A 71,604-nucleotide genomic window follows, 5' to 3' on the forward strand; every position below is an offset into this window, starting at 1 on the left:
GCCTTAAATAGCATTTGTGCAATTATGCTTTTCTGCTGACCCATATTCTTAGCACAGGTTCAGACCCTGCCAGCAGCTGCTCCAGGTTCAGCTTGTTAAATTCTCCCCGGACAGCTGGGGAAGCAGAATTAGTTCTCCAAGAGGAGAACCAGGCACCAGGAGCAGGGGAGAGAAACGCAAGGGACAGCCAAGTTCCTGGAGGTGCTAGGGCTGAGCCTCTCACTCGGTTTCTCTTCTGCCGTGATCCCTGCAAGCCAAAGCCCCTCTCAGGCATGAACCTGGGCGCTGATTTAAAGGCTGCATGCTCTGCTGCAGGTAGGGCAAGTATTTAAGGCTGGAGATGGTTTACGAAACCTGACGCTGGACTTTGAGGCATCTGGTCCTTAGGGTAGAGTCCAGAGCCGGAGACGAGGTGCTGAGTTTGCTGCATCTCCGAATACGAGCCAGAAGAGCCAGTGGGCTGAGCATACAGCTTACTGTAGGTTACTCCATCTGGAATGCTGACGCTGGCTGTATAACATAACAGCAACACTTCCCTGCCTCGTACGACTCGGATGCATGCACGCTGCAAGAAAGAGCTGATTTGCAATTGGAGTTGAAACAGTGGAATGCATTTGTGGTTCCCTTCTTCCTGCCTCCTCCCCTTTCACACAGTATCCTCATGACTAGGGCTTGGGATGATGGAGATCCAAAGCAAAAGTCCCTTTTCTCTGAATCTCCACTCTCTCCTCTTAAAACTGATCATTCTTCAAAACCAGATATGAAATTTGTTAAATTTCACTTTCTCCTAGCACAGGGACATGTGGGTGCCAGTCCTTGCTTCAAGAGGCTCTTTTTTTAGGCAAGATTCAAGAGCAGGGTAGTCCCCAGGAAGGTGGGAAAACGTGGATTTGAACTTCTATAGGCAGGAGAGGAAACTGAACCAGCACTTGGCACAGCTAGGGTGAATGCCTTCACCACTCTGCTAGGAGATAAATAATCTGTCCACTTTCGCTATTCCCACTTTGTGCTAAGAATTCATTTTTCATTCTGGACCACCCAGAAAACACATAGTTCGTGGATGTCACTATGCTTAAGCATGTGATAAGGGCTGAGTTGCTAAGTTGTGATACTTGGGCACTTAAGGATCCTAGAGAATACAGCTGTCAGAAACGCAGCTAAAGGTTTGAGGCATCCACAGGAGCAAGCACAGGTTTATAGGCTCTTACTCCCATACTGGGTTACCAGAATTTGCCCACATCCTTTTCCAGACTGGAGCCTTGCTGTATTCATAGGACAGTAACAAGGTTCCACCACCAATCAGTTTTATTAAGTCTCATGAAGCTGCTGAATTAAATTTTGCCTCTGCAGTCACTCTGGTATAATGAATGCTTATGTTGTAAGCTGGTAAGCCCACAGTCTATGGTCCTTCCAAAAGCAAAATATTTTCTTTTCAGTCTGATAACTCATCTGAAAGTCTATAAATATAGAGGGCAATCTCATATTGCCCCACATAAGAGATGGGCTGGGGGGGGATGTTGGCTCTCCGATGAAAAAAGATGTTTAATTACAGACCTTGGAAAGAACTTAGGCAGCACTGTAGTTGCAAATCTGACATAAAAGATTAATCTTTCAGAGTTGAGGTAAAAATAAGTAGACCAGAATGGATCCATTAGCAGCATGAACCCATTATGTTTGCCCAAATATTTCTAAAAGAACTGAGATTGGAAGCAGACCAATAGGCACCAAAACATCCTGTGGAATGACTTTGTTGAGCTGGCTGACTGCTCTGTAGTTCTCAAATCCACCTTTACATAAACTGGAGAGGAAATAATAGAGCACTGCAAACACCTCTATTAATTGACTACGCTCTGATATTGCAAAGGTAAAATATGATCATTCATCCCTCAATTTAAGGAGTCCAGGCAAAGTCCATTCTGGTTTAGCTCTGTTGAAGAGATATTGCATAGGGATACATTTTAATCTTTAATGAGAGTTTGGACCAGACAATTAATCTCTGTCTTTAATGATGAAGACGTGGATAATATTGCCAGCTTACTATTGTAAGTTGTTGGTGTTGGATGAAAGTTATTATGGGAGCAAAAAGTGATGGTATGTTTCTCCCCGGTCGAATGCTTACAGGAAAATTCTTTGCTGTCTTGCTGGCCACAAATAGAACTCACACAGGGAAAATCAAAGTTCTGCTGAACTTCAGAAGTCCCAGAATTTATTCTTAAACTTCAGATTTTGAAGGAGGAAATGCGAAAAAAGAGAATAACACTCGCATTTTTGGAAAGAGACACAGATCATTTAAACTCTGTCTGGGAAAGACATTAAGTACTTATTGGGAAGCCAGAACTGCAGTAGAACATCGATAATTTTTCTTTGTTTCTTTTTTTGTGTCAGACATTCACTCCTAATCCAAACAAATATTTCCCTTCTCAGATGCTTTTCTCTCAGGAGTTACTGAACGTTGTGACACTTTGAGGGTAGGCATCTGCTCTGTGCCTGCCCTTTCCCACTTTTTTTCCAGAGGTGTTACAGGGCTCCACAAGTCGCTTACCCTCCTCTTGGAGCAGTCCCCAAGCTCAAGCACTGCAGAGACCACCAGAACGTGCCTGTGCCAAGCACTGAAGGCCTCTGCTGAGATGCTCTGAGCATTCAGGGCACAGCTGAGGCCACAGCAGAGCGTGGAGGAGATGCCACTTTGACCCCTCCCAGGAGTGCTAAAACACTGCCAAGGACCTTAGCACTCTCCAGAGCAGCCAAGGACCCAGAGGGCACAAGCGTAAACCATAACCATGTTGGTCCCTTCCCTCCCAAGCTGCGGCCGCGCCTCCCACACGCAGCCCGCTGTGATCCGTGTGCATGCGAAGTGACATTATGCTCGGGTGCTTCTGAAGTATTTGAATCCCCGAGTCAGACAGACAGATTTGTCTGTAACTTCCTAAGCTCTGCCATGGATGGTTACAATTGCCAGTTCTGGCATCTGCCAAGAAGCCCCCTGGGACTTGACCACCAACAGACTTGTGCCAGGGCTTCAGTTTTGTACTGAATATCTCACAGGAGCAGCTCAGCTATGTAAAAAAACCTCTTGTCTGCAATATTTGGGATTTCTCAGAGAAGCCTCCAACACACTGCCTGGTACCTAGGAGCTGTTACGTGTCCCAGCAAGTCAACTACATGTAATTATAAACTACAAGGGTGATTAATGTATCACACATCATCATTTGAACATATGGACTCACAGATTCTATGTAATGAGCAATAGTCTGCATGTTGCTGAGATCTCACACAGCTTGGGGAGTAGGTTCTGTATTCATATAGTGTGATGTGGCAGTCCTTCCACTCATATGTCCCCATAAAAATAGAGGAGCTGCCACAGCCCTGCAGTGATGCTGCTGGATGAGAGACTGGTCAGGGATGGACATCTGAAGGAAGCCACCAGTTTTAGGTCTATGTACATCAAGTCTCTGAGCCCATTCTAGAAATGGCAGTGCTAAACCCCAGCTCCACAGGGTGCCTAACCAAAAACTGGCATAGGTTACGTCTCCTCTGCTGAAACAGGCACAGAGCACAGGCACAAGGAGTTCCACACACTTCTCCGCACTGCCAAATAGTTAGTATGGGCCCTGGAGAGGTTTTGATGTGGATCAAACAGTGTTCTTCCAGACAGCAGCCAGGGTCAGGGATTGCTGCAGGCCAGAGAGCTCTCATGGCTGGGCACGGCAAGGGGAAAGGATTTCTTTACTCTGGTTTATGCACCTAGCATTCAACACGTGTAGGTCCAAAGCTGGGAGTATCAGCTCAGCTCAGCCCTGGAGCTCCTTCATCCCAACCCATACCTCCCTGTTGAGCACCACTGCCCCAGGCCAGGCTGCTCCACCAGAACAACTGAAGGCATTGCCTCACCTCCCTGCCATCCAAGGGCTACAAAATTCTCCTGGAGCAGGGGATTTCTGGGCTCAAAAACACACAACACCAGTGTATCTCGTTTGCGTGGCAAGGTTTGTGGCTGCTGGGGGGCTACAGAGGCATCTTCTGTGAGACGTTGCCAGAAGCTTCCCCCATGTCCGACAGAGTCAATGTCACCAGCTCTGAGATGGACCCGCTGCTGGCTGAGGCCGAGCCCATCAGTGACGGTGGTAGCACCTCTGTGATAATATATTTAAGGAGGGTGAAAAAGCTGAAGCTGCAGAGAGGAGTGAGAATATGAGAGACAACCAACTCTGCAGACACAGAGGTCAGTGAAGAAGGAGGGGGAGGAGGTGCTCCAGGTGCTGGAGCAGAGATTCCCCTGCAGCCCATGGAAGGGTCCCCACAGTGGAGCAGGTGGATGCCTGAAGGAGGCTGTGACCCCATGGGGAGCCCGCGCTGGAGCAGGCTCCTGCCAGGACCTGTGGACCCATGGAGAGAGAAGCCCACGCTGGAGCAGATTTGCTGGCAGGACTTGTGACCCCATGGGGGACCCACGCTGGAGCAGCCTGTTCCTGAAGGACTGCATCCCACGGAAGGGATACAGGCCGGAGCAGTTCGTGGAGGGCTCTCTCCGGTGGGAAGGACCCCTCCCTGGAGCAGGGACAGAGTGTGAGGAGTCCTCCCCCTGAGGAGGAAGGAGCAGCAGAGACAACGTGTGATGAACTGACTGCAGTCCCCATTCCCCGTCCCCCTGCGCCACTCAGGGGGAGGAGGGAGAGAAAATCGGAAGTCATATTGAGCCCGGGAAGAAGGGAGGGCTGAGGGAAGATATTTTAAGACTTAGATTTTATTTCTCATAATCATACTCTGATTTGATTGGTGATAAATTAATTTTCCCCAAGTTGAGTGTTTTGCCCATGACAGTAACTGGTGAATGATCTCTCCCTGTCCTTATCTCAACCCACGAGCCTTTCATTATGTTTTCTCTCCCCTGCCCAGCTGAGGAGTGACAGAGTGTCTTTGGTGGGCACCTGGTGTCCAGCCAGGGTCAACCCACTACAACCAGCTAAATGTGGCCTAACCCCAGCTCTGCAGATACATCTTGGTAGAGAAAAGCAGGGGCAATGAGCAGCAGTGTCTTTCCCAGCTATTTCTCTAGAGAAGCAGTGTTCCTCTGCAGGCTGCTCATGCTGAGGAGAAGACACCCACCTCTGCTTCACGCATGGACAGAGTGACAGCTATGAAAGTTGTGACCCAACTGGCCAGATCTCCCACGGAGCCTGAGTAAGTAGCCCTGGTTCCCACCCCAGGGACGCAGGACTAGGAAGGCCAAGAACCGATGCCCTAACACCTAGGAGCAGGTCAGATTTCCGACAGATCCGGAGTTTGCTGCTACAAATGGTAACCTCAAATTTCTATTCTATGGGGGATTTCAACATTTTTCATTCATCTTTGGCATAAAAAGCCCCCAGGTTTAAACTTCCCACACTGCAGATTTTTGTGAAGAAATGTAATTGCCTTCAGCTGAAAGGTTTTGCTTCTCTTTTGATTTGGAGACCTTTTTCAATTTTGTAATTTAATTTTTATATACTAATAAAGCGTAATGATTATTTTAATTATAAACAATATCAGATATGTTAATGCAATTATTCATTAGTATTCTAATTGGTAAGTGTTACTGTAACTGGTATTTGCTTTGGTAATTGATATTTTAATTGGCAATTGCTGTTCCAAATGGCCATTGGGGTAATCCTTACTAGTGACTGGTAATCACAACGGAAATTGTTAATTGGTATTCTAATTGGCTTGATAATTCATATTTGGTTTTCTCATTGGTAACAAGGTGGTCATTTGTAATAGATAATTGGCTTGGTAATTGATTTAGCAATTGGCATTGTAGCGAGTACAATATAAGTGATCAAAACACTTTAATTTATTAATAATATAAAATATACAGCATCTCGAAATGAAGGCTGGTTTGTGTAACTGACAATTTAATGGTTCCAAACAAAAAAATAATCTTACTAAGATGTTTAATTTTAAGAAAAATGCCTAATTTTAAGGACTTTTTAAAAATGGAAATTTGTGGACATCAACAAGATCTTTTCAAAGCTTCAATTTCAGCAAATAGCTATTTTCCATTAAATAAGTTTTCTCCTGTAGAATTTCTGACTGGTCTAACTGTACCATCCTGCGGGATTAACACCCAGACCTCCTAAAGAGCTGGTCTGTCACCTGCCTGCTACCCCTCTGGGACAACATCGCGGGGTGAAGCATCTCTGCAGGGACAGAGGCAGTATAGCAGCCACTTACATCACTCGCGCCCTCACGGCATCAGCATCGCTGCCTCTGAAGAAAGTCCTAAGTGTTACTGAACCAAGGGTGAATTTACAGGGGCAATGGGTGAGGGGTCTCCCCACATTAAGATGACTTGGCATGTGCAGGGTTACGTGGCAGGGGATCAGCCCCATGGCTGAGCTGGGCCTGCTGAAACCCAGCCCCAACAGTACCCACTCAAACACCTCCTGGGCATGGTCCCCCGAGGAGCATTTCCTCATTTTTCTGCTTTGAAACATCCCCTCCTGAACTATCATGTGAACATCACATCTCCCTGCAGATAGGGCAGAATTTTCCCCAAGCTTGCTCTTCAACCAAAATATATAATGCTGTATGAAGTCAGATGTGGTAAAAGAAGATGGGTCGTCAAACAGATTGTTCCTCCTTTCCCATACACACGTCATGATTGTTTCCAATACTGGGGTTCCTTTTTCTGACATTCTGCAACACAGAGAAATCATAGTGCAATCCACTGGGCAGGAAACCACATGACTTTAAAAAAAAAAAAGACTTTGGAGCACTGATATGCTAATAACATCCATATAAAGACTGGAAGACTAAGATCTGAAGGGAAGAGTAACTAAAATTGCTCACTAGAGCCTTTGATGCAAAAAATACTTGGTTGCTTATATAACTGATGGTACAAATTTTCACAGAGAACTACCCAGAACTGCCAGCACTATTTCTGTCCTATTATGGCCTTTGGAAAACTATGAATTTTCTTTCAGATGCATCAAGTTGAGCATCCAATGTGCATTCTTCCTGGACAAAATGGTTTGCCTCAAGATATTTGAATATCTGGCTCATTAGACTGTGCGCTTCCATGATCAGCATAGAAATCCAAGATAGAAAAGACCCCTTTGGTCATCCAGCCCAACCCTTGGCACTGCAGAATTGTTCCCTCTTCCTCCTATACATTTTTGACTGTTTTATCCGGCCCATTTATAAATGCCTTAGATAATTCACTCCCCCTGGAAAACCGCTCACCACCAGTGACCACTGTTATTATGAACTGGGACTGGGATTACATCCAGTTACAAGAAGGGAGATTTCAATGCGATACGTACAAAAGGAGAATGGAGGAAGCAGCCAAAGGAAAGCTACAAACTGAATACAAAAAGCCTGTGTTTCAAAGCAAGAGACCCACCGCTTAACAAGAGATTATAATTTTTGAGATTGCCTCTATTTCAATCAGAAGGTAATCAGGACTTTTAATTACTAAACAAATTCCTCAGAGTTGGGTGGGTTTTTTCTATCAGCCAAACCTCCTTCAGCAGGTTCAGTTGCTAAGACAGACATTTTGAGGGCCTGATCTTCAAACTGTAAAGTTCTGCTTGCAATTTCACCCACCTGAATTCCAAGAGAGATTTACTTCAAGTAATAAAATAAGGACGGAGAATTATTTTTAAGAGGCTCCTTATAAACTGAAATATGAGGGTGCATTTCTGACATTTTTGAGACCACCTAATCCTTCTTAAATTATTTTCAAGCTCTATGAGGGTTTCAGCAAAACAATTCAAAATGCTCGCCTCCACTACCCAGAAATTCGAGGTTGATTTGTAAATCCTCACATAATGTTCACGGATTTTGTAGTGTGCAATTACATTTTTCAAATGCTTCTCCTTTCTCTTACTCTTTTCCCAAGTCTTGTTTAATTTAACCAACCAAAAACCCATTTATCTCTGATTTGAAAATTAGTTAATGCAAAAGCCTGGCTGACTTTTGCGAGCCATTTGCAAATGCCCTTATAGCCTGCAATCACTATTCATTCCTCTTCCGAAATCACATTTACTCATGTCTCTGTGTGACTGACTGTGTGTTGGGCATATACTTTAAGATACATCAAGAAAACATGATACATTGCTGCTGATCAGTAAGTGCGCCATATATTAATTATTATTCACATGTAAGAGTTTTGGCTGTATCTACAACAGAGCCCACAGCAGAGAATCCTTCAACATTAATGAGGTACATACCTGAAGAGTTCTTCCTACAGAGCAAAGACACTAGCTGGGGTCAAAACCACAAAGTAGCCACCCTGTGCATCATTGTGCCTAAAAAAGCCCTCCTGCACCGAGTTTTGGCTCCATGCTTTACATATATTGTAAACATACTGTGTTGCTTCTGGATTCAATGCAAGTTATTACCATGGGCAGATTATATCACATTCCTTTCCAGGGATAGGCTTGTCCTTCATTAATTTACAGGCAGTGTTGAAGGATTTGCTACCTTGTTTCCGCCGCAAGAAAAAGCAAGAGAACTGTAAGCATTACTAAAAGCACAACATTAAAGACCTAGGTTTCTACCTCCCCCAGCTCTTCAGTTCTGAACTAACCTCTCCCCCAGCACAAAATCGTCAAATGCTCATCTTCTCTCCTTTTGCATTGTATTTTTGCAGCTAGTTTAAGCATGAAGCTAATCTTAAAACAGGCTGGGGACACCTTCCATGCTAGCAGCAGTGCTGGTGAAGTGATTGCTAACATTACTAATGTGGCACTTCCTTCCTTCTCCCCAAGAGAAACTGCAGGAAAAATACCAGACATTTTGTTCCGAATCCTGACTTACATGTTAGTTTCAGTACCACCTAAAAAACCACAAAATCAACCTCCACTTCTCCTGCAAAGGGCAGTAACCTCAGGACCCTGGAGATGGAGGTTCAGTAACAACATTGGCCAGAGTATCAGCAATCTTCAAGCGCACTTCCATTCCAGGCAGCAATGCAACGTGAAGGTATCAGACAGGTTTAAACACATTAGCTCAGGTAATGGAAGCTGATTTACTGCAGTGGCACAGAACTCTACATGTGCTAATTTAAGTTGCTTCTCAATTAACAGCTGTGACCTTGCAGTAATTGCTAGGACTTTCATCTGTTGCTTCCTAGAACCTCAGTACAAGAGAGGCCAAAGTGGAATCAACTCTAGATTGACACTTAGATTTTGCATGTACATGCAGGTGTTTAGGTGTTAACCATAACTGTCCCTGCCCCCAAGGTAAGTCAGCAGAGAGCTAGTCAGTGCAGTCAGTGGAATTTGCAGAGTAATTCAATTAGCTCCAACTTAGAAACCTACAACTTAACTGGATTTCCAAAACTAGGTGCATCTGAAGTGCCTGGATATCTGAGATGTCTACCCTGGAGCAGTAGGTATTGTCAGGACCGACACAAGATCCATGCACTCCTGGAAGAGCAGCTGTAGGTAACATGGGATGCTCTAAAGAGGACTGGATTGCACCTGAGGTGTGTAGTTATGCATGTTCAATAGTGAGTCACCTAAGTCACTTGCTGTGATATCCTGTCTGTATTGACTGGGTCTTCACAGGCTACCATGGAGCTCAGACATCCCCCATGCAGATAGTCACATTTAGGTGTCTTAATATGCAGGTGGACGCCACTCCCAGTGTGTGATTATGGAGTACAGCACACTGATGAGCAAGTTTGTTGCTGTGATGACCCTAAAGGATGGATGTAGGCTTCAGCCTGTAACGAGGGACCAGACCACGGTGACTTCCCATTCTGATGCACAGCAGTGTCTCAGTACACAAATAAGGGTCCTCCAATCTTCTCCCTTTCTTTCCTCTCAGGTCCTCAAGATCTTTATCAACCTCACCTCTGCAAACGCTCACATAGTTCCAGGATGTACTACAACAAAAATAATGCCCCTATTCCTGCTCTTCACACATCATGCCCTGCCCCCCACCTCCCAATATCTAAAATCTCCCCTTCCTTCCTGATGAGGTCAGGAAAGTTCTGCTTCATGCCTTTCACGTGGAAGAGCCTAGCCCTAAACACAAGAGATGACAGACAAATGAGGGTACGACATCCACTGGGAAGTGGGCAGAGGTAAAAAAGGACGTGAGTAACCAAAAAAACAAGGATGTAGCAGCTCCAGTCAGACTCGTCTTTGCCAGCCAGGCTCCGGGAGGGAGGTCAGTTGTTGGTGGCTTGGTTTCTTTCTTTCCTCTATTCAGTGTGAGACGTCAGTGGTTAGGCAGCTGGTGTGCTGTGACAGCTGTTTGTCACGCCACTCATAATCACCCCATTGATACCTTGTGCTGCTTCTGGCTGTTCGTTGTGTCCACCTGTTGTCTCTGGTCTGAGCCCCCAAACCCTGTGTTACGAGGGCTGCTGCTTTCCAGTGTGTTCTCTCCAACCCTGCCACGGGCCCCTGTGTGCTATCACAAGGTGAGCAATAAATAACGAGGCACACAATTATTTTAGTAACCATGCTGTAGGACTTGGTGAAAAGATTTAAGCTAAGCAAAGTTGGATTTCTGGTGGAAAGAATTGTCACTGGGCATGTTTTATTATGGCCGTTTGGCTCAGTACTGTTTCACCATCTCTCACTGCCCTAATGTCAACGGAAAGAAAAAAGCAGTTAGGAAAAAAGTCCCAAAGCCATTTATGATGGTTTTGTATGTATCTTTTTTATCATAGAAATCATAGAAAGTTTTGGGTTGGAAGGGACCCCTAGAGGTCATCTTGTCCAACCCCCCCGCAGTGAGCAGGGACACCACTAACTAGATCAGGTTGCTCAGAGCCCTGTCCAACCTGGTCTTGAATGTTTCCACAGATGGGGCCTCCACTACCTCTCTGGGCAACCCATTCCAGTGTTTCGCCACCCTCATTGTAAAGAATTTCTTCCTTATATCCAGCCTAAACCCACCCTGTTTTAGTTTAAAACCATTACCCCTTGTCCTGTCACTGTTGTCTCTACTAAAAAGATTGTCCCCATCTTTCCTATAGCCTCCCTTTAAGTACTGAAAGGCTGCAATCAGGTCTCCCTGCAGCCTTCTCTTCTCCAGGCTGAACAAGCCCAACTCTCTCAGCTTGTCCTCATAGGAGAGGTGCTCCAGCCCTCGGATCATTTTTGTAGCCCTCCTTTGGACCTGCTCCAACAGGTCCATGTCCTTCTTGTGCTGAGGGCTCCAGAGCTGAACGCAGGACTCCAGCTGAGGTCTCACCAGAGCAGAGTAGAGGGGCAGAATCACCTCTCTTGACCTGCTGGCCACGCTTCTCTTGATGCAGCCCAGGACACCATTGGCCCTCTGGGCTGCCAGCGCACATTGCCGGCTCATGTCCAGCCTTTCGTCTGTCGGTACCCCTAAGTCCCTCTCAGCAGGGCTGCTCTCGATCCTTTCATCCCCCAGCCTGTACTGATACCGGGGATTACCCCGACCCAGGTGTAGGACCTTGCACTTGGCCTTGTTGAACCTCATGAGGTTCACACAGGCCCACCTCTCCAGCTTGTCCAGGTCCCTCTGAATGGCATCCTCTCCTTCTGGTGTCTCAACCGTACCACTCAGCTTGGTGTCATCTGCAGACTTGCTGAGGGTACACTCAATGTCGCTGTCCATGTCATTGATAAATATATTGAACAGCACCGGTCCCAGTACGGACCCCTGAGGGACTCCACTCGTCACTGGTCTCCATCTGGACATTGAGCCGCTGACCACTACCCTTTGGCTGCGACCATCCAACCAATTCCTTATCCACCGAACGGTCCACCCATCAAATCCATGGCTCTCCAATTTAGAGAGAAGGATGTTGTGGGGGACCGTGTCAAAGGCTTTACAAAGATCCAGATAGATGACATCCATTGGTTCTCCCTTGTCCACCCTTGTTGTTACACCATCATAGAAAGCCATTAGGTTGGTCAGGCAGGAATATGCCTCACCATGTGCCTGTGTCCATATATTCCAACATGGGGCTCTGGAACATTTGGAGTCATGAGATCTGTGGAGACTTTATCTGCTTCTAAACACCGCCGGCTCAATGGACAGACTGATTGCACGTGAGACAGGCAATCGCATTACAGACAGTGCTGTGTTTCGTAAAAATAGTACTTATCTCTTTTTTTTTCCCACTTCAGCCAGTTTTTCCAGAGTGTACTATCCAAAACAATACAAGAAAAGTAGTGAATTTGTGAAGTATCTGTTATCAGCAAGAGACACTGACTCCAGTAGTCCTGCTACTTGCATTGCATTCTCCAATTTATCAGAGAGAGAGATGGCAACAGCTGGAGCTTTTTAAATAATATGAAGCTTCACAGTGACTTTACACATAGTTAAAATGAGTTGATGAGGAAACCAATACTCAGAAAATAGTTTGTCTCGGACAGTAAAAATCTGAACTTTTCCATGGAGAGTTTGTTCATGTCAGCGTGCCCACATTGTTTATCAGAACTTCATGTTCCTGAAGAATTTGACCCTGACTACAGTTCTTCCTGGGTAACAGAGGCCTACAGAAATAATCAATGAATACAAAAATCTAAAGTGATAAGCAACATAGAAGCACAGAAGCTCTAGATCAGAAGGGGTCTTTGGAGGTTGTCTGGTCCAGTCCCCATTCAAAGCAGAAGTCACAGAAGGCAGCTTGGGGCTTTCCCCAGCTAGCTTTCAAGTATCTGCAAAGACAGCAACTCTACACGCTTTGCGAGCAGCCTGCTCCACAGCTTCACCAACGTCACTGTGGAAAGAAAACATTTGATGTGAATTTCCCTTGCCGCAACTTTGCCTTTTTTAACCATTTCTTACAAAAGACTGAAAAGTCTTTACATTATCTCTTATGAAGTAGAGAAAGATCATCCACCTGCTAGCCTGAAGAACCTGGGCACAGAAACATTATTACAAGGAACACGAATTCAAACAAAATTTCAGGCTGGTTTCCCAAGGAAAAGAGGTTCACAGGATGACATATTCAATGTTTGTGTCTGTCTGTTCCCCACCAACACTTTCTGACCACTGATAGTTTGTTTCAACCAAGTATGTTGGAAGTCCAGCAATCTCAAATGTTAGATTTCTACAAGTTTCATGAAAACCAGTGTGTGGGTAGATGAGATGGACCATTGTCAGTACCCTCATTGGCAAAAAGCTGCAATTTGAACCCAACTGTTATTAGATACCTGAGGATCTACACGACACAAAGGCATTCTGAATGCCCCAGGTAAAAAAAAGATGTGATCAGACGGCTAGCACTGTATTAGTCATCAGAGAATCCAACCACGGGATACAAATCCATAGGGAACGAGACTTCATTAGTTCTGCTGCTCATTAAATGCTTTGGTTTTTTTACCTTTAGTCTTATGCTTTAGCTGAGCAGTCATAAATTTCTTCGAGCAAAAAACCTCCTTCATACATTCTCCCTTTATATATCGTCCTTCTCTTACACGAGGAAGAGAATGGCTAAGAATAGCTGGTCAGATGATTTACTATTACAATTTTCTGTGGGTATATGGGATTTCTGGATGTCACTCAGCTGCCCTTAACAATAGCAAGGACACAATTGTTTCCATAGTAATACCCATTCCAAAGGGGTGAAGGTGTGTGTGTTGGGGGGGAGAGTACAAAGCAAGTGGGAGGCACAGGTTACACAGACTTGCATAAAGGACAAAAACCAGCCACAACAGAATTTGATTCTGTGATCCTTGCCATAGAAATTCCTCTTTTAAGGCCATCCTATTGCACTGAATCCAGCAGAAAACGGACTTGGGCAAGTATGCAGGCTAAGACTCCTTCACATTTTAGACAATGTAAATGCATGGGAGAGCTTTATGTGTTTTGTCACTCTTCTGTCTTGAACAACTTAACAACAACTGCAGCACTGTCAATAAGAGAAGACATCCCTAGTTTGTGGCGACAGGATAGTACACCTTGCCATACTATTTAATTTCTTACTCGACACAATAGACAAGCGCGGTCCAGTGGGCTAGCCTCCTAAATAACCTCATGGTCTAAAATAGACAGTCTCTCTGTATTGCTCTTAAAAAGTGTTAACCAAATAACAATTTCCTAATGAACAGGCTAAACGTGTCTTACACCTTTTCATCTAAAAATACTCCCTGAACAGGGAAATTCTGCTGCTGCAGTATCTGTCAGGGCTTCTCTGCCACATTCTAGTATACTTGGTCACCCTAAAGAAAACAAGCACTGCAGAAACAAAGGAAAGCCAACACTGAAGTAAATAAAACACTTCTGTCTCATTCTTCTATGCTTTAATAGAAAATACTCATCACATGGTCTCCCAGCTGCAGCAGGAGAAGTGCCCAAGAAGGTTTAATAAAAATAGCTTTTATAAATGACTGAGGGAGGGGGGAAATTGAAGAATTTATCCGTGGTTCCGTTTGTCCAAGATGGCTCCTGGTGCTGGAGCTAAAAGCTCTGCTATTGACTCAGACAGTTATATGACCCTTTGAGCCGGAGCCAATACAGATGAGCAGAAGATAAGCTCAGGCCTCAGAAACAGGAAAAGGGCATTGGAACGTAGGTAATAATCTAGTCCATCTTCTAGTCTTTAAATGATCCTGTTGGGTTTTTTAACTATTCTGCAACATGAGTTTTGAATGTAAATATTGTAGGGAAGTAGCTATGAAAAGAGTGCATTTTATTTCTGAATCTCCTCCCCAGGTTGAAGTTTGGAAGTCAGCTTTCCCTAGCCAACCATAAAGGATGCTTCGAAGACAGTGGTCTCTCAGGGAGACATCATGCTGTTGATTTTCCTTGAGATAAAACACATCTTTTGGCCCTTAATTTGTTTAGTGTTTTCTTCATGAAGTAATTGATTCTGGAAGCCAGAAAGCCCCAACCACAAAATGATGTGAGAAAATCTAACTCTTCTCAGCAGGGTTTCAAGATGGGGTCATGAGAAAACACAGTCACAGCAGGGTTTCTTCTGAAGAAGCCCTGTCCCACCGGCTGTTTGTCCTGCTCTCTTGCTTAAGCTAATGCTGCCAGGTGAGCTGCACAGGCTGTTCCCAGGCTGATCTGTGTTCAGAACCTCACTACCATTAAGGTGGATTTGTTTTCCGGTGGATAGAGGGATGGTGTGGGGCTGTGAAATGATCAGCTGTCGGCATCCAGTTCCCCCTTGCCCAAGTAGACAAAATGTTGAGTGGGCTTGAGCTTTGTGATTTAGGATTTGTTGTTTAAACCTGCTGTTGTAAAGCACACACACACACAACCTGCTTTACAGAGCTGAAAATGCTAGATGACCTCTCAGTCACACAGGAGCCACAAGATTTAAGGTGAATACTCTGAAACAGCAAAACCTGAGCGGACAGTGCTTCTGTGACCAAAGTGTTTTATTAAATGAAAACAAGCACACAAGTGAACATTTTATGCTGAGTACTAGATGACAATATAATGAATAATCTGTAGGGCGGGAAGGGTTAACATTAGCAGTCTTTGACTGTATAAGCAAATGTAGCCACAAAAATTGTAATAATTGTGGAAAAGGCATAGAAAAGCTGGCAGAAGCAAAAGAAGTAGCAAAACTGTCTCTTGAGGACTAGACTGTGATACAGCCTGAGGGCTGGCGCAAAAGAGGAGAGGGAAGTTTGTGTTTCTGCTTTGGAGTCGCTGCCTGTTTCTCCTGAAATGCAGGGGAAAGCAGGTTGTCCAGGCTCACCAAGCTTCCCTGTGCCAGCCAAACTGAAGGGAAGGCCCAGCCTGGGGAGAGAGCAGAGGCTGAGGGGAGCCTTAAGCACACACACCCTGGGCTACCCAGGAGCAGAGCTGTACCAGTGCACCAAGCAGATTGTCCTATGACAGGGAAAAGACCCACTGCAGTCCTCTGCAACCTGCGGGGAGGGATGAGGAGAGCAGATTACCAGCTACCAAGTCCCTTTTCCTTCTGCAGCGGCGCGCCTTTCCCTGGGACAGCATTTACACGCTGCTACTTTCAGCGTGTTTTGTCATAGCTGGGTTTTATAGTCATTGCGATGGCAGTTGAGCTCTTTCCCTCACCCTCCAATAACGGCCTCATTTTATTAAGTGCCGTACAAACACATACACAGAAACAGTGCCTCCTCCGCACAGCTACATCTCCGAACGAACTTGAGCTAGGAAATGTGTAGTTCTCATCCAAACTCGTGATTGTTTCTCTTTTCTAGAACCGAACACGTATGCCACACAGACTGATATATACTGTCCCTATTTAAAAACTGACATGATGGGTTGTTTTCATATCTAGCAGGAACCAGGCAAATGCGAACAAAAGTCAAGAGAGAAAACAAATCTGTATATTTCCATGAAAGAGCCAATCTATTTTAGAGTCATCTTAGGCCGTGTTTTTAGTTGGGGTTTGTTTGTTTATTTGTTGGTTTCTTTTGCCATACTGATGAATGATATCGATTTGCATCGCACAGAAGTTGCAGATACAATCCTATGCCTATTTCCATTAAATGCAACATTCAAAGCACCCAACATCACTTGGAGACCTTCCTGACTTTGATGCCTCTGTACATTAGCAAAGGTAGAGTATCAGGAAAAAGCTTTGTCATCTTGTTTTTCTCAATTCCTTCCCTTCACCACACAGTTGTTTTGTTTATTTATTTATTTTAGGAACCCACTTTTTTTTTTACACTTTGCTATGCATATTTATAATGAAAAGATGATCTGTGTCCTCATTACTGCTCTATTGCTCGATGATGAAAAAACACGTTAACAAAGGAAGAAGCTTTTCAGTCAGCTCATAATGTTCCCTGCTGTTCAACTGGGACTGTAAAGAGTATGGTTTAATGAAGGAAGGTGAGAAGGTGAAAAAAAAACTAATGAGGGTGTTTCTCTGTATTGAAAGATCACTTAGGAGCAGCAGTGATTTCCTTTGTGTTAGAAAAATGTGAAAAAAAGGTTCAAAAGCAGCATCCCCAAGGTCAAAGAGGCCCATCCTCTCTAACACAGTATACTCACTCTCCTCCCTGACAACCTTCTTTTTCCACCTGGACCAGCATTTTGTAGTTTTCAGATGGTGGAGAGAAAAGAAACTCATGTGCCTCAGCCAGCTTTCAGCTCTGAAGGAACACGCAAAAATGCTGTAGCAGGCGCTTGAAGCTGCATGCACCATTGACAGAGCTGCTCATGAACCCTTACCTAGAGCTGCAGCCACAGATTCAAACTCTGCAGAAAAAGCGACTCCAAAATTGTGATTTTTGAGCTCACGAGATTACTGCCTTTTGCTCCGGAGACTTGCGATGAAGAGCGAGTCAATAGTAAGCCACACCAAGCGAGTGGAGTGCACGGTGCTGTACGGTTCAAAGCACAGAGCCAATTAGAGTGGCTGAAGCCAGAAGGTGCTGCTCAGAACGGGAGCACCATGTCACGGCTTTGCACTGAGCACAGCAGCTTCTTTCCAGTGTGCCGGAGCCGAGACTTGTGCATCAGAGAGAGAATGAGAAAGGAAGGAGGCGGGGACAGTGGACTTCAGCCCAAAGGAACACTTCTAAGAGTCCTTCCTCGGGCATCAGCAAATATGTGACAGGCAACAGATGTCAGATAAGCAATTCCCCGCCTCTGAATCCCAGGAAGTCTTTGTTTTAAAACAGAGGTTTCTCCACAGCAAGTGCTCACCAATCTTCTGGCTCTTCTTCTTTTCTGTCATCTTTGTCAGGCGTTGGTGGAAGGAACGTGACACAGCACAGTATCGCTGCCATCAGAGCAAAAGAAAAACCTTGTTAGTACCCTGCAGTGCCACCCACCACAGAACAGGCAAAACATTACAAAAAATCAATACAACAGAAGATGAAGCTCAAATGCATTCTGCCTGGTATGGCTACTAACACCCCTCAGCAGCAAACTGTCGATTTCTAAAAACGTAGGCATTCTTAACTGTGTGACGTCTCTCTCCTCTTAATTCTTTGAGTTCATAATCTAAATTACATAAAACAGTGGCTAAATTTGTTCATCGTTGCTCAACTCCAATTTAGAAAGACAAAGTAAGAAGCTGAAGAGAATAGTATTCGGGTAACTGGACAGCTTCAGGGGATAGTTAATGATGGGATAGAGAGACTTGAATGTCTGCATCACTGGTTTCAATTTGGTTCAGGGGCAGCAGTGACACAAAGTCATTACCACACGAGAGCTCTTTGTTTTCCTGCGTGAGATGAGTTGGTGGTCTCGGTCCATTCCTAGCTGGTGGCCATGTGTGTTGCAAAGGCCAGCACTTTCAGGCTCCCACGCTCAGCGGCTGGTGGAGTGGAAAAGCCAAGGTCAGGCTTGGGGATGGGGCAGGGCTACCGTGCCACCTGAGCAACAGGCTGAAGCGTGCTGCGGGGGCAGCCCCAAACAAGGACACTGCCATGCCTCGCCAGTGACACGAGCAGTGACTGCCCACGGGCAGCTCAACCCTTCCACAAGAGACCGACGTTTGACTAAATAGGGTGCTGGATAATTAGCAAAGCCTCTGGGTAACCCACTCACTTTCATGGGTTCTGTCATTCCCTGGGCTATTTTTTTTTTATGTGCTGGATGGCAGTAAAGCTACTCCTGGACAATAACATTTCTGATTGGGGTTTTATTGTTATTATTTGCAATGTGTTAGTGCCTGCAGGTCACAGACAGCATTATGGCTTTGTTCTGATAGGAGCTCACAAACCACTGGTAAGAGATGGTTCTCACTTTGATGACCTTACAGTTCAAATAGAAAAGCCTGAGAGTGGTGAAAGAAAGGAGACACTGTCACGCTCCTTTTACAGCTGGGGAGCACCAGCACAGAGGGACGAACAGCAGGACGTCGGTGCTGAGCTCCCAGAGCTCTTGCTGAACTCGGTGAAAGCTGCGGGCATTCAACACAACTGAAACCAAGAGGCCAACATCACATAACAAGGGATGGGCAGAACCAGGACCTGCTGGGTCCCAACTTGACCTTGCTTGTTTGATAGCTTGCAGAGAAAACGTGGAAAAGCTGAAAAATCATGTTGCCTTAAGAGCACTTGTCCTTATGTCTGCTGCAGCAGCACCTGAACACATTAGGTTCTCAGGCTCTGTGGTTTAGGAAGAGAAAGCTAGGGCAGGAAATGGTCAAGGTTCAAGGTCTCGTTTCTCAACCTTTTCTCTTCCTTACCCAAAGGAATTTCTATTATGGCCCTCAAGATACGCAGGAGCAGAACTGTATGTACAGTAAAGACCCTCTTCAACTTTCTCCAGAGATTTTATGACTGCGAAATGGTGGAAGTGCTTGTGTGCATCCAAGGTGCTCAGTGCTCTCCAGCAGCAAACTCTCCTGAACTGTACAGATAAACTTGAGCCTTTGGGAAAAGCAAACAGTTTTCTAAATTAGGAATGGACAGAAGACCAGATCTTTTCTCTCATCTGAAAATGATTTAATAACCTGCCATATAAACCTCGCGAAAACCCATTTTCTTGTGGGCAGGACACAGGACGACAGTGTGAGAAGCCAGTGTACTCCCAAGTGCCTCTTGGCAGATCTTGTTTGATAGTTCTATCTATCTATGGATGAAGGGAGAAAAGTGGGCAAAATCTCCAAGCCTGTAATATGAGGCAGCAGGAGGAAATACTCTTGAAAAGAAGAGATGGGGAAGTCTTGAAAGCAGCCATGGAACTCCAGAAAGCAAACAAAGCAAGCTCTGAGATGACTGAAGCACCTAATCTGATCATTGTATGGATTCTTGCTAAGTAAGTTACAAAGCTCACTCATTAGGCACCTCTGAACAACCTAAATAGATACAGTGCTTCATGGATGGAATACACGTTCATAAACTGATGGACAAAGTCTACTTTTCATAAAAATGTGTAATACAAGTATTTGGAAACAAAAAAATCTGAGATGGCAAAGGACTGGTGGAATCAGTGATTTAGAAAGAGCATAGAGTCAGCCGGGTTATCTCATCTGCTATCCCCTTTCCTCTTCTTCCTGAAATAAGAACTGAAGGGAATTCTATTTGCAGTTGTACTGGGGGTGGCCAGCAGACATCTGGCTGATGCACTGCTTTGAAATATGTTAACTCGGAGCAACCAAAAGAAAAGTGAGAACTTCTGCCCTCAGGGTCTATGTCCACCCCCATCTTTTCCCTCAGACCTCATCTTTGTTATCGAACGGTTTTCTCCCCAGTGGCAGCAAGGCTCAAAGTGCGAGTAAAGACAGGACTGCAACTAGCCCTTCACTATTTTAAGTATTTTGTAATCCTACACTTTAAAAAGGCAGCCGTCAATGTGTTCTGGAGTTCCATCATTTGGTTGAGAGCCCAACAAAATCCAGACACTCTAGTTTCCCTAGATATTTGGGGGTCAAAAGCCTGCTCCAAATCAGAATAGATGAATTCTTTACCTCAAGAAAGTTGTGGAGAGCATTACTTTCAGATTGATGGAAATACCTGATTCATCATTTCAAATTTTGCGTTACTTTGTAATATATAATACAAAATTAAATATTTTGAAAAGTAAAACTCATTTTTAAGGAAGAAATTGAAACATATAGCTTGGAAATGTCAAAACGAGATGTTCCCACACTGTTGGAACACCCCTCCACCACTTACTCTTTTTTAAAATGACATTTTCAGTGCAACCGACACAAGTTTGCAAAGCGTTTCCATTTTGACAAGGTTGCATTTTCCAGTGGAAAGCTGTTCTTTCAGAGGTTTTCCAACCAGCTCCGCTAGGAACAGGTGTCACAGGATCGCAACAACCTTCCCTTTGCCAAACGGCCAAATTAAAAGCAAGATCACGGAAAAGTGGCTAGGGTGTGCAAGGCATGAGGGCTAACAGGACGCCCCGCTGCGAAGAGGGTCGAGAACATGGGGCCTGAATCACCTCTGTCTGCCCATCCATCTTGTCTCTCGTGGAACTGCTGCGCCTGTGGGCTGAACTGGCAGTAGCAACTGTGGGGGATTTTAGGGGGAAAAAAAAAAACCCTGTGTGTGGGCACGGCTACATGCTCAACACTGCAATTTCCCTCCCTACCATCCGAGTTTAGAAGTGACAGAGAGAAGGATTACCCCGAGATTGGAGTCACTCCCAGTCCAGGATGGGGATCTTTAGCAAGCCGTGAATGTGGAGGTGGGATGAGCAGTAACACGTGCCCTTAAATTCTCTCCATGGGCTGATTTTAGCCCGGCGATGTCCACTGGATGTGACTCACATTTGCCAAGGGGATGTGTCCCTCCATGAACGTGGCAGAGAAGCTCAACCTGGTAGGTTCACTTTAAAAGTGAGAGTACCCAGCTCTCTCAAAGAATTAAATAAAAAGCCTTAGTCCTCTGAGGAGGAGAAGCCAGTACTTTCTGAAATGCACAGCCAAAGAGAAATCTGTTCTGATTTACTGCAGTATTAAATAAAGTTCTTTTTACACACCACCTCTTCCAAAAGACCAAACAGACCGACTGACTAATATCAGCAACTCGAGCTGGGCACAGATGAGTTAGCCTTTTTTCTTTCCCGCTTTTCTCACAGGAATGCCATTTGAAATTATCTCCTTTCTTGTTAATTTAACGATTACCATCGGAAAAAGTCAGCGGCGGAAAAAATACATGCAGTAATTATGATCTTGCAGTCTTGCTGTGGGACTACGTGCGAGCAAAACACTGGATTGTGAGCAGGGGTCTGCGCTCCTCGGCAGAGGCACTTCCCCGGATTGAGCCCTCAGATTTCGGGTGCCGCAGGCGTCCGGCTGGAGAAGCCTTCGAGGGGAAGAGTCGCTGCCGGCTGGCAGGCACACCTCGAGCCGGGCACCCCGCAGACTCCGCCGCCGGAGATCCGTCACCCTCCCTCGTGGGGAGCCGGGTGCTTTTTTCCCTGAGAAGCGAGGAACACGGCACATTCCTCCTCCACGGGTGGATGTGGTAGATGGACCAGTCAATGTCTTTAGACACTATGTCAAATGATAAATATTTATCACGTTTCTGTATTAATACATGTGAAGGCGAATACATATTTATGACACTGCAGAGGCAGAAGCACACGGAGCGGAGCCAGCTGGAGACCACAGTCTTTAGGAACCGGCTGTTAAATAAAGCCCAGCTTTCCGCTTCTGCCCGTTGCCCGCCCGCCTTTGGAGCCGCTTGGTCCCTCAGAGACTAGGGATTCCCCGGCGCTCCCGAGGGCCGCCATGTCAGCGGCCGTAGAAGCCCCAGCACACCCAAGGGTAACTACACGACGGTGAAACTCCGCCGTTCCACGGGGAATATGGCGCGGGGAAGGGGCTCGGCCCTGAGGGACGCCCCTCGAGCGCAGCCCCGGCCTACGGGCCAACGCCCGCCACGCCCGCCGCGCCCGCGGGCACCGACCCCGAGGCCGCGGCGCCCGCCGGCGCCTGGCGGGAGGCCGAGCCCGGCCGCCTCAGCCCCCGGCCGGGCGCAGAGGGAGGCACCGCCCGCCCCCGCGGGCCGGGGGAGGCGCTGCCTTCCGCATTGGCTGGCGGCCGCGCGCGCCGCCCCCCCCGCGCTCGGCGGGGCGCCGGCACGAGGGGGCTGAGCGCGGGTCAGCGGGCGCGGCCCCGCCGCCGGGCGGACGCGGGGCACGGCCCGGGGCAGGACGGGGCCCGCTCGCCGCCCCCCGCTCCCGGTGTCCCCCGGTGTCCCCGTGTCCCTCCCCCTGGGGCGAAGTTTGGCCGCCGCCTGCGGCGCTGCCAGGGCCGGGACAAAAGGCACACTGACACGTGATGGGAGCCGGGCTTCATAAGCGGGACCGGAGCGGGGCGGAAGGCGGGGGGGGGACGCGGCGGTGGCAGAGCCGTGCCGGGCGCCCGGCGGCTCCCGCGCTGCCTCCCCGCGCCGAGGCGGCGGCGGCGGCGGCGGAGGAGGGCCGGGGGCGGCGGCCTGGGGGGGGCGGGCGGCACATGGAGCGGCGGCGGCGGGGCGGCGGAGCCCTGCGCGCCGCCTGAGCAGGGCGAGCGAGGGCGGCGGTGGTCGGAGAGGAGGCGCCGGGGGGAGGGAAGGGAAGAAGGAGCGGGAGGCAGCCGCCGGGGGGGGGAGGGGGGGGGAGAAGTCTCCCACCTCCTCCTTCCCCTCGCCGGCACCGCCTCCTCGGCGCTCCCCAGTGCCGGGGTGCCCGGGCGGGGCGGCGCTCCCGCTCCCTGCCGGGGGTCGGCGCGGCCGGAGCAGGCGGGGGACGCGGCCGGTGCCGTGCGGCGGGTAAGGACGGCGGGGGGAGGGGGGGGCGGGGGGTGTCGTGTCGGCCCCCTCAAAGTTTGTTGGCGGCGTGGGCAGGGAAGGCGCCCAGGGGGTGACACCGCCTGCCCCGACGGCGGAGCGGCCGGAGGGGAGGCTGCTGCCCGCCGGAAGGGCCCCGCCCGGCATCGTCTCGGTGGGCTGCGGAGAGCCCCGGGGGGTTGCCCCGGGGAGAGCCGGCGGCTCGGGGTGCGCGGTTCGCCGCCGTGATCCCGGCCGGAGGACGGCGGGCAGCCGGGCGGGAGGTGCGGGGGTTCCTCCGTGCGGGGCCCCGGGCAGCCTCCCCGCTGCCCGCCGGACCTCGCCGGGCGCCGGGGGTTCCTCCGGTCCCGCTGACCCCACCGCGGGCTCGGCCCCCCTCTGCCCTTCCCCTCCCGAAACTCTGCCGCCGAGGCTGTGCCCGAGGGGGAGGGCGGCTCTGTGCGCGGTGATGTGCCCTGAGAAGGTGGCACTCGGGCGTCCGACGCCTGCAGAATATCCCACTAGGGGTTGTGGGGTGTTTTTTTTGGGTTGGTACGTTTGGTTTTGCCTGAAATTCGGGGGTCGGGGGGGGAGGGAAGGCATCAGAAAAAAAAGAGTGAGCCTTTTAAACTTCACGCGGTGTCTGTCGTGTGAAATCTTCAGCTGTGGAGAAATCATTGCGAGCGACCAGATGGGCTTGTTTTAAACGGGCATCTTTTTGTCTCTGCGAGTCTCCATTGAGAGCACCCCTGGACGAGGTACGTACCGAGGCGCTGGGCAGGAGAGAGCTCGTTACCGTGATTGCAGTTGGGTGAAGTAAAATGGTGCCAGAAGATGAAGTCCATAGTTTTCCTTCTTTCTCTGAAATTATCATCAGTGGTTCTGTATGGCAGCAAATGATCGTATTAACACTTTCGGCGTATGTTTTCTTCTTGCAGAAGATAAAGGGACATATATGACATAGAGCCAGATAGCAAAATACTCCTTCTTGTGTATTTACAAGTTAAAAAAAAAAAACCAGAACAACCCGTAATGTGGCTTTTTTAACCTGTTAAGGGTGTAGTAATGTTTCTTTTCCCCCCCCTTAGATGTATCATGTTGTTTTCATTGTTATTGTTCACCTTTCCTTAAAGGAATACAGCATTCTCTGCTGGGGGTGGCATTGCTCTTCACATGTACCAAGATCATACGAAGGATCAGAGCGATGTTTTAATGTATTTGATAACAAAATGTGCGACATCATTGCAAAAATTACTTGGGCGTGCTTAATTCTTTTTGGATAACACCTCGTATCAACGGCCAGTGCGGGTTTTCCCTTCTCAGGAAAGGAAAAAACACCCTGTGACTGTAGTAGGAATATTTATTATGCAGGCAGAGTTTATTAAATCAGCTGTAAGAGAAATGAACGTAGCATTTTTAAGCAGTTTAGAAGACGAATGTGTAATTCTTGATTTGCTGGAGGTTAAAATTAGTTTTGTGGCAACCAGGAACAGCTTTACTTTATTATCCATTGGTCTTTGGAATGAGAGACAGAACCATCTGAATAAAACATTTTAAAGCAGAAATGATAAAAGCAATAATTGTTTGACTGAGCCAGCAGGCATCTTATTGCTGGGGGCGTGGGGGGGGGGGGGGGAGTTGGCTAGGTAAAGAAATGAACTATTTGCTGTGATTTTACCTCATCCACTGTTCGATAACACCAAAACCCACAGTAATCAAGTCAAAATACCTACAAAACTCAAGGTGGAGGTGGAAGCAGGTTACTGTATAGCGAGGATGAGCCGGTGGGCGCCTTTGATCCTGGCTGTTGTTCTTTGGTGAATTATGTTAGCTCAGTTGCATAAAGGACCCCATTAAGGGCTTTCATGCTCTGCTGAAGGAATGGCAGGTCTTAGCCAATGCAAGCCTTTCTTTCCCTTTCTCTATTCACAGGTTTCTGACTGGGCAACAGAAGTTTAGAAATTAAGTAAGTTTGGGTTTTTTTAGTAATTTCTGACTTTCAGCCTTTAATGTGGCCGTCCCGAAATGCTTGCAGACTGTCACCCCACTGGGAATTTTGGTGCTGAAAGTGTTACGCGCTAGGGAGGCAGAGTTGGGATGGCTTTGCGTTCTGTTGAGTAGAGAGAGGTAGGCGAAGAGACTGAGAAGCAAGGGAGAACCCAAACCCATATATCCATTTGGTATTGTCCAAGATTTTTACATTGCCATTTGTGGTTCTGCAGGTCTCGTGCACTGCCTTCCACTCACCTAGTTTCTCTACTTCTGCGTGTTTGAAGAGAAATTACTGTAACTTATCCAATGCAAACTTTGTGACCTCTCTCTAGTCATGCAGTCGGCTACCTGGGTACCCGCAGAATTAGTTTTTCTCAATGCCGACTGCTCTTCGTTTCTTTGCAGATGTCTATATTGGCTTTATCTGAGTCTCCTCCTGAAACAGTAAATGATTTTAGATAAGTTTTCCTGCAATTTGGCAAATAGTTCAGGCTATGTAAAATGATGAATGTTCTACAGAACAGCTCATCAACGATTTAAATGAGAATTTGGAGATTTTTCTCTTCTGTAGCGGTGAATTTGCACAGTCTGCTGCTGATTTAAAATATGTACTGCGGGCGACCCTAACACTGGGATTTGGCCAAGTTCAAAGCAGCTGTGCAGATGGACACAGAAGACAGAAGGCAGAGGGAAATAGACCCTTTTAATCATAACAAGGCTGCTCTTGTTTTCCTATCTATAGTGGAGATGCATGCCAGCCCCTCGTACTTAAAAGCAAGCTTGCAAATGTGCCAGAACAGACAGCAACAGCATTTGTTATTAATGCAAAGTTAAAAATGTGACAACCTGTCTTCTCAGTACTGCTCTATACGTCTCTATTTCCAGACTGACGCTGTACTGCTGCAAAAAGTGCACGTCCGATTGCTGCCGGTGGGATAAGAATTTCCACCCCCCAGAACTCGGGCTCTTTGAAAGTGCGTGGCTTTGTTAATGATCGCTGAAACCAGCCACGACCTGTCCTTTTGAAATGGTTATAATGACTTATAAATCAATTTCTCGTTAGAAAGAACTTTTTTTTTTCTCTTTTTCCCAAAGGTGCCATTGTTGCCCATGAAAAATGATTGGGTTTGCAACATACGGTTGGAGCACATTTTATTCTGCCATTTGTGCCTCATGCAGGGGCATTATGGTGATACACACACCAAGCCCGGTTCTGCCTCTCTTCAGTAGGAACATCCTTATTTGATCAAGCTACCAATATCAAAATTACAGCTAAAATAGGTATTTCACTCCTCTTTGTGTTAATATAATGCCACTCGTTACACTTTGACTGGACCATTGGTGCAACTGGATGTTTTATATGTTTCAGATGTTGTCTTGTTTGTGTAGACCAAGGATAGATGGCATCAAATTGTACCTCATCCTGTGTTAACCTGTTTTATGGCAGTTGTATATTCATCTTAAGAAAGGCATGTTTACTAACTGCAAAGTACGGAGCAGGGGCAGTTCCGTGGGGAATACTGTCAAGTCCCTTTCAGCCCTCACTGGCGTCATTTTCATGTTTCTGCGTTTCAGGAAACCTTTCGAAGTTTCTGCTTAGGGGCTTGAGGTGCCCCAGCCTTCCCTTTTTGGTGAATGTGTGAAACATACTGTCAGAAAAAACTGGTTTTAACCAATTCTGCCTCTGTTTAAAACAATCTAGTACTGGAGTCCAGACTATGTGTGTGCCTGGAAAATTAGGTGTAATATGTTTGGAGTGTGTGTATAGGTACCTATATGTATATATACATGCAAAATAATTTTTACAGGTTCTCTGTGATAGATGTACGCATTTCAGATTCTCGCTTTTGCCCAGGAAGGCTGCGTATGGGGGAATTCCGAAAGATTCAGCACTTGTCTTGCCCGTATTTTTTGTACCTACAATTCTAGCATATCTGCTTGTCCTCTGGCTCCAGGAATTTGAGTTTACGCATGACAAACATTACTGCATCGTTTGTGAGACTTTGCATAGTTGTTCCTCTAGGCATGTGTATGTCTATCTTTAAGTTTATTCATAGAAATACACACACAAATAAGAAGTCGTAACTCATTCCTCAGTATCTTTTAACTATTATCCAAATCTGATGTAATATTGGTTGGAGTCTCTCTGCAATTTGTTGTTCTGGCTACTTGGATATCAGATTCTACTGTAATTCTTTCTCACTTCTTCTCTCTCTCTCTCCTTTTTTCAAAAAAGAAAAGCATCTGCATATTTCGAAGACATGCACCATTGCCAAGCAATCTGGTGTAGTGGCTTAATATGCTGGCAAATAATTTCACAAGTTGTTTGTGTGTGTGAAGGCAGTATATTTGAATATCATTATATTCTGAATGTAGCTATGAAGAGAGTTATCTGAGCTTATTTAAATTTTGTGAAAGGCCAGACTGCTCCAGAAATGAAAGAATGTTTTACGTTTTTTAATTGGTGTGCATATTTTTGTCCTTCGCTAATGCTGGTGGCGTGAGACATCGCATTTACCAAAAGCCTTTCTGTCCCAGCTTCTGAGCGCTGTCAATACTTGGTGGGCTAATAACAGTTTTCAGGAGAAGACTCCTGAGGACAGGGGTAGGAGGGATGTTGCTTTGTGATGTATTGCTGACCTCCTGTGCACTAACTTTGTGTCATTGCCCGTAAAGCCCTCTTCGCTTTTGCCCTTTCGGTGCGTTTATCCGCTCTATGGTCACTCAGTGGCTCTGTCTGAGCTCTCGGTCTTCCTTTCCACCTCCGAGGTCCGTATCCTGTACTTCATTTGCCGTAAGCAGTTTGATTTTTATTAACGTGCCTGGTCAGATTTGCTCAGCTGATCTCTCTTGAGTGTCCCCAGCTCGGTCCCATGTGTCAGTGCATACAGCTGTCCTTTTCTGTGACCTTACTGAGGATGGCTTCTCAGAGCCCTTTGCATCTTCCTTCACCATTTGAATACAGATCAGAAATGGACTTTCAAAAGAGCAAGTCATTGCCTGCAAAGCAGTGGGTCTGTTCTTTCTTTATGGTGAGATCTGAAAATCCCACTGGCTATATCCTTCAGCTTACAGAGGTGTCTCTGAAGTTTGCATAGCTCAGAAGAGGAGGGAGGTTTTGTCTCGTGAGTTTTCTCCTTCACCTGATCTGCTTTCCCCAAGCCGATCACAAAGGCAGTTCTCTTTCCCTAGAATCTGCATCCCCTGCCTCCCAGGGGCTCCTTCCACTCGGGTCTTCCTCTCTTACCTCTCCCCAGTTGGCTCCCATCTCACCTGGAGGCGTCCTGTTCCCTGTATGGGGACAGCAGTTATCTCTCCGCTCTCCTCCTAATCCCCTTCACACCAATCACTTAGCCCACGCTGCCTTTGCTCTCAGCATCTCCTTGCTATTTCACAAAGTCTTTGATTAAAACTTGTTACAGCCACGGTTTGTTGGGGAGGGAGGAGGAGGAGGCAGACATGCACTCTGTGCAGTTATGAGAGTTCTCCCTGGAGCCTGATGTTTTTTGCTACCTTTCTGTCTCTAATCCTTACTCTTTAATAAAGTTCACTAATATTTTCTGCTGCAACAAATTCTTGACCTTTCTTGTTCTGCTCTGGCTCTTACATGGAAGCTGTTTTCTTGGAGCAGTTATCTCTCTTCTCTTTTTTTATTTTCCTAATAATTGTGTTTTTCCCCCAGTTTCATCCTCTAGATGTTACGTTCTTATGGAGACCTTTAGCATTTAGCATCTAGTGGAGCCTGAGTCTTTTATGCCCTGCTCTGCTCTTTCAAATGACTTCTCGCCCTTCAACTACACATTGTGTGCTAAGCTGCTGTCTCTTCTAGGTAATTCCAGGAGACGGAGTCTTCAGCCCCCATCTCTTTTGCACCTGGCTGGGCTTCTCTGTCTCCATTTAACATTTATGTCAGTTCTGCTCAGCAGTAATAAGCTCCTGCACCTTTTGGCATTAGAGAATGGCTAGAAAAGAGGCTGGAAATGAAGCAATTTCTGTTGGAATATTGAAATCCAAGATAAACCCTTTTGTGAAAAAGTTTTTAGAGTTCAAAATTGACCGGCTTAATGAGTTCTCTTCCATTTTCTTTAAAATGTAAATACCATAACATTGTATCAAACTTTTCATATTACCTGTTCCTTCTGCTTTATTGGGCAGTGGGTCCCCAAATTGGAGCTGATTTTAAGCAAATACCGTCTCTTGCTCCACTGTTTTCCTGTCATCTGAACCTTTCGTACTTCAGCAAGCCTCTTCATCCTCCCCCAAAGCCATGTCCTTAAATGAAGTTAAGATGTAGAAAGTAAACTGTGAAAGATGTTAAAATCCCATGTTCATACCGTCTGTTTGTTGTTTTAAGAAAGCCACCTCCACCTTCCCTCCTTTCCCCCACAAGCTGGGCAGACCAGGTAGCTGTAGTTTCCCATGAATATGACCCTGATGGTCCCCTTGCCGCTTTGTGCCTTCAGTGCGTTGTCTTGTCTCCAAGCTGGTAGGAAATGTGTGTGTAGGGGGCTGTACTTCACAAGCTGAGGGATTTCGAGTGAACTCAGGAGCTTTGGAGGTTTTCCACAGGCAGATGGAGCACCTGTCCCCGCTCTTCCCGCTGCGGCTGGGTGGGATGTGGGAGACACAGGGCTTCAAGCTAAGCCTCTCACCTGCCAGGTGTGCACCGTGGTGCTTCCATATCCTGATGTTTAACTCTTGATCCAACGTGGAACAACTCGGGCAGTTTAGAGACGGGCAGCAGAACAGAGAGGCTGCCAGCACGCTCACCTGGCTCGCAGGAAGGCAAAGCTCGGGTCCTTCACCTGCACCAAACGGAGCAGGACTTCAGCCTTGCTTTTGGCCCTCTCTGACCTTAGACTCATGCGTGTGCCCTGGCTGTTTGAGAGAGAAGACACGGCCTCTTTCTCTCTGTGCCTGCAAGTCACCTGTGCTAAAACCGGTACACACATCTCACTGACAAAATTTAGAGGGAATAAATAATGTTACTTCGTTTGAAAACATTGCTGGTCACTGATTAATGCTCTGTTTTCCCCATTGTCTTGTTTTTGTTGTTCAGATTGTCAGCTGCTGGATGCTGGGTGGTGTCACACAGGGGCGGTTTGCCCCCAGATTAGAACAATCCAGCCCCTGTCCTGCTAGCGTGCAAATGGTATGTTAATTAGCATAAATAACCATGTAGCTGTGGTTTCTTGCTAATTAAGGTTCAACTTGCCAAAGATATCATCATGTTATGTAAGAACAAAATTTGGTTCGGTACTGGCATGCCCTAGTTTACCCCATAGCTGATAGTGCCTTGCTGTAACTAGAAGGTCGTCTCTCATTTGCTTCGCTCCCGGTGTCTGTGCTCCTTCCCCATCCCTCACACAGAGGAAACTGACTGAAGTGAATGCAAGTTTTCCTGAATTAGGAGTGACAGCAGATTTGCCATTTATAGCCTGGGAGTAGCACAGTGTTGGAGATGGAGTAGTAAAACAGTAAATAGGATAGGGGTAACATTGCTTTCGCGTTCTCATCGACATCTTTTTTTTTTTTTTCTTGCTTGGTGTTACTGAGTCTTAGAGTCCCATTTCTCAGACTGTGCACTTCTTTCTCCAAGGCTTAGAAGCCTTTTTCTGCCTTGAAGCAGTATTGTTCATTGCCATATGGGATAAGGTAATTATTAGCCATATAAATTTTCATTTTATAGGACAGTTCTAATTCCTGGAGGCCAACAGTTATTATGGTAGATCTCATTTCTCTCACGCTTTTTCAGCTGACTACACATGAGTATAAATTCCTGTGGTAGTACTTTGTGGACCCAGTTTGCTCGGAGTCCAGTGTACTGGGCGCTATGCAAACTTACTGGAAGATAAAGCCCTCTGAAGGGCTTACAAGCCTTACAATGTGTAAGCAAGGAGAATGCATTTATATATTTTTGTGCATTCAAAAACTATGTTTCAGTTATACCTACTTGTCCTTTAGCCTGTTCTTAATTAGCTGTGGCTATCATAGAAGAAATGTATAGACATGGAGATCAAAATATTTTCTGAAATAGAAGCTGTAAAGGTTGATTGTGGATTTCCCTTTCTTGTTTTGATTCCTTTTCTTGCCACATCAACATTTTTGCAGTTATCAGTAGCATCATTATATTGCTTATAATTACTTTCTGAGGAAGAACGCAAATATTCACTGTTTCTATTCAGGCTATTAAAATTGCTCTATCAATCATCCTGGTTTGAAAATTCTAATAAATTCAGCCCTTTGTTTTAGACAACAATATAAACTTTCCAGTCCTCCCCCTCCCTCAGAACAGCAGGAGAAAATGGGTAATAGCATTTTAATGAAGTCACGTTCTTGTTCCCCAAGTGAACTGGTCCTGTGGACCAACGAGAAGCCCGGGGGAGGTATACGCCTCCCTGTTGTCCCAGGTGAGTTACTAGCCTTTTATGTATTATATATTTTGTGTTGTACCTGAGGGCTCTTTATATTCTGATAGCATCCGAGCTTCTTTGAAGGCTATATGTAGCCAGCCTTACAAAATTGTGTCTTCAACCTTCAGCTGCTGTTTGACACCTCGTATGCCTGAACCCCGATAAGGCAGGCTGGGAGAAGGGGCGAGAGGAGGTGAAATCCAGGTGTCTGCAGACAGCGAAGCGCGGTGTTCGTAAAAGCCACTCCATCTAGTGGCAGTCACTTCGCACAGCTGGGCTGGCAGCGCCCGGCGACAGCCACCCGTCGATGGGAGAAAAGTCGAAAATGGTCTTCAGCTATGGGGTTTCTGGTTTTGGCCTTCAAGATAAAAGGTGCTTGAAATTTTTTAATCCTTATCCGTAATCATAATTCGTTAGTGAATTGCTGCATGCAGTCATTGAAATACACTGAAAATTCTGAGTGCCAGCATCGGCGTGGGCTCTTCCTCATCTTAGATCAATGTTTGAGTTCTTTCTAAAGCCATGTTAAAACGAGTGAGATGGCAGAGCTCATTTAAGGAAGGGATAAAGCTGAGAGCTCTGGGGACTCGAAGGCTCCGTGGGAAGAGCAGCTGTCGGCAGGGCAGCTCTCCGTCGCGGCTACCCTGCCTGCCCGGGGACCTTGCTGCAGCACATGGCTGTCACCCCAGCCCCGTCCAGAGAGGAGAGGGGTCTGTGTGGGGACCCTTGTCCTCTAGGGAGGCTGTGAGAAGGCTCGCAGAGTGTTTGGCATAGAGGTGGTAATGGGTCTTGGGCAGTGTGGGTCTGGGTTGTGTTGAAGCCAACTGCAAGGAACAGTGCGGCCCCGTGGGGTGCAGTGTCCCATTCCTGTGGGTAGTGCCTCCTCGCTGCTCCAGGTTCAATCCCAAGAGCTCAGAGCCAAGATTTGTGTGACACTGGCGTGTCCACCTAACCAAATGAAAAGACCGGGAACCAGAGCACTGCTCCCACCATCAGCTTTCCACTTTACGTCAAATCATGCAACACCTCAGCTATCACCTAGGCTCTCCTGATGACTTCAGTGCCACAGGTCCGGTCTTGTTTTCACTAGGCAGCCATGGAAAACCTCGCCAATCGCTTCAGCGTATTCCAGTGTTGTAGCTTACACCGGGACAAGCTAGTATCTAAATTAAAATAAACGAAATTCCAGTAAAGTGCAATTCCAGATCAGGCGAATGGCTGTTTTACTGCAACTTTAATAAAAATCAACTGCTACTTGAATAGGTGCATGCACACATACTGCTAGAAATTTCCAATTATGATATTCCCAGCAGCAAACAAAAACAAAATTAATGTCAGCTGCATCCCCCAAAGCCTAAACTACACCACTAATGAACTCCCAAGTACTCTCAAACAAAACTCTCTTTGCAGAGACAATAAGGTGGAAATTACTGTAATAATCTCAATGTAAAAATACAGAGGGAAAAAAAAATCATTGAAATGCAGAGTAAGACTTGCCTCTCCTGATCCCATTAACCATGTTGTTAGCATAGCATATGCATGCACAGTGATATTGTCACATAACTCACTGCCACCTTCAAAAGAGCACGCAGGAATTCGTGTTCTTTCATTTGTATTTCAGACAAAGGTAGGGGTTGCACGGCGGCTTGCACCTTATTCTGAGGAAGTCTGTACTTAACATGACTCCAGCAGGGACCAGCTACCTCATAACAATTTGTTTGCCTGTCTAGCAAAAGTGCTCAGTTGCATACAATTTTTGAAGCTTTACTCAAACATAATCTTCTCGACATGGGGCTGTGGCTTTAATCATTAAAATGGTTGTCTTTTTTTCTGTCAGAAATGAGCTGGAATAACAGAATGCCACAGCCGTCTTTACGTGCTTTTAGAGCTACTTGATTAATTTTAATATTTTTTGGGTGGTTTTCAACTGAAGAGCACATTCTTCACTTCTGGTTTTAAACTGATGTTATAATGCCAAGTTTAAAGTTGCCAGATTTCACTCGAAGCAGATTTGTCAGTTGTCAGCAGGGTCATCTTTGCAACATGTAACATCTGCAAATTCTACTAGGAACAGCTGTAAAGCACCTTCTGGATGAAAAGTATGTTACGTATTAGATTATTGCTATTCATTTTTAATGTGTGCTTCAGTGACATTTCCCTTCCTCACTGCTCAAACTCTCAAAATCTCAATATTGTCTGTCTGTCTAATAATTATGTTGTTATTTGCTGAGCAATGATGTCTGCAAAAGCTGACACAGCGAGTATCTATGTTGTGTGTTAGACTGTCCCAGTAAGGATTGTTTATGCTTATTCTTGTTTGCCGCACTGAAGTTGCAGTGTCGTCTGGAGGTCTAGGTTTGTGTATTCCCTGTGATACTCAATGTCCAGGCCTGCTGAATCAAATGGAAAACTTTAAAGAACTATGGAAAAAGTCTTGAATGTTCAGATGCCATGTGTAAGTGCAGTGTAAATATCTCACCAGCCGAATGATCCCTGCTTCTTTTGGAAATGATCATAATTTCTTCTAAGTATTGATACTGTTGTGGAGAGGAATTCTTTTCTACTTTCTTTTCGTGGGAAAGCTGAGCTGTGGTACCTAATGTGGAAGTCTCCTGTTTAGGAGTTGAGGGGGTTTGGCAGCTAATCTCTCTCTGGCTGTTTATTGTCAGTTGCGTGTGAACAGGTGAAATCAGTGCAAGCCTATATATGGCAGCCGGGATTTCTTGGGTGTCACAAACAATTTCCATTCTAAAAGCATGAAAAAGCTTGGTTTTGCTCCTCTTGGTCGTGTAATTGTCGAGATGTCCCAAAGCAGATGCAGAATAGCTGTAGCTCACCAAAGCAATGATTCTGGCTCTTACTTACATTCAGACCACTCTCAGTCACTCTGGCAGCGGAAGGGGGCCCTAAAGCAGATGTGCAATGGGTATTCAAGGCATGTTATATGGGCAGAGATATGTAAAGGACCACAGCATAAGAAGAGCTGTAGGGCCTGTCCTAGATATTGATGCATGTAGGATGCTCAGATGCTGATGAAGGTGCTCTCCCAAGGGTGCCCTGAGGAAGAGTTACACCCTGCAATTAATCAGGAGCAAAGGCTGGGCATGATGGGACTCAGAGACCACTGGATACTTGGGGACCTTCTGCTGGGCTCCTCGTTCCTGAAGGGACAGAGTGTTTTTGAGGGTGTCCCCAATGGGACGAGTTACATTTCCATGCTTCTCACAGGAGCAGTGGCTCTTGGTCCGTTTTGCTTGGAGTTTCGGCCAGAGCTTCACTCTGACTCAAACTTTGTGCCATGTTTTTCTCAGCAAACGTGAACTGCTCTGCCTGGGGCTTCTGATCCACACAGAATGGATCACTGATGCGCTCACTGCCTTAGCAGTGCTGGTCACCTTTCCTGAAAGCGTGGGCAGGGCTGGGTAACAACCCACCTCCCCCTAGAGTCCAAACATCCCAGTTCTGCTTAGCAGAAGGAAGGAATAGAGTAATGAAGCTATATCCAGATCCCTCTATTTGTAGATGAAACACCTTGCTAATAAATCTGCAGTAATAAATTCAGGATGTTAGTAGACCTCGGACTGCTGTAACAGGGTAATGTGAATATAGGCATACTGAGTGAACTGTGAAACTTAAGAGTGCACGGCTCTTTCCCTGTTCCCTCTCTGTTGTCAGGTTTTCAAAACCCTCCACGCCTTTTGAAATAAAAGCAATGAAGGTGAGGATTCAGTTTAGTGCTGCTCCTGCAGTGACATTTGGTATTATCTAAATGAAGCAAGCCCAAGGAATATTGGTCTGCAAGGTACTTTGGAATCAGAAGCCAAGTTTGGATCTAGAGAAAAATATCTTCCTGGTTGAGCGGCTCGGAATGTTTTGATGAGAAATGGAAATTACTTTCCTGTGGAATATTCAGTTCCCTGTGCCTCCGGTTTTCACATCACTTCTTAGTGTAATTCAGTTTTAGTGAAATCCATGTGGTTTCTTTCTGAGTACTCGACTCACCCTGATTCCCACAGGTGGCAAAGGCTAGACATGCACTGAATACAAGAGAAAGGTCAATTTTGTTTGACAGAGTTCAACTAAGTTGTTTGTGGAGTTTGTCTCCCTGTTTACCTTAATGAAGTCTGATCTTTTCCACTTCTAGGATTTCTTCCGATGCATTTTTCTCTCCCCCAAGTCTCTCTGAAACCAACAAGACTGGGGTTATGAAGTCAATCCTAGATGGCCTCGCAGATACAACTTTCCGAACAATCACGACAGATCTTCTTTACGTGGGCTCCAACAATATCCAGTACGAAGACATGAAAGGCGACATGGCATCCAAGCTGGGATACTATCCCCAAAAGTTTCCCCTCTCTTCCTTCAGGGGTGATCCTTTCCAAGAAAAAATGACTGCGGGAGATGATCCCCTGTTGAGCATTATTCCTTCAGATCAGGTCAACATCACAGAGTTTTACAACAAGTCCCTGTCCACGTTTAAGGATAATGAGGAGAACATACAGTGTGGGGAGAACTTCATGGATATGGAGTGTTTTATGATCCTGAACCCTAGCCAGCAGCTGGCCATCGCCGTGCTGTCGCTCACCCTGGGCACCTTCACGGTCCTAGAGAACCTCCTCGTCCTGTGTGTCATCCTCCACTCCCGAAGCCTCCGGTGTAGACCCTCCTACCATTTCATCGGCAGCCTGGCTGTGGCCGACCTCCTGGGCAGCGTGATTTTTGTCTACAGTTTTGTGGATTTCCATGTTTTCCACCGGAAGGACAGCCCCAACGTCTTCTTGTTCAAACTGGGTGGAGTTACAGCCTCCTTCACCGCCTCCGTAGGTAGCCTTTTTCTCACGGCAATAGACCGCTACATATCTATACACAGGCCACTAGCTTACAAAAGGATTGTTACCCGACCAAAGGCTGTCGTAGCGTTTTGTGTGATGTGGACCATCGCTATTGTAATAGCCGTTCTTCCTCTGCTCGGCTGGAACTGCAAAAAGCTCAACTCTGTTTGTTCGGACATATTCCCTCTCATCGACGAGACGTACCTGATGTTCTGGATCGGGGTCACCAGCGTCCTCTTGCTGTTCATTGTCTATGCCTACATGTACATACTGTGGAAGGCTCACAGCCACGCTGTTCGCATGATTCAGCGGGGCACGCAGAAAAGCATAATCATCCAGTCTACGGAGGATGGTAAGGTGCAGATCACTAGGCCTGATCAAACTCGTATGGACATCAGGTTAGCCAAAACCTTGGTCCTTATCCTAGTCGTTTTAATCATATGCTGGGGCCCTCTCCTTGCCATCATGGTGTACGATGTCTTTGGGAAAATGAACAAGCTCATCAAAACTGTCTTTGCCTTCTGTAGCATGCTCTGTTTGCTGAATTCAACAGTGAATCCCATCATCTACGCTCTGAGGAGCAAGGACTTGCGACACGCCTTCCGCAGCATGTTCCCCACCTGCGAAGGCACCGCGCAGCCCCTCGATAACAGCATGGAGTCTGACTGCCAGCACAAACACGCCAACAACGCGGGGAACGTGCACAGGGCTGCCGAGAGCTGCATTAAGAGCACAGTTAAGATTGCCAAAGTTACCATGTCTGTCTCCACAGACACGACTGCTGAAGCATTGTAAGTCAGAGACTTCTCAGTGTTGTGAGAAAAAGGAGTTAGTTTGGGAAAATAAATAAAAAATCAACAACAGAGAAAACCAAACCCGTGGCTTAACGTGTTTGTACCCTCCTGTAATATTTTTTTGGTTTGTCATTGTAAGCTGAGCAATGATTGTGTTAAGAGCATTACCATCAGCCAGTTCTTCAGGTTTTACAATTAGGGATTCAAGCTAAATTTTCAAAAGTTTTTTTTCTCAAAAAGCGTTACTGAATAATAGTAAGTTTCCTGAAAGAGCACAGGGAAAATACCAGGTTAGCAACGGTTCCTTTCGGGGTTGTGGAGAAAAATTGTGAAACCTAATTGAAAACTAATGCATCCTAAACCAGTACGATCAAATGAGAAAAAAGCCTTGTAATCATGCTGTTCATTTCAATGTGAAGTGTATTTCATGTCTGTAAGTAATAGGAGTTTTTGATTTTTTCCAAAAGCGGCAGTGCTGAGTTTTAGAGGTTTTGTAAAATGTGTCGTGTCCCGTGAATTGTATGCTGTTTTATTATGTGTTATTGATATTTGTCTGATTAAACGAAGTGATAAGGTAGACTTCCGTGGAAATAATGTGAAACATGATATGTAAACCCCATTGAAAACACTTACTGTATTTGAAGAATTCCTATGAGCTATTTTGGAAATTTTACACTTTTAGTGGTCTTCTGTGGACTTAGAGGAGAGGCTTTGTGTTCTACTAAAATGATTTCCCCACTACCTTTTACTTTCACATGCATACGAGAGTAACAGCAACAGAGGAATAGAGGAGGAATGTAAGAGAGGAATGCGCTGGTTCAGACTTTTAAATACCACTGCGTTTATACAGAAGGACATTTGTGGTTGTACAGACTATCGCCCCGCTCTTGGGCATCGCGTGAATATGAACACTGAAAAGCAAAGGTCCCGGATATTGGCTCCTTTGATGGGCAGCTGGTTTTAAGCCACGTGCTGGTGCTGGACCACTGAAGACAGCATGTGTCAGACTCAATGTGCGATGTTATCACTGTGCAGTCGATGTATACTTGAAGTGTGTCGCATTCCTGTATCCCAGGTTTACGCAGATTCAGAGCCTGAGATGCCAAACTCCCGTCTTCACTAAAAGAGGAGGAAATATTGTCAGACTTAGACATTTTCTTATTGTGTGAGCGTGTATATAAATAAATATCTATGTGTGTGTACGTGTGTGTGCGTGTGTGTAAGTATACTAATCAGTGTGAGTCATGGTAGCATAACTAAGATAGGACACTATGACCAAATGTAAACTGTATTTCTTGTTGCACGCTTTGCACACGAATTCTGTTTCTAAAATTGAGTTCTTCCAACTGATTAGTGATGAAGGTACCGTATTAAGAACACCCCGATCCATTGTGAGAGCTGTATCCATGTGCTAGAGAAAGCAACCTTTCGGTTGTGTGTGGGAATAAGGGGAAGCAAGAGGCAGAGCATGGCAGGAGCCTGCACTGACAGCTGCAGTGGCTGTCGATGGTGTTCCTGAAAACTGAGAAAGCCAGAAATAAATGATAATTTGTTTTAAGGCCGTCAGTATTCAAATCTGATTGCTTGAAATGAGGTGAGTCTCACTGTGAAACCAGGATACAGATGACAAAGTCTGACACTAACAGCTTCGAGGAAGAAGTTGTTGAAGGAAAATGGTGACTGTGTTGTGTGGTGGGATTGTTTCTGCAGCCTGGGACTTTCACATGGAGCGTGCTGCTGGGTAGTCTTTGAGGCATGGATATTCTGTATTTCCATTCTGAATCAGAAGATCTGGGGTCCTCTTCTCTGCTGCCTTGCTTTTTCGGACCGTTTCCTCACCCTTCTTCTGGCTGATTTCTGCCAAAACGACTGCAAAGGCGGCTTAGCCCATCAGCTGCCTGGCTCTTGCTGCAAGAGGGTTGACTCCATCTGTGGCACGAGGCAAGCAGAGCCACGTCCGTTCTGCCCTGATGCCTGTTGCGTAGGGGGAGAGGGCCCCGGCTCGCTGGCCGCCATGGCGTCCCTGCAGCGTGTCTGGTACCTCGGCGCAGGCCGGAGCAGCCGGTAGCGCGAACGGCCCTGCTGGTTTTGGCCGGTGGCTCTGCGGGAGCGAAGGTGGCTCCAAGCCCAGGCTTGGTGAGGGGCGGCATGTGTTAAAGATCTCATCAGGCGAGGTGCTGAGCAGCAGCTGGCAGACCCAGGGGTGCTTTCCTCTGCCGTCCCCCTACCTTAGCATAACTGGCTGGTAGGACAGGGCACCACGCTCTCGCATGCAGCTGAAAACAGAGGATTGCAGAGGATTCCTGAAGGATGCAAGATCTTCCTCCTATCTAGGTCTATGCCATCCTAAAGCAGTCCTCTTGGAGGAGGCGGGGGGAAAGCCCATTTGAAATGTCTAGGTATTTTAAGAGCCATTTTTGAAACTGTCTTCTTGTGAATTAAATGCAAACTTCGTGGACTTCTGTTGTGCATTCAAGTTCTAAATTTTACGTGATAAATCATGGGACAATGGGGCTGTCTTGGCACTTAACTTGGTGCTTACTGATATAATAAGAAATAGCATCCTGTGAAATGTTGCCGTCTATCATCAGTATCTTCATTTGCATAATGAGTTTTTCTAAAGCTCTGGGAACTGTGTCGGTTCACTTAGAACCATTTATTAAAGAGGTGGCAACAATTTCCCTACGCGTTGTGCACTAAGTAGAACTACTCTTTCGTTAGAAAAATCTGCTGCCGTTCCAAGAGAAGCTGTACTTCAGCTTTAGGTATTCCTAACTTGCCGTTGCCTACCTTCACTTAGTGATAGCACAGCCAAGCGACACTGTGTTCCACAGCCACCCGTGCCGCCATCATCAACCAACCAACAATAGTTGCAGTTACGTATACGTACCGACTCCGAGTGTCGCGTATCCACCGAGCAGACCATCTGTGTCACGTGCGTGCAGAGTTAGATTCTCAACAGTCTAGTTGTATATTTGTATAGTATAATGTCCTCAATGCTGTGCAATCACTATCCACATCTTCTTGCACTGGCCTTTCAATGAAAATTTTAGTGTGTCTATTGTGAGATAGACAGTGCGTTTTACCTGCTGTTATTGGGCTGAATGTATGTAAATAAGTGAAAAATAAAAAAAGTCATCTGTAAAGCAGTGGCCTAAAAAGTCTGTAATTGTAGACTAGGACAATTGTTGAAGTTGCTGTGACATCTCAAATACTACCTTTGAATAAACTGTTTACAGGGTCTCTTAGGATGCTGTTTCATAGTGAAAGGGAAAATCTTTCCTTGTGATAATATGAGGTAAAGAAATTGGATTACCTGAGCTTTTTATTTCCAGTGTTTCAGAGTGGAGAACATAACTCTTTATTGTCTGTAAATCTAACATTATTACTTCCTCTTAGAAGAATATTGTATCATTAGATGTTTGTTTGAGCTGGTAACATCCTTGCAACTGCTGCAATATTTTTCATTAGCAACCTGTATAATAGTTTGTACACAAGTACTGTTCAGATTGTCATGAAAAGTAGCTTTGACCATTTACCTACCAGTAGCAGAATAGTATTTCTGTAAGATTTCCAGTGTATTCCTACCATATCATATTTTATTTCTATAATGTAATTAAACTGTTATTTATTCAAGGAGAAAAAGTATTCCTCTACTTTTTTTTGTTATCCAAATTTTGAGATAACTGAGGAAGCCACGTGATGACGCTGCCTCGTTCCACAATCTGGTGCTCTACGTTTTGTTTATAAGTTTGTCTGTCAGATTCTGAAACAACTGCTTAAACAACTTGACAACAGGTTGTCAAGCTTTGTGGGTTTTAATTGTACGTTGATATGTTTGAAGGAGGAGGTAGATTATATATTTTATATTTGTGTATTCAGTACTATGGAGACGAGAGAAATGACATAGTTAAAACTGAATCTCCTGTTTCATTATGTAGGCAATTTCCCCTTTCCTCTGTATTAGCCAAAATGCAATAAATCTCTTTTGCCTTCCTCAGATGCATATGTTTGCACAGAGATGTCACATTAAGACAAACCCGTATACTTCAGAAAAAACAAAACACAAAAGAGCAGAAGAAAGGAACACATACTAAAATAGCGCTGTCAACAGCAACGACAACCTCAATTAGTTATTGGTGTTGGTAAATGTAATCAAAGACTTCAACAGAAAGTCTAGTTTTGGCCAGTGCCGGTGGGAGCAGAGTTGGAGGGAACGGCTGGATGACGGGGGACAGTCCAACAGGGATGCATGGAAGCTGGGCAGGGAGAGCAAGCACAGCCATGCTGCTGGGGGACACTAAAGCACTCCCACCGCTGCTCATCCACAGCTGAAAGGAGGGGCTGGAAGCACTGCTGATCTCTTTGTGGCCCCACACGCCTGATACAAAGCCCACTAAACGCTGTAGAAAGGTCCCTGCCCATTTCAAAGCATCAGTTTTCCATATGACTTAATCTCAGATTCATGTTACTTGGGCAATTTTCCTTCTCCGCTTTCACGGTTTGAAAACAGTGGAGGTCCTTGGGGAACGAAGTGAGCATGTCCTGGGGCCTTGGATCATGGTTGTGCCACAGTATATGTATTTTTAAAAATTAGGTCACTGATGAATTGAGAGAGTCTTGGCAAAACAAAAGCAACTAGAAATGAAAGATTAGATCTTAATCTTTAGCTGCATACTACATTTAAATGAAGAAATCTGAATATTTCTGCTGAAAGCTATCACTTCCAAAGCAGCCAGGAGACAATTCCCACTGTATTTGCATGTTGACTAGAAAGTAAGGGCTATGCTGCTGCAAACCACCATTTCCTCTTGATGGTAACACCTAACTGCAGTTGTAAGCCTATTCTAAACAACACAAGAGGAAATAATGACAACTTTCCAAGCAACAGCTTTCCCACTAGCTTAAGGAAGTGTGCAGGCAAATACACTGTCATCATTTCAGCCTTTCACATTAACATCTATTATTATTTCCGCTCTTCGGACGGTTGGTTTAAGTAGTCACAACATCATCATGCATGCACATCATCAATAAAACATCTGCATTTTGTGGTGGTTTTTTTTAATAAAAATGTTTTTTCTTCAGTGAAAGTCCAGCTTTGGCTTGATTTAAAAACTAAATCAGAATATCTGGGAACAGATTGTAAAAGAAGAGGAAAAAAAATCAGTTTGCCTGTCTTTAAGAAAGCACAGGGTGGGCGTTTTTATTTGACAGCTTAGAACACATGTCTTCCTCCGTTCTGCCTTTGTCCATTGGTCTTTTTAGGTAATGGATATAAAGAGTATCAACAGAGTTTTCTTTAAAGAGCAGCACAATGTATGAAGCATGTGATCGCCTTTAACAGAGCTCCTTAATATGAACAGTCATCTGATGCTAATCTTTACAATTCAGTTAGGAGAAAGAGTGATAGTAAGGCCAAGGTAATCTTAATGACTAGGTATGACATGCCCTGGTATTGCTTTCCAATAAATCATCTTTGGTATTCAGAGCAGCACTCAGTTTAATGTTAAAGCATATTAAAGTATGGAATCCTGTCTCAATAAAGTCACTAAGAATTTTTTATTTACTTTAGCAGAAATTATATCTTACCCCACATTTTCAAACAATGAGTCTGCATTTGGAAAGAGCAATTTTATATTCCATTGCATTTGCGTTTTCACTGACATTAAAACAAAGATAAAACAGCACAAATAACAGCCCTTATATTCATTGGGGGTTTTTTTACCTCCAAGATAATCTATTTTGAATTCTGGTAGGTCAATGCAGAATCATAAAGCCTGGCAGGAGTTCAATGGACTTGTCATGGGAGTGATGCGATTTATTTATCCATATGTGTGCAGATGGGGTAGAGAACATCATGAACAAAACTGCTCTTACTGTGATGCTGACAGAGTCGCTTCCTGATCGCTTACACTGATGCTGTTTTGATGCTGCTTTCCTTCCTTCTCTCCATACATATGCATCTATGCGTGTGCATGGTGAAAATGGGCCACATGCATATTCAGCATCTTTCCCCCAAATAAAGAACTATCTTTACATGCATCAATAATAATAATAATAATAATAATAATAATAATAATAATAATAATAATAATAATAAACTTCACAGCCACTGATTTCATGAAGGGGAATCCTGTTCTGCCATTTGTAGCCATGTCTGGATGGATCAAGCCCTGCCATTGTGATCTGAACCATTTCTTCTTTCTCCCCATGGATCTCACTGAAAGTCCCTCTAGGTCTCAGCACCACCCACTTTCCACCAAGCTGAAGAACAGGAGAAGGGAAGGGAGCTGGAAACTCCCAGGTTCTTGTTTGTGGCAGGCTGTTCCTGGAGCTGCTGTGTGTGTAATGCTGCAAGTGTCTCTGGGGACTCCCCCACAGTGTCCCTGTCCTCCAGGACAGGGTTTGGTGGTTGCTGTAACTTGACCGAGAGCAGAAACCTCATCAAGAGGGGTGAAGAATAATCATCTCTGGTTGAAACTCTGAAAAGAAAGGATTTAAGACATAGCAGGGTAATGATACAGAGGTGGGGACCTGCTATGCATCATTTCTTAGTTACTGAACAAGGATTAGGGGTATCATTTTAATAGAGGAATGTGGGGAATTATACAGGCTGTGGATCCATCCAGTAAACACTCCTCCCAAGCTTTCACGAGGGTAATAATAAATCCTGTAAGGCCTTTCATCAGCAGCCTAGGAAAAAAAATATAATCATTGTCTCTGCAATGCTTAACTTGTAACCTAATTCAAAGTCATTTTTAAATTATACACCTACCTGCTACCAATGCAGTCTGAGTAGGCAAAATTAATAACAGGCATGCTCAGTAAATCCAAAGTTTAAAGCTTTAGCTGGAATGTTAATGTCTAAATTAAGTAATACTATCAGTCATGAGAATTACAGTTATCTGCCTGCTTATCTTTTCCTATTTATTTGAGGGTTTTTATTTATTCTTATTACAGCACTAGCAAAACCTGACAGCTCTGGCAGAGAGAGGGCGGCTGCTGAGTTGCCTGCAGCAGCAGGCCAGGGTGCCTGGGCACTGCAAAACACTGATCTGGACAAGGAGGCGAAGAGAGAGGATTTGCCACTTCATCACAAGGAGGTGATGAGAAAAAAGCAAAGCCTTCCTCAGGTGCGTCCTACATCCCCTTAGAGCTTGGGAGGTGCTGGGTGGACACTGTCGCAGAGGGGGCAAAGTTTCAGGTTCAAACTGCCCCACTCCCACCTTGGCAGCTGATGATGGGCTCCTTGGCAGGGACACGGCCAAAATTGTAGCACCCAAGGGCTAGTGCCCATGGCAAGGCACTTGGAGCTGGCTTCTTGCTGCCTGTGCTTCATCGGCTGTGAGTGTGGATTGTACGTAGCTTGAACATCTGCTTTTCTATCCCAAATTGTTCTTTAAGAAAAGCTTCCACTTCCAGCTTTGGTGTTCCTCACTCAGGATCCTGGAGCTGACTGAAATGTGGCTATGTGCAAATGATAAAAGCCCTGACACATCTACAGTCCTTGTGGATAGATTACAGGAAGAGTAGCTTAGCAGCAAAATGTCATAAAAGACTCAAAAAAGACCACATTATCCACCTACAAATTGGGTGTTTAGCCCAAATAGTTTTCTATGCAAGCAATATATGCAGGTAAACCATTCAACCTCGTTTTCCTCTGAGAAAGGTGAGGATCTAGTTTAGCTTAGTTAAAAGACTGAGTTCTCTCACTCAATAGCAGTGCAGGCAGCGATTGCATCTGGTGCTGGAAAGGACCACTCCAATAGTGACCAACAGCTGAATCATAGAATCATAGAATGGTTTGGGTGGGAAGGGACCTTCAAATGTCATCTAGCCCAACCCTCATGCAGTGAGCAGGGACATCTTCAACTAGATCAGGTTTCTCAAAGCCCCATCCAACCTGGGCTTGAACACTTGCAGGGAGGGGGCATCTACAGCTTCTCTGGGCAAGCTGTTCCTGTGCCTCACCACCCTCATAGCAAAGAAATAGCTGACCTCCTAAACAGGTATCTAAGCTAAGACCTTTTGGGTTCTTTCATTCAAGACATTCAGACCTGACTTGAAGTGAGACTTTCCATCATTTCATTTGTTTTCAATCCCATTCAAAATACCACTGGGGCCTGCAGATGGTATATTTCTTATTGCAGACATGATGAAGCTACTGCCTATCATAAGAAATGACAGAGGCAGCCTTCAAACTCAATGTTACTCTATTCTTACGCTTTTGCTCTTTGCCCTTTCTTGCTGATTACATGAGATTTTTAAATAGATATTTGTGATCTAATCTTAGCTGCTGTGTCAGCGGGCCCCTGCTGAGGCTGAAATCCTTCTGCTGACTATGAAAGTGTAGACTGAAGTCTCAAAAAGGAACAGGGCAGTTGCCTTCCAGAGAGCAGAGTGTGGAGGTGCGAATGAACAGGAAAGTGCTTCTTGTAGGAAAGTGAACAATAGCAAAGCATGACAACATGGGCTGATGCACATTTTCTGTGGTCTCTTGACTTCTGGCAGTTTGTTCCTTCTCTTTATGCTGCCTCTTCCATAGTGTCAACACAAGCGCTTGCATGGCTGCCTGGTGAGTCAGATCCAGCTGAAATGATCCAGCTAAAAAAATAGCATTATTTTTTTTTTTTTGGACATGTTATGCCTGCCAGGTCATTTTCAGAGTACATGACCTGGGTTTCAGAGCTGGGAACTGGAGCGAGATTTGTCACACGGTCAGCTCAACAGCTCTGTCAAACCAGGTTCCTGCTGTGCCAAGCATGTAATGGGACTTTCAGAGTCTTGTTGTTCGTTGTCAGAACAGTCTAAAAATGTTCTGGACCTCCAAACAGGAGTGCTGAGGCAAACTTGAGTTTCAGAGCCCACTGAAGCACCAAAACTGCAGGGGCTGTGTCTGTGTCCTTCAAAGGCAAAGTTCTCAGCAGAGCCAATAAAACTCTCCTTGTTCTCAGTGCCAGTGACTTTGCTGGCATGAATAGGATCGCCAGTGTAACACCCATCTACAAGAAGGGCCAGAAGGAGGATCCTGGGAACTACACGCCTGTCAGCCTGACCTCGGTGCTGGGCAAGATTATGGTGCAGCTCATCCTGAGTGTGCTCACTGAGCTCAGCCAGCGTGGGTTCAGCAAAGGCAGGTCCTGCTTGACCAACTTGATCTCCTTCAGTGACCAGGTGGATGAGGGAAAGGTTGTGGACGTCATCTACCTGGACTTTAGTAAGGCCTTTGACACTGTTCCCCACAGCATCCTCCCAGAGAAACTACCTGCCCATGGTTTGGATGGATAAAGAACTGGCTGAATGGCCAAGCCCAGAGAGTGGTGGTGAAAGGAGTTAAATCCAGCTGGTGGCCGGTCACAAATGCTGTTCCCCAGGGCTCAGTTTTGGGGTCAGTCTTGTTTAACATCTTTATCAATGATCTGGATGAGGGGATCGAGTGCTCCCTCAGTAAGTTTGCAGATGACACCAAGCTGGGCGGGAGTGTCAATCTGCTCAAGGATAGGAAGGCTCTGCAGAGGGATCTGGACAGACTGGATTGATGGGCTGAGGCCAGCTGTATGAGGTTCAACAAGGCCAAATGCCAGATCCTGCACTTGGGTCACAACAACCCCATGCAAAGCTACAGGCTTGGGGAAGAGTGGCTGGAAAGTTGGCCGGTGGAAAAGGACCTTGGGCGTGTTGGTCGACAGCTGGCTAAACATGAGCCAGCAGTGTGCCCAGGTGGCCAAGAAGGCCAACGGCATCCTGGCTTGTATCAGGAACAGCGTGGCCAGCAGGAGTAGGGAGGTGATCGTGCCCCTGTACTTGGCATTGGTGAGGCCGCACCTGGAGTACTGTGTTCAGTTTTGGGCCCCTCACTACAAGAAAGACATTGAGGTGCTGGAGCGTTTCCAGAGAAGGGCAACGAGGCTGGTGAAAGGTCTAGAGAACAAGTCCTCCACAGAACGGCTGAGGGAGCTGGGGCTGTTTAGTCTGGAGAAGAGGAGGCTGAGGGGGGACCTTATTGCTCTCTACAACTACCTGAAAGGAAGCTGTAGTGAGGCAGGTGTTGGTCTCTTCTCCCAGGTAACTAGTGATAAGATGAGAGGCAATGGCCTCAAGTTGCATCAGGGGAGGTTAAGATTAGATATTAGGAAAAATTTCTTTCCTGAAGTAGGGGTTGGACATTGGAATAGGCTGCCCAGGGAAGTGGTGGAGTCACCATCCCTGGAGGTGTTAAAAAAACGTGTAGCTGTGGCACTTCGGAATATGGTTTAGTAGGCATGGTGTTGTTGGGCTGATGGTTGGACTTAGATCTTAGAGGTCTTTTCCAACCTATGATTCTGTGATTCTATGAATACACCTTTTTTTTTCTTCAACAACAAAACTAACTGTTAAATTGGAAAATTCCCTTTGTCTTTTCCTTCTCTGGAAAGATACCTGTGATCCTGTTGAGTCTTTGGAAATGCCCATGCTCAGGTGGATCAGCAGAACATGCAAGTCATCCCACTGGCTGCCAGCCCCATGGCCAGCTCACTGTGGGCATGCCTTGTTTTGGGCACGCTGTGGTGAATGCCTCTCCGCACCAGTACACAAAGTCCTAGAGCAGACAGGGCCAGCTTGGTGCTGCAGCAGCCCTTGTATCGCACTGTGAGGACACCTTGGCGCAGGTGCCCATCACCTCTGGGGCAAACTCCGCTCACTGCCTGCTTCATGTTGCCCCTCTCTATACTGCTGTATCTGTTTCTGCGTTGTTCTACTGAGAATCAAAGTGGTAAGTTACTGGGAATTGAAGCAGTTACTTTCTCATCACTGCAGAGAAGCACGGGGATGCTTTGTAGAAAGACCTGCTGACCAATTGGTGGGCAATCATGGAAGCGAACTACATCTCGCAGCCCAGAAGGCCAGCCATATCCTGGGCTGCATCAAAAGATGCGTGGCCAGCAGGACGAGGGAGGGGATTCTGCCCCTCTGCGCTGCTCTGGTGAGACCCCACCTGGAGTCCTGCGTCCAGCTCTGGAACCCCCAGCACAGGAAAGACATGGAGCTATTGGAGTGGGTCCAGAGGAGACCACAAAAATGATCTGAGAGCTGGAACACCTCTCCTATGAGGAAAGGGTGAGAGAGTTGGGGCTGTTCAGCCTGGAGAAGAGAAGGATGCGGGGAGACCTATTGTGGCCTTTCAGTATGTAAAGGGAGCTTACAGGAAAGATGGGAAAAATCTTTTTAGCAAGGCCTGTTGTGACAGGACAAGGAATAATGGCTTTAAACTAAGGGAGGGTAGATTTAGACTGGATATAAGGAAGAAATTTTTAGCAATTAGGGTCGTGAAACACTGGAAGAGGTTGCCCAGAGAGGCAGTGGAGGCCCCATCCCTGGAAACATTCAAGGTCAGATTGGACAGGGCTCTGAGCAACGTGGTCTAGTGGAAGACATCCCTGCTCACTGCAGGGGGGTTGGACCTAGATGACCTTTAAAGGTCCCTTCCAACCCAAAACATTCTATGATTCTATGATCTCAGGTGCATCCAGCACTCAGGCAGGACAACCACTACAACCTCTTCCGCAGCATGAGCACTCGGTGCCTTTTTGCTTCTTGAATTTTATTTGAATCCCTACGAATGACAACATGAGCACTTGGGAAATGTTCACTCTTCGAAAAAACAAGGCAAACTTTGATTTTACAGGCCTGTGTTGTTAAAAAAAGAAACTCCCTAGTTCTGTATCGAAAAATCAATCTTGTCTAGAGGCTGGGTTGGTAAATAAATCAGGAGGAGAAGATGCTGTAAATTAGAAGAGCTCTACCACATTCACAAGCAGAGCGACAGAGGCCAGTCGTACATCAGTCAGTCACACCACCGAGCTGTGGATGTGCTTACATCACAGAAATAATTGCAAGCATATCCTTTCACAGGAGGACAAAGTACCCCACAGTTTTTGTGGGGTGCAAAGATGCACATGCAAAGCTGATAGTCATCATCATCCCTGGCAGTCCAGACTGTACCTCTCATCACACTAACATACGTTGCGTACCTTGTGTACCCTTAAGCCACCCTAACATAAACTGGGCACCAAATGAGACAGACATTACCAGTAATGTGTAAGCTTTCTGGCCAAAGAGGAGTAGACTCTGAGTATTTTCCTTTGCAAGTCACTGAGTTAATGGCCTGTTTTTACATATACTGCTTTTAAACCTGGCAATTCATGATAACAGAGGGTTGAGGTATTAGCAACAGCACAAAAAAAAAAAAAAAAATAAACAGCCTTTATCAAACCATTCCTATGAGGGGAAAAACGAGCATTGCATATGTCAAAGGCTGTATTATTAGAGCGGTATTTAGTCTGCAGCTAAAAGGCCACACAAGTCTTTACTTCAAACTGCTAACTCAGGTGTCCTCAAGAGACTTGACTGGGATTTAAAGGGTAAGTATTGTGGAACGGTCTGCAGGGGAGAGAGCAGTCCCCTTAATGCTGTCTTTTCAGGACATTATTCTTTCCATTTGTATAGAGACAATTGCTTCAGCTAACCTGCCTGTCCTGTACCCTAGGCAACCTGACAAATTAAAACTAACTGCCTAATCCATCAAACAAATGGTTTGCCCTGGCTCAATCAAAAGTAAATAAATAGCTATCCCCCCTCCCTGAAAAAGAAAACGTTTCAACACCAAAGAAAGCTTCTTCCCTGCCTCATCTTTCCCTTCTGCAAATGCCCAAAGTGAGAACCTTACAGAATGGCCACAAGGTCTGCAGAAGACCAAAATCTAAGGACTATCCATTAGCACAGATGTGTTCTAATATGTCCATGAATTCAGAGATCCTGGTGGGACTTGGGAGTGACACAGCAAGCCGCATCTCAACCCCTCTGGTGGGTCTCCAAGATAAAAACTAGACCTTGAGGCTGATGTCTTGCCAGGCAGGGGCAGGTCTTGTAGAGCACTCAGCATCACCTCTTCCTTCCCTGCTACCTTCGGCAGACTGCAAACACAATCTTTTCCAGCGTGCCTCCCAGTATCTAACTCTGCTTTGAAAGTCTGAATGTATTTACTGCCTTTGATTTCCTGGCTGGGGATGCGTGCTTGGAGTCTGGTAATGAAGCTTAAAGAGCAGAGTCAAAGCACTGTCTCAGTGCTGGCTGGCACAAGTGGAAGGAAACTGCCTGGCACCAGTTGCCATCCCTGTATTCATGCTAGTAGGCAACGCCACGAAACACCGCACAGCAAGGACAGGCACAGGGCTGGGGCCATGCATCCCTGCACAGGCAACTCTGCCTGACGCCTTCCCTCTCCTGTACCGCCACGAACTATAAGCAGATCTAAATCCCACCATATGCCAACTTCAGGCATCCTAAGCCTCATTAATTCAGCGTGCATTGGCAACATCCAATACCTAAAGGCACTCAAAATCATTAGCAGCCACCATTAGCATCCCCGTTGTGGAGCATAAAGGTTTATATGCACCTAAGCAGGAGCTCTGGGGTGGCACCCCGGGCCTGGTCTGAATAGATGGGCGAGGGCTGGCTGCCTCAGTCATCTACCCTTTGCCTTAGACTCCAGCCACATCCAATTTCTTCCAGCAGCAGTGCTGGGTTTGGATGCAGGCATGACGATGGGTATCGCTAGCTGGCCAGGATTTAATTGAACACAGATGGAACTGAGGCAGCCTGAGCCTGACACAAAGTGCTTCCAGTTCTCGCTTCCCCTTGGGGTCCACAAGCCGCAAAAAACAACAGTGCTTCCCAGTTCGGTCATAAAACTTCCTTAAAGCTATTTTTTGTTTTTTTGAAGTGAAGCTTTCATTATCGAGAAGAGACATTCAGAGACACTCACAGCTACTTATCACTAATAAAAAAACACAACACATTAGGCCTGGACTGGTTAGGTACATCAGTGCACTTGTTCAATAGCTGCTTCTTCCTTGCCCGAGTACCAGATGGGAATGACCACTCAAGAGCCTTTTGTCTGGAAGTACCATTATTTGCAGAGAAGTTGCCAGCTTTCGGGGGAGCAAAACGCAACACAAAAAACCAAAAGAGATTCTCCATGGTGGATTCCCGATGGACCATGCCCAGGAAAGCCCATCTGCCACGCCACAGTGTGGTTGCTTATCCATCACCCCGCGCTTTGTGGCCCATTACAGGACGTTCGCTTCAAAAGGAGAGCAGCAGTGGCCAGGAGATCCCCGGATGTGTACCTGGCCCTGGAGAGACATGCTGCCAGGTGCAGCAGGTTCTTCAGCCAGCTCGGCCAAGGCAGCAGCATGGTCCTTCTTGCCAATCTCAGGATGAGCTAGGAGGGCAGGAGGGAGGATACACATGGATACACATCGGGATAAAGACTGTGTTAGTGTCCTGAGCCTCCTTGTCCTGGGAAGGACAAGACTTAGTTTTCAGGCTGTGATGGACTGATTGAGAATGTTCATCACCTCCCCAGACTGGACCCAAGTGTTGCATTTATGCATGACCATGTCTTAATGGCACCTGGACTATATCCTAAAAGAACAGAGGAGAAGGCGGCAGGGCTTCCTCCTGCAGATCACAGTCAGACTCATGAATGTCATTTCTCGTGAGGGAAAATTGGAAAACGTGCCAAAAAAGCCACAGAAATGATTTAATGGCTTAAGAATCCATTTTTCTGAGACAGACCTAGCTGGTAACATTTGTTTTTTTATCAAAGAGAAGACTGAAAGATGACTCTCTTGTAGCATGTGAAGTATTTCCACAGGAGGAAATACCAGCTACTAAAAGGCTCTTTAACCAGCAGAAAAATGCATAACAAGAGCCAGTGGCTGGAAGCTGAAGCCAGACAAATTAAAATGGGAAATAAGGCATATATTTTTAAGAGTAGGGGTAATTAACCACTGGAACAAATCCTCAAGGGAGACTATGGATTCTTATCTCTGGAGAGTTTCAAATCATGGCTGGATGCCTTTCTAGAAGATGTGCTTTAGCCAAAGAAGCTATTAGGTTCAATACATGGGTAATTGTGTGAAATGTAATGGCCTGTGATATACAGGAAGTAAGAACAGATGATCTAATGTTTCTTTCTGGCCTTAAACCTAAGAAGCTATTCATCTAGATGGGAGCCCTATGCCTATAGCTAAGAATTTGATCCAAGGCCCCTGCTGCAACATTTATAAACCTGTGAAAAATGAGTATATAAATGCGCCAAAGAGAATAGAATCAAACGATGGATGGGGGCTAAGGAAGAAGAAACACACCCATAAAGTAATTTATTTTTATTTTTTATGAGTTATGCTGGAATGCAATGAGCACCTATAGAAATCAGGACTGTCAGACAGTAATTTACACTGGACAAATTCAAATGAAACGGGAAGATATGAGACTATGTTTGGAGACTGTCAGGTTTCTGCGATAAAATTGCGTTAGTAATTAATAATCTCCCAGAAAAGAGAGGGAGGGAGATCATCTGCTACCATGTGTCTATTAGCAGATAAATCCAAAGTGAAAGATACCCCCTCTGGGACTACTTGATGGATTATATTAAATCTAATGGTAATGGAAGGAATACTGTAATTGGAAGATGCTGGAGGGAAAAGATATGGTGGAAGCAAGAGAAGGAGGTGCGCTGCTGATACGGAAGACCCCATGGTATAGGAATGGGCTTCTGCCAAACCGCACCAAAAGAGCAGAAGATGCTCTGTTCCTCATAGGCAAGGACCAGAAAATGTACAGGATGATTTTAGCTAATGCGGAAGCCAATCTATATTATGCCCAAGGGAGGTACTTTTGGCAACTGCAGTATGGAAAATAAATATTAGAAATGCCAGAATTTTTTGAATCTATGAGTACATTTCAGAGGAATAAAATGACAGGTTCAATTAGGTTCCTCAAAGCAGAGAGAAACTGATTAATCAGGCATGGAAGTTCCTAAGTAACCAAAACAACTGTGTGGGCTTTCTCCTCTTGACTCATGTTACAGGAGGAGGGTGTATCTATTTGAAAATGAAATATATTTCCACATGCTCTATAAAGGAATGTCCAAACATATCTAGATAAAAAATGGTCCCTGTTATCTAGGTCTCTCCAGAGCCTCTCGTATGTTGTGTGAAGCTCTGGAATATGTACAGGAATTTTAGGGTGTTTTCTTTGAAGATAAAGTAGCTTTTTAAAGAATACGTGGACGCGGTGCTAACAGCCCAAAGGGGTAATATAAACTTCACAAGTAAACTTGTATTGAGCAGAAAGATAACTATACCAAATGGCAACCGAGATTAAAATAAAACAGCAACACATTTATGTCTGAAATCCAAAGGCTTCTTGGAAAAATAGCCCTGACTGTCAGAAATGCACGATGTGGAGAACCATATCCCTGCAAATTGCCAGCAGAATAGCAAGAGTTGCCATCCTTGGCCAGTGAAACGTCAAATTATTATTGCATCTGATCTGGCTCTTTCCCAGAGCATTGGATACTGTCTCTACCAGCCTCGGAAAGCTGCCTTCTGCAGATGGGCTTTTTCAGAGGTGTCGTACACCTCACCGCTCAGGGGAAGAGACAAACAAAAGCCAACGCATGTGACACAGAACTGAACCATGCAAATAATATCATGCAAGAGGATGCATCCTGAGCACACAGCTACAGTGTGCCTGCAGAGAAATTCCCTTTTCCAGTAGCGCTCCGTTTGCTCACTTTGGCTGGAGGCTGAGGGAGGGGGAAGGGAGCCCCCCCTAGTCTCAAAACCCACATGTTTTGGAAGGGATTTTGGGGTCGCTTTTTATGTCATTTTTGGCAACAGCTGATTGAATTTGATCACGACCGCGAGCAGGAGGGGGACCAAGGTAAGGCTGTACTCTTTGCTCATGAGCGTGGCAGAACAGAAAGCCACTCACACGGCCGACACACTCATCTTGTTTCAGGTTTTTCTTCACCGCCCAGCACCCAGCCCTCCTCTGCGCTGCACTCCCCGACGCTCCTGCACCCCTGTGCCCCTGCCCATCATTAGAGCGAGTGGGTGCGTGGCCTCCCGGCATCACAACACATTCGTGGGTGTTAGCGTCACGAGCAACTCGAGCAGCATTGCTAATCTGCCTCTCCTCGACAGCACCAGCCACTCCAACCTGGGGATCACTAGTTTATTTTTATGGAATATTTTGTTCATGTGGACTCGTAGCTGCTTCCCACAGGAGAATGTCTTGGAGTAGGAAATGTTCCAAATAACATATGAGCTGCTACGCACATCAACCGCAGAGAAGTGAGAGCTAATAGATGAAGCACAAAGCTCTGCACCGAACCCTCACAGCGCTTAACCCTGACTCTGCCAATGACTTGCTGCAAGAACGAGGATGAGCTCTTTAGCCAATGCCTCTCCCCTCCGCCTCCAGCAGTTGTTATAAGGATGAATTATTTAATGTGTGTACACAGCTTTGATGCTGTACGCATCATTTCATATGTACATAAGTGCTAAAGATTTTGGGAGGTTCTGTCATCACTAGAGCACTAAACATGCATTTCTGGGCTTAATTAGGTGTGTAAAAATGGCTGTACACAGCCACACTGGAAAATGTGAGTCCTGATGTATAAATAATTGTGAGGCCATGGAAAAATGGATCTCAGCAAGAGAAAGCCCATCTGGATTTAACCTTGGCCAAAGCCTGCTAAAGTGCCTCTAATGGCCTCTAAACTCTTGGGGCATGCAGAGAGGATTCCCACTTCAGTCCTTTCCTGGTCTGCCTGATGTAAGTTTGAGCGGAACACGATGATCATTTCATCAAAAAAAAATCAAACAAAACCCTGGACAGAACTCATGAAAGCTTTGCTGTGAGCTCAGATCTTGGGCACAAGAAGTTTTATCAGAAGTTTTGCAGAGGCTTCTCTGTACTCTGGGAGGGAAGCGGGTGGGCCATGAGTCACCTGGCCTGCGTGTGCATCAAGCCACAGAATCACAGAATCACAGAATCACAGAACGGTGGGGGTTGGAAGGGACCTCAGGAGATCACCTAGTCCAACCCCCCTGCTAAAGCAGGTTCACCTAGAGCAGGTTGCACAGGACCGTGTCTAGGATCACCCAAAAACACGTTTCATGGCTTGCCTGTCCTCTCCACTGCTCTGCTTTCGGTGTGATATGTCGCACCCAAATACCTGTTAGCCACTAGACTTTAGTTGCCCCGGAGAAATGCTCCACGTGCAGAGCCAACATACAGACACTGGTGAAACCCTTTATGCAAGTCAGCAAGGCGCCCAAGCTGCGATTTGCATTTGTGCAATTTACTCCTGTTTGGGGGCTGGCTAATCTCCACTAGTGCAAATACCACCTTTGCCTGTATGCACTTGGAGACAACACTGACAAAGCCCCATCAGCGGCTGTCACCAGTGGATATAATATGGCCAAATCCCCAAACCAAACAAGGCTTTAATTTCTCATTGAGTTTTGAGCTTCCCAAAATCTAAACTTGAAAGAGGTTTCATCCCTTGCTCAAGGGGTAGAATCCTCTGGTGAGAAAAGGCAAATAAAGGTTCGCAGCGCACAGGCTTTGTGTAAATAAACGGCTGAGTATCTCACCAGTGGGATCAGAGTGATGTAACTGCAACAGCATCTCAGCCTCATCTGTGTTGCAGGACCCTGGGAAAAGTAAGTTCAGCTTCTTCTGATGATCCTGTGTCATCACAGGAATGTTTTCAGAGTACATTCTTCGTATGTTAATAGTTTTTCACGTTATTAAACTGGATCTAATTATGCTTGGATTGCTAGGAGCAGCAAATCATATTCACAATTGTGTTTTCATTTAAAAAATTATTCTATATAAAGATTTCATTAAGATGTTAATTGCTACTGGAATTATATGCACATAAATAATAAACAAGAATGTCTACCCATTATTAGAAAATAATTTCCGCGTATACCAAGCCATTTACTTTAATTTGTTTTAGATTTTAAGTGGGAAGTAGTGTGCCTGGCTAGAATTAACTAAAGACCCTCTGTTAGGAAAATGTGGCTTTATTTCCTTCTCTGTGGAGTGCTGCTTGCCAGGCCACACTGAAAGAATAGGTGATGCCCTTTTAGCATCGATAAAAAGAATGTCTCATATAAAAGATCTAATGCTGGGAAACATTGTGCAGGTTTAAATCACTGAAGGAGTCGGCACAAAAAAGCACATGCTATGAGACAAATGTGTGAGGACAGCAGACACTTTTCTATTTGTAGACCCTCTATTTTAACCAAGAAAGGGTAAAGTGCGAACCTTCAAAGAGCCCTTGATAAGGCGACTATGTTCCTTGCCGGAATCCCTCTGAATTTGCTGGTCTTTCTTTGCAGAGAATCCACTGGGAGATGAAAGGTCAGCTCCCTGGCCCATGGGCAACCACCAGCCCCTGGATAGCGAGGGCAGCAAGGACACAACTGCGGCCAAAATCCTGACAGAGGTGCCTCCTCCACTCAGGTGACAACTGCTGGAAACAACACTGGTGAGCTCAGTCACACCACAGGAAAGCATCTGTGCTTGTGCCTATTGGTCTCAAGGTGTAATGACAAGATGGGGTTTACTTCTGGCCTCTAGAAAGAGGATTTCTCGCTTTTGCAGAGCATATTGGACACTGAGATCAAACACACCTTGTGTAAGGTCTGCTGACGTGTCCTGTTGGGCAATAGCTATATTCAGCATCATGGAGAGAAGAGTGAAAAGGAAAACACAAAAGGTCTGGCAGTATCAAGAAATTCTCCTTTCTGTGCCCTCCCTCTAGCACCACAGACTGACTCCATGTGTGGGAACACAGAGCTTTTGCTCGGGAGAAAAGTGGAAAGGAACAAGAGGAATGTAAATGCAGTGTGAATCAGAAAACACACTCAGAATTATAAAAAGTCTCTACTTCAGGAGGAGCCACAATAGAAGCATGAAAGCCTGAGCAATAGGAACTAGGAAATAGAAAAAGGAAATTAATTTTTTAAGACCCGGAATGTTTAGATGGTGTTATCTTCAAGACAACAAACAGCAAGGGGCCAGGAAATTCAAAATTAAATCCAACACTCTCCTTATTTCCTGATTTTCTTTTGTTAAGCATAAAAAGCACAGCCAGGATCAAGTTAACATTATATTTCCTGCCATATGACTCTATTGGCATAATTTTTGTTGCTATGTGTATGTGGACTGACCCAATCTGAAGTTAAAAAAAACCAAAACATTAATTGCCTTGACATACAGAGAGAGGTAAGCCAAGAATTTCAGAGCTGTATTTCACAAGAAACATAACAAGCCCAACTGCTGATCTCACAAGGTTTTTTGTAAATCCAACGTGAAATTCTTACGGATAGAGTCCATGTCTGATGGCAGTCTGTTGTTATTAGATGGCACTTATTGATTAGTGTCAGCTATCTGAGAAGTGTTTATCATACTAGAATTTAAATCATGTAGCTCTTTGTTGCTCTGAAGCAGCTGCCATCTTCTGCAGTGCATTAATTCCTGTGAGCTGACTATGAAAGGCAGGAGGAAAACTTCATGAACTCACCCTGCAGTCCTTTGCGCCCACCAGCTAACCATCCAAAGCCCTAGGAGCACACCTACCTGTCAGAAACAGAAAGCCAAAGCAGAAGGCATACCTAGGACAAACACACAAAACAGAGTTCATCGCACGCAGACAAGACCTGTCCCCAGCCCTTATTGGCAGCATGGTATCTCACTGCAGTCCCAAGAAAGGTCCTGTTTCTCTGGCAGAGACAGGTAAGCCTGCAGACACTGCCAGCGGACACAGCCCCTGGACCCGCGGCAGGAACTCTTGGGGTGAGGAGGTGATACCTGTGACCCCAAATAGTGGTGCAAGGAAACCTGTGGCTTCCCCAGGCTCATCCTCAGCGTGGGATGAAGAGCCTGAGGAAGGAAGATGCCTGGTCTGTCGCTGTGGCTTGTGAAGCTCAGCCGTAAAGAGCAGCATGTGGGGGACAACTGGGTCTGAGTTAGCGCCAATGCAGCTTATTCCCCAGACAAAGGGGATTTTAAAGCCACCTCTGTGGATTACAGCCCCCCAGCTGGCCAGACGCTGGTGGGCATGGCTTCAGCATAGGCAACAAAATGTGTCCAGCCATAGGCTGGCGCTGGCCTGACCGCTGGTCCTATCTCTGCAGTCGGGGTGCTCACAGCCACCGAGGCTCAACACAACCTTCCAGCAGCTTCACTGTTACCAGGAATCAGTTTGGCCTCCAGGACTCCAATCTCATTAGCAACAAGGATTTACCACCACAAGCTCTGGGGGCTCAGCGGCCTCAAGCTCAAGGGCTTGCTTTCCTCAAGTGCTTCCCCCTGCATTAATGCTGACTCTGACACAAACATATTTTTTTGTTTTTTGAGTGAAGTCCATCGCTGGCCCGAGGGCAGTCAGCAGCCAGGAGGTGTTGCATACCCCAGGGGAGCAGCAGATGCTGTGTCCTGTGTCTCTCCACCAGCACCCACCCTCTGCCAGCAGCCGTGGCACGCAGGTCCCAAAACACAGCCCAGGAGCTCAGCCATGGGTTTCAAAGCAAGGAGTTGAGCTTTGATTATCACTTGGAGATTATTGTTATGGAGCAGTTTTAGTCATCATGACCTGACTTTTCACTGATATCTATGAGAGTTGACCCAAACTTCTGAGTTAATTCTGTGCTTTCAAAAGCTATTTTCTGACAGTCCTGGAATCCTCAGAAGGGAGGCTGAGGGGTGGCAGGACATTGTACTTTTCCTTCTGCCAATTTTAATTTAAAAAACTGCCTCCTTTTACCCAGAATCAATAGTTTTTTGAAAGGAACAAGGAAGGGAGAGGGGGGAGGGAGGGATGGAGGAGCGCAGGAGGGGAGGAAAGGGCAAAGAAAGGAAAAAAAAGGAGGAGGGGAAAAGGGAAAGGGAGAGAGACAAAGAGAAAATGAAAGACAAAGAAAGGAAGAGGAGAAAAGAAAGGAGAAAAGGAAGGGAGGGAGGGAGGGAGGGAGAGAGGGAGGGAGGGAGGGAGGAAGGAAGGAAGGAAGGAAGGAAGGAAGGAAGGAAGGTAGGTTAGGTGAATTATACTTACATTTACAAGTGACGCTTAAAAATAAAGATTCTACACTGTGTTCTGATCCTTACATTTTGCCTCCTATTTAACGTGTTTTGATTCACATTGGGAAAGTCTAGCAATACAATTTGCATTTCAAGCAACGCTGTGAATCAATCTGCCAGAGACAGATAGATACAATTCTTTCTCTGCTAAGGTCCAGCGTGTCACTGCTTGATGAACCAATCTTGCAAATGCAAGTTGAAATTTTAAGACATCAGTGAAGGGCATGGTAAATCCTCTCCAGGATTTGCAAGGAAGTTTTATCACAAGGGTTTAAAGTTAGAAATAAAACCCACCAAAGTTGGTGGTGTGGACCCTCTCTAAGTGATGCCTGAATATAGCCCTGCCATGACATGCTTTATGGAAACCATGAGCAAGAAAACCTGTGAAAATGAGACACTAAATTGGCCATTTTAAATTTTGAAACTTTAGAGGTCTCTGGGCTTTCTTTTGCCACACTATCCCCTCTCCAGTTAAAAAAGCTTGATGAAAAAGGGAAGGAAAAACACAGGAAGACTGGGAGGGACCACAGTCATGGACCATTATTCATTTTATTTGTCCTGAAGGGAGAAAGATGGAGAGATGGAGTTCCAACTTTGAAGAAAAAGTTGGATATTTCATTATTTAAAATGTTGAAACATAAATTTCGCATTCTTCAGAACGAAATACAATATGAAGAATCTATCCAGTCTGGACCAGCACTAGCCTCAGGCAGAGGCAGAGGAGAGCTTCCCCAGATGCATGCATCCTGCGATTTTCTGTGTGCGTCAGGAGGCAAGGTAATAAAAGAGGTCTCCAGCAAAGAGAAGAGGCAATGGCAAAGCTCCCAAAAGCACTTTTGAGTGCAGTTCAATGGACTGACCCTTTATAAACTAACCTCCTGTTCTGCTCAGTTGTGCAGCGACCAAAGACCCCATCGCAGATCTATTTTCTCAGCTGAAGGAAACGCAGATCTACATCTCCCATGAAAGCACCTCAGCTACCAGTCTAGGAGCTAACATGCAGGATTTCTCCCTGCATCCCACACTCCACCCTCGCTACTCAAGTTGTACCAGTGTGTAGAAACATGAGAGATTCCTGGGGTACAGCGTAAGGGGAATCAGGGACCTGCCTTACGAAACCTCACTGCTAAGAGCCTATGAGCGGTGAAACAGCAGTCTGTGCTTCTTCTCTTCTTTTATCATACAACTGTTTAATGTCAAATGCAGACATACATCCCTTGCAAACTGATTATAATTAATGGCTGTGTTCCTGCTAGCACCTTTGTACAGCCAGGCCAACAAATCTTCAATCCTTCTCTGCATAGTGGATGTGCTCCTGGTGAAGACAAAATGGGTGAAGAACATGAAGATGGATGAAGCACTAAATGAAGTTTGGACAAGCATATGGAACAATCAGGAACATACAGGAACAACCCTTATCCCTGTGTGATTTACGCCGGCCAAATGAGAAGCTGGTTCTGGAACAAGGAATGTAGTTTGTATCTACTGAAGGAGGAACTGTGTTTTATAAAGATGTGATTCTGCAAAGGATTTAGGATGTAGGGATAGCAATCAGCTGAACACAGACATCAGTGTCACAGGGCATATACGATTCTTGGCTGAACAGATAATGCTGAAAAATTAGAAGCTATCAAAAAGAGTCAGAAAAAGAACCCAGACGAGAGAGAAAAGCTTTTGAGAAGACCTTTAAGAAGCTTAGTCATAAAAGAAGCCTGAAAAATGATTGATTAGTGTGTGTTGGTGAAGAAGAATTTTCCATAAAGAAAAAATATGAAGCACTAAAAGACTGCTGATTTTAGCCGAACCAAAAAACAGCGGCTGAAAGATGAAGCCAGATGTGTTCATATTTTGATAGAGGAGCAATTCTTTGTTTAGCACAGAAGGCAATAAACCTCTGGAACAAATTGCCAGGGGAAATGCTGGACTTCCAGACTTTCAGTGTCCCTGAAGCAAGGCTGTGTGCTTTTCTCGCAGGTATTGTTTAAACACTGACCTCAGTCGAGTTACCAGCCTCAGCACAAGAGTAACGGACAGACAGGGGAGAGCCTCTTACAGACACAGGATCAGACCAGATGATCCGGTGGGTGCTTCTGGACGCGTGCGCTGTGAACATACGAACTTAAGGTCTTTAAAACTTCCTTAGAAAATCACAGATGTCTTCCCCTGAGATCAGCAAGTTCAGCACATGGGCAGCCTGGATAAAATCAGTGCTTCAACAATAAAAATAAGAGATTCAATTATACATGACTTACCTCTACGCTATTCGAAAGGAGCTGGCATTTTGACTTCCACTGGCTGAGAACCTGCTGTGAATACCACTTGGACCAGGAAGACTGACGACATTTTGAAAGAACTACATCATTCACCTCATGGACGTTTTATGAGACAAGGAATTTACCTTTATCCATTTATCTACAAAGATAAAAGTCTGCAGGCTTTAAAAGTGAAAAACAGGTAAAAAACCTGACTGCCTTTTCAGGACCATTAACAGTGAAGTGAATACACACACTAATCTACCAGTTTATAAGGTTTGTCTCTCAGCATCTTGCCCCATTAAATTCCTCAGTGGCCTTCTCTTTCTCCTTTTTCAGTTGTTTGGACTTAACGGGGGAGAAGGGAGGAAGCCTTTCAAGCCTCTGTTTTGCCTTTAAAATGCCTTCTGTCTAATCTGCTTGGGTATGTTCCCCAGGTTTGCTTAACCAGCCCTACCAATCCTTACAGCCTTGGCTGGTTCTCTCCTCCCCAGCTCTTCCACCCCTTCTGTGGAAGTGTGTTGGAGGAAGAAGCCTGCACCCTGCTCTCTCTTCAGGTGCACACCAGAGACGCACCAGTTCTGTACAGCCCACATAGACGCTGACATTTTTTAACACTCAGACTTGCAATTCCTTTAAAGTTTTCTGTGATTTCTTAAATTCCGTACTAACAATTTGGATGTTCTGCCAGGTAGCACCACACTCATAACAACATATGCCATCGACAGGGTTGGGACTTTCAGCTCCAGGAGGGCTCTGGATACCCTTCAAGCTAACTGTGAATGCAGGAGGCAAGAGGCATGGCTTGCTAGTGGGTCTTGCAGATTTTTGCTAGCAGCAGAGGTACAAAGAAGCTCAGAATAACTGCCCCTAATCCAGGCTCATGGTGGAAGAGTATTCAAGTGGACCCAGGTACCTCCAGACAAATCCTCCGTTCTGACCTCTTCCACCTTGTCCCTTCAAAAACTGTGCCTGCTGTAGTCCCACGTCTACCTTGCTCATTCTTCCAGTCTCTTCTTGTCAGTGACTTCCAGTCTCCATTCTTCAGGTTTCTCACCCTAGCTTCTGTTTTATTACCCATTCAGTCCTAGTCTTCCCCTCCAGCCTTGTTCCTCATCATTCCAGTCCCCCAGCCCTCCTGTCCCAGCATTCAGACCCAGGCTGTTTCTCCAGTTTCAATGTCTTCATCCTGCCTTTCTTCTCTCCATATTCATGCTCAGCACAGTCGGCTGCCTGTTTGATCTCTGTCTCTGCCTCCCAGGGTCTCACAATCCCAGTCTCCTTCCCCATGTTCCTGACAATTTCTGTCTGGCTTTCTATCCAGCCAGTTCTTCCCCTCGGTGAAGATCCTGCTCGCAGGCATCTCTCTTTTCACAGTATCTGCTCCTTCTTCCCACTCCCATCAGGTTTCTAAGCACGGCCTCTTTGTCCTGCTAATGCCAGGATGCTGCTTATTTTCTTTTTTCTTCTCAGCCTTCCTTCCACAACCACTTCTGTAGCACTCCCAGTCTCTGCTCCCTTAACAATTTCCCCCCACCCAGCCTCTCAAAATACTCGCCCAGCCTGTCTTAATCTTCTTGCTCTTTCCTACTTCTCTTCCATCATCTGCAAGTCACAGTGTCATTCTTTCCCTGTTCAGTCTTAGTCTTACCACACTAAGGAAGGGCTGCTGATGGGAGCGTAGGCTGGGAGGGGGGAAACTGGGATGGGAGCAGAAACTAGGAATGCGAGAGAAACCATCAGGATAGGACTAGCAGCCTAGTTTTCCATTCAGTGGGTCTCCAGAAAAAAAAAACCACCACATTTGACTGCACTTTTTGCATACCCAGAAAGAAAGATAGTAGCCTGAGGATCACATATTCATCATGGGAAATTTCTGCCTTACAGACTAAAATTTGGCAATTATAAGTAGCAGAAAATGGGATCATTGTAAATATTCAGGAATCTTAATTAACAATTTTCCATTATTCTTGGTGTAATACAACATAATGTGATCCCAAAACAGTAACTGCTTAATCTCCATGAAAACGTCACACTATTATTTAATCCTTATGTTGTGATAACGTGTGATATCCTCAGTAAGGATCAGGACATCATGTTATAAGACTTCGTAGGCACATATACTACAAAACCATATCTTTGGGAAAGGGTTTACAGTCCAAAATGAAGATTTAATCAGCTCAAGTCTTCCCATTTTGCCCAGTAACTTTCTGATTATAAGAACATGAGGACAGCGTGCAAAACACATGTAGGTTAAGTAATTTTAAATAACCAATTATCTATATCCAGCCATGCTGGATTTGGGGCTTAATTGCTTCAGACATGCAAGCTTTTTCCCCAGTTATCTTTTCACAGCCCACAAACACAATTTCCTGTTAAAGTAGCACTGTCCTGAAAATTCACCATAATTAATTTTCCAGTCTGAGCACTCTGACCCAGTTCTAAGTCAAAAGTTTTTCTATACAGCTAAGTAAAAAGTTAGTAAATCGTAAGTGAACAATATTGGCCTAATATAACGAGATTCTCGTAATGAAGTAGAAGCTGAATGCTCAGCTCCTGAAAAATCCATCTCTACACTGTACAGATAAACTGGAAACTGCAGAGCTCTATTTCCAAAGCCCATATAAAGTGCTGTACCTTTGACTTAACATTTAGCTGTAGCTTTCTGATTCATAAAATCAAAAATCAAATTATTTGCTTATTTTCTTCCTGTAATAGTTGCACAATGCTGAAATTTTCCCACCAATCATGGAGCACTGAATGGGGTTTCGACCAGCATTTCTTTATTTTATTTTACAGAGCATCAGTTAAAACATGGCCCATATTTCTGTGGCAATCTCTCTCCTGTATGCATAGCAGCAAAGAAAGAAAAACTATGAGAAATTGTTATTTTGCTAAGTGTATTTGACTAAATGAAGTTATAAAAACAATAATGAAAATCTCTGCAATTCACTATAAAAAATTCCATTTCCAAAAAAAGCCAGTAAAGCTGTCAAAGAAGAAAAATTCTTTTCTATGGTATATACTATTAGACGATACATAAATGAAACTGCACATACATCAAGACCTAAATAACTATATAAATGCATCCTAAACTTCCTGAGACAGATGGTGGCTCAGATACAGACAAGATATGCACTCCAAAAAGACTTTTCTTTAAGAAGAATGAGAAAGGGAAGATGAAAGAATAGTGGGGAAATGTTTAAAATACTATTAAATTAAAACAAAGCCCACAAGATTATGCTGCAATATTAGACAATACAAAGCAAATGAAAGCAAGGGATGACACAGTCACTTTGGTCCTGATTCAGGAAATCACTTAAACACATTTACAAGGACATCTTAGTTCATAAAAGACTGTAAGCACCAGCTTAAATTTAAGCATGATGACAATTTTCACCTTTGCTCTGGCCCTTGTATCCTGAATCCAGCAGCTGGAGTAGTGGGAGGAGATATTAGAAGTCCTCTGTGCAGCAAAGGCAGGTGAAAAGGCCTTCCCAGCAGATGAACTGAGCTTGATGGTGCTCCAAGGTGTGGTGTAGGAGGGCGTCTGGATGAGGGCAAAGCTACGAGCTCCCAGATTTCTGTACAGATCACACTTTACAGAGCGGACAAGGGGGGCTTCCTAATCTACACTGGCCAAAAGCTGCTGTAGGAAGCAAAAACTCCTGAGATCATGAAGATATTTTTATGTGACTTTTGTCCCTTCTGCTTCTAATTCTTCTGTGCTTCTCCCCTTAGAAACGCAACACATTCTCACTTCAGGAGTTTAAATACCAATGGCTTAAACAGGAGTTGGGCACATGCCTTGGAGGGATCAGTAAAGATAATGTTCCCGCTGTAGTCAGCAAGCAGAAGGAGATAGAAATAGCATACTTAAGTCTGCAGAAAAGGAGAAACTCTTGTTGGTTCTTTTAATCAGCCCACTATCAGAAAGTAACAGTGAAAACATTCTTTACATTTCTCAGGCACTGCAGGTAAAAGGAGTTGCACGAAGTACAGTTACATATCCTAGATGGTGATTTCTTGCCAGAAATGTTCAAGAAAATTTTAACATGTTCTTTACCTCTTTAAAAATACTCAAATTAAAACACTTATTTCTGGATGTCCTTTATCTGTCATGGCTGTCCACCTTGTTACAACACTAATAATTATATTATTCAGATTATGGGATCAAAAGTCAGGGAAGGTTGTTATGGGCTCTGCTAAGATAATAAATTTGCACTTCCTATGTGTTTTATACCACCTCTAGTACAAAGAACATTTCATTCAAGGCTATATTTAGGCTAGGAGAATGATAAATTAGTGGTTGTGCGATGGCTGCTTGGACAGAGCAAACTTAACTTCAGGAATTTCCTCACTTCTTGGGAGTTTCTGCTTGCAGCTTCAACAACAGAACAGCCTGTTTACCCTACCTGTTCAGCAGCAACGCACTCTTCCGTATTTTGTGCTACAGTTTTTGCATCAAATTTTCTAGTGATGTTTTTAATTTATTTTGTAGGTAGCTTTAAGGGGCTATATAAGAAAAAAAAGAAAGCAGAAGATAATAATATTTTACAAAATATAAGCCCATAAAGAACAAAACCTCCTTGATCTACTCTAAGGACCCCTACACTCACCAGTAGAGATTAGTTCAGATGTTTCTGAATTTCATTTTCTGAACTACTCTGCTTATATATCTATTACTTTTTGCTGGATTTGCCAGCATACCATGGAAATTTAAAACGTGCAAACTGCAAAAAAAACTTTGTGTCCAGTTCCGAGCTCCCCAGTTCAAGAAAGATGAGGAGCTACTGGAGAGAGTCCAGCGGAGGGCTACAAGGACGATGAGGGGACTGGAGCATCTCTCCTACCAGGAAAGGCTGAGGGAGCTTGGCTTGTTCAGCCTGAAGAAGAGAAGGCTGAGAGGGGACCTTATAAATGCTTATAAATATCTTAAGGGTGGGTGTCAGGAGGATGGGGCCAGACTCTTCAGTGGTGCCCAGCGACAGGACAAGGGGCAACGGGCACAAACTGAAGCTTAGGAAGTTCTGTCTGAACATGAGAAAGAACTTCTTCCCTCTGAGGGTGACGGAGCCCTGGAACAGGCTGCCCATGGAGGTTGTGGAGTCTCCTTCTCTGGAGATATTCAAGACCCGCCTGGACAAGGTCCTGTGCAGCCTGCTGTAGGTGACCCTGCTTTGGCTGGGGGTTTGGACTAGATGATCCACAGAGGTCCCTTCCAACCCCTACCATTCTGTGATTCTGTGAAAATATCAACCCAAATATGACTGGAGGTTCTTTGCGAATGTTATTAAAATACAAAATGGCTGTGTAACAGTGCACCTTTGCAACATTATGGAAAAGAATATTCCAGTTCCCTCTCTTTCTCTTTCAGTTATGCTGCACACTAATCACAACATGAAATCAAAAGTCAATCGCAGAGCTGATGGCAGGGCTTCATATTTACTGTACTTTCAGTGGAAGCATTTTCCTGAATAGTAACAACTGGGTTTGGTCTATTTTTAAGACCAGCATTCCAGACTTAATCCCAGACTCACCACAATATGCTGTCTTTGATTGCATGGGATCAAAACCTCACCTTGAATGTGTAAGCTAGTTTTATGAACTGCAAAATTGTTACTGTCTGCTTTTTCGTTCTCTGTACATTTTCTCCTTAATGTTGCATGACTTTTAGGTTTCTCCACCAAATGACATAAAATGACATAGTTAATGATAGTGTTACCAAAAATATCATTTCCTTTTTAAAAACATATATTTTTATAGAATTAAGTGCACGTCATTTTTGAATGTGATGTTTTATTTGCAAAAATGTAAATGATCTTTTCGCTAAACAGCAAACAAAATCATGTATCTCTGAAAAATATGATAATGCTTTTTTAAGGATGTGCAGATGGTGCAGTTAGAACATCTGCAGCAATAGAGGATCTGAAGAGAACAGGAATTCTTTGAGAGGATGAGTTACTACCTCCAATCTATTTTTTTGCAATTTTTTTGCTATGTTCTTTACTGAGAAGCATTCTCTGTCCTGGAATGCTCAATGTTTGGCCTCTTTTTAGAGCTTCTACTATACTCAAGAGAAAATCTTAATCATAAAATCTATTAAACATTTTAATCAGTTCCACAGTCCATTTTTCAACATGTCATCAGCTCAGGATTTTTATTTGCATCAAACAATGTTTATTTACGCAAACAGAAAGCACCTTCATAAACAAGATAGTCATGTAATGGAGGAGGGTTAGAGAAGGTCAGCAAGGATGGTCAGAGGTATGGTACGGTTTCAGGGTGAAGAATCAGTAAGTAATCTTGCAGTTTTCAGTCCAGAAAGAAAATAACCATGGAATATGTGAGAGGTCTAAAAGACAGCCCCTTTCAGTGAGAGGATAGTGAGGACTGACATTTCACTGCCTTTTCAAGAAGTAAGGTATGACAAATGAAGCTAGCAGGAATTGGGATGAAGCTGGACAAAACATGCGGCTGTGCTGTGGCTCTCCTTGCCATAGACTTTTTATGTGACAGAAGCTTACACAGGTACAAGGGGATGCTGAACAAAGCCATGGAAAAGAAATCAGTTCAAGTTTGCTAACTGCTTAGAAATTGCATCTTGTTTAGAAAACCTGCAAATGCCTGGAAGCTGGAGGAACACACGTGGAAAACATCATACAGCTGTGTCTTGTTTTTGTGCTCTTCCCTAGACATCCTTCTTTTGTCCACTGATTTGATTACAGAGGTAGATGAATCCTTAGTCTGACCCTATAGGGCTACTCTTCTGTTCACATACTTTGGTCCCCTTGATGCCAGAAACGGTTACATGTGCGAATGTGCAGGTAAAAATCTAATGAAACTTACGAAGCGACTTTTAATGATCTTCCCTACCATTACAGATCCTTCCATGTGTCAAGAAGAAACTGGATTATAGTGATTACATAGTAGGTGCTGTGCTTGAAGATCATCAAGGAGATAAGGACCACTTTACAAAAAACTGGTCTCTGCCTAGACTATATGCCTAGTTTCATTTCGTCTAGATTAACATCTTAAAAAAAATTTAAGATGTTAAATATATTAATTTCAACATCCTCACAAAAGTTTTGATTTGGTTCTCCAGTTCGGAGGTGCTCAGACTATTAAACTACATGGGGAATGATGTCCACCTTAAAACAGAAGTATTTTTACCCATTTCACTTACAGTTCAGTAATCCAAGACAATGAATGAACTGGAAAAAGTACTTCTTAAAACCAGTATTTCAAACATATTTTAATCTTCTTTATATTGTATTTCTATGTAATCAAATTCTTTCTTTCTATTTCTGTTCATTATGTAAGTCCTGGAAGGACTTCTATATTTCATCCTCTGTGAGTGAGGGCTCTGGCACTTCTTGTATTACGGCTAATGCAGATGGTGAGAACACTGTAGCTGCAGGTGGAGACTCCAATTCCTCGAAAGGCCAATGCGGATCCCGAGCAGGGGGCTATTTATTCCACATTACTCAGTGAACTTCTGTTGGCTAGTTTCTTGTCTTGGTTGTGTTGTCCAGATTTTGATTCCCAAACAGATTTTACAACACTCCTGAAATGGACAAAAGAATTAAACAAAAACATACCTTTAAGCAGGTTTACATAAATTGCTCTGAATAATTCCTGTCCATCCACAGTCACTGTAAGTGCTTTGCAAAGTACTTCTTTCCAATCTCCAGAAGCTTGTTCCTGTTTTCTCTACTGGCAACACAAATACTAAACTAGAGAGAAACTTAAATAGTTCACCACAGGTCATGTTTGTCATCAGTAATACTGTATTTTGATCAAATCAAACGTAAATCACATTGCATGCTGTCCACCTACCACAGAATAATCATGGCAGAGATCGCACCAACAGCCACAATGATTCCAGTTACCAGGGAAAAGACCAGAACGGCATCTGCTGTTATTCTCCTTGATTGCCCTCCTTCTATTCTCCTTGATTTTTTTGTTTGCATTTCTGAAGAAAAGAAATACACAGTCATTATTATGTTCAAATTTTCAAATGAATTTCATCTGATGGACAGGACTAAAAAGGAGCAGGTCTTAATTATTTGCTCTCTGACATCTCTGACAACCTCCAGGCTCTTACTGAATCAGCAAAAGTTAGAATAGCAGAATTTTATACCTTCTTTGCAAAGGTGTATCTAACCAAGTAAGATGCAAAGAAATGGAGATCAAGGCATGTGGAGTGGGATACATGTCACTCAACAGCCGTGAAACACAAAGAACTGCAATTCCTAAAGACAAGGAAAAAATTAAAAGTGGGAAAAGTATCTATTTGGTACATGTTAAGAATGACTAATATAACAATCATTTTGCTTTAAGAAATGCTTTAATGTAAGATTTCAAGACATGTCCATGTAAGATACATGAACGAGAAAGACGGAAGAATTACCACAGGCTGTCTGCCACTCAGGGCAGGCTGACTTCTTTGTTCTGTGCCCGGTACCAGGTGCTCCATCACCCAGGGCTGAGGCACCAAGGCACCACTGTGCTGCAGAAGAATTCTAACAATGGTAATTGCAGCAGTAATAATGCTAATAATGAAGCCGAAAGAGAGTATGCTAACAAAAGACCGGATTCAGGGACTTAAGTGCTGCTTTTCAGTTCCCTGTCTCTATCTAGGTCCGCAAAGCTTTTATTTAAAGCAAATAACCACTGAGCATGGAAAGGAGTTGTTTTGCATGGCCCAGAAATGCATAGTGAGGAGCAACTGCATGAAGCCGAGAAGTGAAAAATGTAGCAAGGACATAAAGTAAAAACACATTTTGTAATGCTGCAACCTCTTCAGCCATCACCTAAGAAAACTGAGGGCCCTGCCGTTACTTAGGGCATTTCTCTAAGACCAGACGTACCAGTTAGGAGATGACTCTAACAAACAATCCAGGAAGAGTGGAAAATGCTGAAGATGTCCAACCAGCTCCCCCCATCTGTTTTTTGACACTGGATAAAGAAATGCCTGGAAACTGAACCGAGTCACCTTGTTGTGAAATTTAATTGACCTTCTTTGTTCAGTCACATCTAACCAAATCAATGAACCGTCAGGCATCTTCCCAGATCCCTCCAGCTTTGGCGATTTTACACAAGCCAACCCTAATTTATCTTTCACTTTCCCTCATATAGTTTCTAAAACTGTAAGGTGCTATCTCATTGCTGACTGGTATGCAAAATTCATGTCCATGCTGGTAGGAATTCTGCGTAGCAGAATGACTGCGGGAAAACCATTTCTATTTCTATTTCTATTTCATTTCTACATCTATATAAGGTCCTGTGCCACCGTCATCACTGTAGTATCTAAGCAACTCTTCCATCCCACCATTTGAGTTTCATTTTCCTGCATCGCAGAATTTTCATTCCGATATCTTAAACCACAGCTCATCTACAGGATTCTCCTGATCTTTCTGCAAGATACAGGACAGGTAAGAATGGTGAACTGGCTGAGAATATCATACATATTAAGTCTGAGTACCGGGGCTTCCATACACTGTATAGCTAACTGCTTTTAGACTAATTCACTTCACTGACCAGACTGTTTTAGAATTACATGCAGTTGTGGGGCTTGGAGCTTAATGAAAATTATCTTTGATTTTGCAGTTTCATTAATGTAATATATTTTCCCCTTGGCAAGATGTGAATTTAGAGCTCTAAGAATACCTCTGTTTACAGGCTATAACAGGAGCCTGCTGAAGAGAAAAGCAAGTTTTGTTATCCATACCTAATCTACTCAAATTTTCTTCCTAGGCAAGAAGTTGTTCCACTAGTCAAGAACCAGAGCTGCCCGAGAGACAACCTGATAATACAGAGGGGATACCTTCCAAGTAAACACAGGTGTTTAAAATGCAGGCAGAAAAGCAGCTTCCCAATAAGCTGGTTTACAATGAGCAGAGACTGATTCACATCTGGTGCACTTTTAAGTCCCTGACTGCACTCCTAAAGTCCAGGCAACACTCCCAATTAGTCAGTGAGAATTTTGCCACAGCCAGAATATGCCTTAAAAACATTTTCAGCTTATAGTTAGGGTTACAAAGATGTATTTACACCAACTTTTTAAAAAAGCCCACTTAGCTTAGTAAAAGTAGGAAGAACGATTCGTTTTTGAAACATTCAAAGTCTAGTTCAATGAGTTTCAACCTGAAGTCTACAGCCCACTGAGGGTCTGTGGTTCACTATAGAGAATGACAAAGAAAATCACTATCACATATATTGCACAATTACATTGTAGAAAA

The 71,604-nt window shown here is 44.9% G+C and overlaps 2 protein-coding genes across 9 annotated transcripts in view; one reads left to right on the plus strand and one right to left on the minus strand.

The window, feature by feature from the left end:
* The first annotated feature begins 23,005 nt into the window (after window positions 1–23,005).
* CNR1 (cannabinoid receptor 1) lies at window positions 23,006–41,114 on the plus strand. 8 transcript variants are annotated; one of them, XM_075414384.1, is made up of 6 exons: window positions 23,006–23,090; window positions 23,751–23,845; window positions 25,020–25,053; window positions 26,175–26,360; window positions 30,139–30,231; window positions 35,637–41,114. In XM_075414384.1, exon 6 carries the CDS (start codon window positions 35,698–35,700, stop codon window positions 37,117–37,119), a length of 1,422 nt encoding a protein of 473 aa, XP_075270499.1. In that variant the 5' UTR covers window positions 23,006–23,090; window positions 23,751–23,845; window positions 25,020–25,053; window positions 26,175–26,360; window positions 30,139–30,231; window positions 35,637–35,697; the 3' UTR covers window positions 37,120–41,114. The 8 variants fall into 8 exon arrangements, with proteins under 8 accessions (XP_075270499.1, XP_075270507.1, XP_075270500.1 ...); XM_075414385.1 differs by lacking the exons at window positions 23,006–23,090; window positions 30,139–30,231 and having other exon boundaries at window positions 23,145–23,845; XM_075414387.1 differs by lacking the exons at window positions 23,006–23,090; window positions 25,020–25,053 and having other exon boundaries at window positions 23,145–23,845.
* A 27,719-nt stretch (window positions 41,115–68,833) lies between these two features.
* SPACA1 (sperm acrosome associated 1) overlaps window positions 68,834–71,604 on the minus strand; it is a 16,783-nt gene continuing 14,012 nt past the window's right edge. Inside the window, exons 6-7 of the mRNA XM_075444961.1 lie at window positions 69,200–69,335; window positions 68,834–68,927 (exon numbers count right to left, since the gene is read on the minus strand). Of these exons, the coding sequence (XP_075301076.1) occupies window positions 68,834–68,927; window positions 69,200–69,335 (230 nt within the window). The remainder of the gene's footprint in view (window positions 68,928–69,199; window positions 69,336–71,604) is intronic.

The sequence above is a fragment of the Opisthocomus hoazin genome, chromosome 2 (genome assembly GCF_030867145.1).
Source record: "Opisthocomus hoazin isolate bOpiHoa1 chromosome 2, bOpiHoa1.hap1, whole genome shotgun sequence".
Classification (NCBI taxonomy): domain Eukaryota; kingdom Metazoa; phylum Chordata; class Aves; order Opisthocomiformes; family Opisthocomidae; genus Opisthocomus; species Opisthocomus hoazin.

Coding starts and splice junctions, on each gene's coding strand:
- CNR1 (XM_075414384.1), top strand. CDS start 35,698: ATGAAGTCAATCCTAGATGGCCTCGCAGATACAACTTTCCGAACAATC.